Below are 72089 nucleotides of genomic sequence, written 5' to 3'. Positions count from 1 at the left end.
TTCGGAAATTTAGCTATATAGGAAACCACAACCAATCACGATTCATTGACCTTGAGAACTTAGGCAACACATTAAACCGGAATAATTTTCTAGTTCCCATCAAGCGTAATCAGTAAACTATTATCTGTTTCTTTAAGCACCCTCTGTTTCATTTTCACAAGACACCATCATTGCTTTAGATGGATCTGTTTGTGAAGACCAAGAAGAGGTCGTTATCTACAAAGCTCAAGCTGATGAAGCAGCTGAAATAACAGAGAGTAATACAGTAGATATTGGTGGTAATAACAACACAACGACAATAAAGAAAACAGAAAGGCCAAAACCATCCAAAGGAGTGCAGAAGACTTAAACATGCCAACAATGCAAAATTGTGATTCATGAGCGCAGCAAGAAAAGGCGCATGGAGATCCATAACAAAGATCACCTTCAATGTCCTTCATGTCCTTCAAAATTTGCAGATACATGGAATCTTAATGATCACTACAATCTGGAAAACATATGTTTTCAAAACATAGAGTAAACTCCCGTGTTTTAAACCATCAAGAAAAGAAAGGTAAACTGCGATAGGTGTCCTAAATCGTTCTTAACGCGACAACATTTTGAGGGACATCGCAACAGTGTCCATCTACAATATAAGCCGTACACATGTTCAAGGTGTGATCAGGCATTTTCCTACCATCATTTGTTAGCCAGGCATATTAAGGAATGTGGTAATAACCACGAATCAGCAGGATTCAAATACAATCAATGTGAATCAATTCTTGCAACCAAACGAAGATTGTCAGAGCATGTTTCTGGTATGCATGATAATATCACATTCCGTTGCAGCTGTGGAAAGTCCTTCAAATGGAAAAGGTCTTTCAATAGGCACATTGACAGTTGTAAGAAGAATGATGAAAACATAGTTGCACGAGAGTTTAATATTATACCATTAAAATCAATTGAAAGTATTTATACAATTCTTCATTTTTTTTCACTTTATCTATAAAAGTCTTCGAGAATGCAGTTTTTTATAGGATTTAAAAAAAACCCAACATATGACAAATAATATAAGTCATTTCTCTTTAAGTGTACATTGAACCAAATTTTGTAATTTATAATTATTGAAGTTTGAGTAAACACACAAGTAATACACATTTCGGTACTCATCCGTACTAGCTACACATTTTCTGTTTCTTGTATTTAACGCACCATTCGAACAGTCTCTACTCTTAAAAATCTTGACTAAGGCCATAAGCTATTGCAAACACATATGGCTTCTCACAATCAAACGTTCTATCTAGATCACTTAGCATAAACACCATTATATCAGTGGGAATGTAATATTCTTGTATACTGTAATATACAGGTGTTTTCCAGTCAGTGTTTTTGTACGGGTATTTAATTTCAAATAGCATTGGCATTGTATATATTCGTCTTGACTAAACTGATTGCAAAAGCATATTTAGATTTTCTCTTGTCAAGATGTTGTTCATTTTCGACCATGCTCCTTTCTAACTAAGAAAATTCGTACTGATTTTATATTGTTGCTTAAAATAGCAACAACTCTAAGTACCTCTTTCACGTACACACATTTGTTTGTTATCACAGACTGATTGTCATTTAAGATCCACACATACCTTCCAAGTTTTGTTCGTTGTATCAAATGACTTTGATATGTATTCCAACATTGGTAATTACACACCTGGTTTCATTAATTTTGGTTGAGCGGACGGGGTCGATGATAGTACTGTCTTATTTGGAACGGCAAAGTTTACCCCTGTTTTCTGTTTGGTTTTTTACCAGGCCCTGGTTTCCTAGACCTCTCATGAAATTACGAAATTTTCCATGAAACAATCTGAATCCAACTTGCCAAAAATTTCTTGTAATTGTTTTGTACCTCATTTTGCAAGTATTTTCAAGCGAAAACCACTTAACGACGTCTAGAAACAGCAAAAAGGAAATGTTATTCGTGGGGAACTTCTCCTGTTTCAAAAGAAAAATAATCTATAAATTTTCTCGTCTATTATCAGATGTCGGAACATGTTTCAGTAGTGAAGAAATTGCGTTCTGACTATACCTTGAAATCTGTTGATGTTGGTTGGTTATCTCTTTTTGATTATTCTCTTCCGAGTTTTGATGTCTTTCCAATGTTACATTTTCAGCTGGTAAAATACGTACCATAGAATCTTCTAGTCGTAACCAGATAGATTGACCTTTGATCCGAACGACATCAGGAACGATAAACTACTTGTGTTTTATTGCTGTATGTCCTATTATGATATATGCGTAATCAGACTCCTCCTCGCAGTAATAGCATTAAAACATTCTCGCTTTCCATTTTTCTAAAACAACAAAATAAAGTATACAAGACACGAGACAAATAGTTTATAAAATATTTCGGATATTTTTTTAACTATAAGATATGTGAATAATCACTCGATAAAAAACGTACACACTCGAAAAAGCCCGCACTGCTCTCGAAAAAAACCGGACATAACAAAACGAATTTAGTCTCAAAATGTCGTTTTTAATGCAAAAAAATATTTTTGGATAGTGTCTGTATATCTAAGGATGTATACATTCCATGTATGTATTTCCGTCGACATTTACATTAATATGTGTATAAAAACGGGTTTTGGAATAAAAGCATTGTTAGGATGAATTGAACTTTTTTTTACGAAAAACAATGTCAGAATGATAATAACTTTTTATCTCCAATACTAACATACCTTTAATAACCTTGTATTTTAACCTCAAGCTTGAATATCAGGTCTTGTCAGAAAGGAAGTCTGTTTCTTTACATTTTTAATCACTCGAAAAAGCCCGAACAAATCACTCGTAAAACCACGATCCTAGCTGGACACTTTACCTACCGTGCATATACTGAATACAGTACAAGTGTTCATCTGTATAAGTAAAGGAAAATTATATCCCCGGGTGATATTTGATCCGGTGGAAAAATGTCAGAGTAGTTGTTATTTTTTTATCCGGAGTAAAATATTTCCCTGTGATATTTTTTCCTTTGCCGTGAAATTTTATCCGGGGAGTTAAACTATTGAATAGTTATTTAAAAAAACTTAATCATTACAAATACTATGATATAATAATAGTGTATTGAAGAAATAATTCATGGGGGCTTGAATATATCGTGATTTTACCACGGGTTGGCCCTTTATGACAAATATTTTACCCTGAGCGATTGCCATTTAAATGGTTAATTTGGGTACGAAATGGCCGAGGTACGAAATGAATTGCTTCCATTGATTATACGTCTAAATGGCCTGAAGCATACCCATTATATAGTAAAAAGACAGAAGAAATAGCGTGGAAAATAGAAGACACATTTTACAGCTTTGGAGTTTGTAGTGAAATAGTATGACTGTGGGGAAGAACTCAAAATTTTGAACGCATTGATGACAAAAAAATGATATTAAGCACATCACCATATCATCCACAGGGTAATGGATTAGTTGAGAAATTCAATTCAATATTAAAAAGTATGCTACATAAAACTGTGAAGGAAGATGGACAGAATTGACATGTATATATCAACAAAACTGTATTTGCATACAGAACCTCTGTTCATGACAGTATAACACCATTTGAGGCCATGTTTGTCAGAAAACCAACAATACCAAATGAAATGATGCATGGTGTTACAAGTAATTCTGAAAATATTCAAATATCGTCGGATGATGTAGCAGGAGGAAACCAGTTGAAAAAGAAAACAGGAAGAATTGGGAAAAAAGAGCACCAGAGAAGCAAAAATAATTATGATAGACGCAGAAATGTTATGACTAATTCACATGACAAGCTTTGTTAAAAATCTTTCGACGTAAACAGGGAATGGGCACTGTAAAGCAGATAAGATATAAAGGGCATTATGAAATTGTATCCCACTGTGCATGCTGTGGAAATGGTAATTACAAACTTAAAGATATGAATTCAAATAAAGTGTTAGAACCATACACTCAAACTACATTAAAACAGTTTTATGTTGATTATCAGATAGAAGAACTAGAGCTTATTGACAGTGATAAATGCTATCACTAAATGTTTTAATAAATGTTTTAATGAAGCAGTCGAATCCGAGAATATTGCCGGTATCAGTTTCTCAACATCATCCGATCTTAACAAAAATAATAGCGAAATTAAAGAAACAACAAGTACAGATGATGAAGAAATAACATGTCGACAAGGGAAATTTTTGTCGTTTTCAGAGGAAACTACAATGCAAATTTTTGACATTGACATATCTGATGTATGTTTATCTGATGATGACGAAGATGACCACAGTACCGATAATAAAAAAAAAAAGAAGAAAAGGGACAAGAGAAGTCACAAAGGAAACGAAAGTTTAAACAATCAAGCATTTATGAATACTATTGAATATATTGTACTGTAAATGAATGTAAGGTTTGTAATATGTGTTTATTTCATTTGATAAAAAATGTCCGTTTTTTTGTGTTATTATTTAACTAACTTAATTTTGAATATAATACATGTGTTCATTTATTATACAACTCGTGACCAAACAACACTAATAATTAACTCATACGCTACGCGCATTCGTGAATAAATGTGTTGTTCGGTCACTCGTTCAATATTTTTCTCTATTTGAATTCTTCGAATAGTCATTCTATAATTATCTGTAAAGACCTTTATGCCTTTGTTTTAGCTGCTGTTGAACTATTATAAATTTTTGTATACATTTAAAAAGAGGGGCGAACGATACAAGAGGGACAGTCAAATCTTAAATCGAAATTAACTGACAACGCCATGGCTTAAAAGAAAAAAAGACAAATAATAGTACACAAGACACATCATTGAAAACTAAAGACTAGGCAACACAGACCCCACCACAAACTGGGGGTGATCTCAAGTGCTACAATAGTTTTATCAGGTCCTGCTCCACATGTTGGTGAGTGACCGGCTTTTCGAGCTGTATAATGTCATACATCTTCAAAGTGACCCGTAACCATGATAACTAGGTAGGAATGGCAGGAACACCATAAATTACAATATTATAGATTACAAATTCTATGGTCAGATGTTATTCTGAGAATGCAAATCATTTCAAATTCCTATGAATTTGTCATTTGTATAGAAATAAATAGCCAACTTACCAAAAATCAGTATCAAGGTGTAAGGAATTTGACAGTTGATATCCATTCGTTTGATGTGTTGAGCTTTTAATATTGTTTTTAAACTTACCGTTTTGAATATTTACCTTGCGTTTCTATAGAACATGGACATAGGTCCATAAACTGATTGGATTCATTAGGCATGTCGAATATGGAAATGTGTTTATCTGCTGGTCAACGTCATGGGTTTCCTCTGGTATATGATTGTTGTCGTCACGGATAATGTACTCACTCACCTCAGATTGAATGCTGAGTGTGCCCATCTAATTCTTTTAGAGTGAGGCGTAAATGTCTGGAAAAACCCATAATGTTGATGAGATTGTATCAAATAAAAATGTATTCCATCACCGAGGTATACCTCCCCTGTATTTTTTAGATAGTATTATGCAAAAGGAAATTTTTAAAATACAAAAACACTTCTCTTAGTCAAAAACTATGACTGAACGGGTGGAAACAAATAATATTAATGGCAAAACAGGTGTGAATGCACTAAATAACTGAATATCTCTTAGTTATGACATACTATACTGGTAATGATAGTTCTAATGCATACCACATATTATAACCTTACCAGGGTAAATTGCTGATGACGCCGTAACAGGAAAAGAAACATTAGTCTTTCTTCTGAGAAGTTGTATGCAATGTTTGAAAATTATGAAATGAATAATTTCTCAGGTGTTTACGGGAATAATTGAAAGTATATCACAGTACCGTATAAACAACAAAAATTCTTAAAATTAATAGTTTATTTATCTCTTATTATCTGAGATGTTGGTTAAGTTCATTCCAGAACAGGTAAACATAAAACCGGAGATTTTGTTTTAAGTTGTCTCACAATCATCAACTTCTACTACTTAAGATATTTTTTTCAGATAACAAAGACAATGAAAGATATAAATACATTAATTTCATTGATTTTTAGTTATAGTTTAAAGAAACAAAGTTGTATAAAATTCAATATTCACGATGATTTATTGTAAATATAAACATGTTGTATTAATGATTATTAAAATGATTTCTTTTTAGTTTTTAGCACCTTATCTTATTGTCGATTTTTTGTTTTTTTGGTTAAGAAATAAAAAAGAGAATGGAAATGGGGAATGTGTCAAAGAGACAACAACCCGACTATAGAAAAAAAAACAACAGCAGAAGGTCACCAACAGGTCTTCAATGTAGCGAAAAGTTCCCGCACCCGGAGGCGTCCTTCAGCTGGCCCCTAAACAAATATATACTAGTTCAGTGATAATGAACGCCATACTAAATTCCAAATTGTACACAAGAAACTAAAATTAAAATAATACAAGACTAACAAAGGCCAGAGGCTCCTGACTTGGGACAGGCGCAAAAATGCGGCGGGGTTAAACATGTTTGTGAGATCTCAACCCTCCCCCTATACCTCTAGCCAATGTAGAAAAATAAACGCATAACAATACGCACATTAAAATTCAGTTCAAGAGAAGTCCGAGTCTGATGTCAGAAGATGCAACCAAAGAAAATAAACAAAATTACAATAATACATAAATAACAACAGACTACTAGCAGTTAACTGACATGCCAGCTCCAGACTTCAATTAAACTGACTAAAAGATTATGATTTCATCATATGAACATCAGGCACAATCCTTCCCGTTAGGGGTTTAGTATCATACCATCATAACATATATGAGAAGAACATAACCAGTGTCATGCCAACAACTGGTTTTTGAATAAATGTGTTTAGTTCCGATGCAAAGACCCTATAAGTGAATCAATATTAACGCCAAAATATGCCATCTTTAATGACCTGACAACAGTATCGTAACTATATCCCTTCTTAATAAGTCTATTCAATGGTTTTGTTAGTTTTTGAGGTGAAAACTGACACCTTTGTGCTTTATAAAGAATATTTCTATAAAAAATTGGATTTGAAATACCTGAACGTATAAGAAGTCTGCATGTTGAGCTATATTTACGAATGGTGTCCTTATACCGATGATAAAATTTAGTAAATGTTTTGACTAGTATGTGTTATCGAAAACCCTGGTGTATTAATTTTTCAGTAATACATGAATTTCTCTCGTTAAAATCTAAAACATTGTTACATACACGAGCGAATCGTACAAGTTGAGATATATAAACACCGTTAGATGGTGACAAGGGAACGACTTTGCTTCAGTCAAGTTTCAGTATAATGAATGACCTTTTGTCGGATTTCAAAAATATAGTTTGACTTATAATCATGATAATTGTTTTTCTTTTACAAATTGTGACTTAGATGGAGAATTGTACAATTGGCACTCATAAAACATCTTCTTATATCTATTTAAATTGATAAAATATTGGAATCACCTCGATACATACTTTGTTATATGATGCGGATTAATCAAACACCAATCAATCAATCAATCTTTTTGTCTTTTGTACTTACAATTTGAATATTTTAATACATCATTTTCTCTGATATTAAAATAATGAACAAGTCAGCAAAACGTTTTAATTACGTTGTGTTGTAAAAGGAATATTAAGCTTCTCAATGATAAAAATTGGCGTTTATCAAATTGCTTTATAACCAGTGTAATTTTTCTGACAAAACGGTTGGTTCAAATTTTTAAATTTTTTTATATTTTTGTTAAAGTGTCAAAGTAAATACCTTGACAAAATTGTCTGAAAATTAAGCGAGCCAAATTAATTTTAGTGAAAGTGTTGGGTACCACCTTAAACGTTTTTTCTACATTTTTATATCCCAAAACATTTTATAGATTCTTGTACAACACAGCTTGACCTCCAAAACTGTGTCTCAGATTTCAAAAACATCAATAGAACAAATTTTATACCATATCAAATTTAGTTATCTCTTGTGAATTCATGTTGCAAACTTCATTGAACATTTATGAGAGAATGAAATACAATAGGAAAAATCTGAGACACGGTTTTGGAGGTCAAACTGTGTTGTACAAGATTCTATAAAATATTTTGGGATGCTATGAATAACAAAGAAGCTAATTTAATTCAAGTGTGGACATCACAATATAGCAACTGATTACATAACAATTAATTATGTAATAAGTATGTCATAATGAAATTATCATAATTTGAAAGATTAATTCTTCTTCTTTCTTTTGGTACCTCATTTATTAAATTTAAAGAAGGATGAGAGGAATTACATCAGTTTAAAGGTGACTGAATGGGGATGAAAAATCTTTGTATTGTGCTACCTTAAATGTTCATTACGTAGAACCGAATTCAAATTTTCAAACAACTTTTCTAGCAGTTAGGGAACAACCATTTGACTTTTAAAAAAGGGGATGGATGTTTCCACAATTTGGTTTAAAAAAAATGGGTCATACAGATGATTAGAATGAACAAATATTCTGAATCCAAAGTTACCCCATACACTATAGTGTTAAATATTGTATTGGTACCATCGGGAAAAAAAACTCTAAATATAAACTTTCGCGCGAGAACAAAATCTGACTCACACCCCATATCACTCCACCCCACCCCCTTTTTTTTTTTAAAGTAAAGTGGTTGGTTGCTCCTTTAAGAAAGTCATTTTGAATGATTTGCAGTAATTTCAATTTTAAATGGTATTTTTTTTCAAGGAATATTTGGCAAAGGGAGGGGTGATGTTTTTTTTTTATTATTTCTAATTGTATTTTTACGGATCTGAGATACTACACAAACAAACAATTAATATCACCCCTTCTCAGTAATGCATTTATGAGAGTGCATCGTTGTTTAAGTAAATACCAGTGGCAAATATTTCTGTCAGTCTAGTCGATTCGGGAAGACCTTTTCAAATTATTATGTGTTCGGCAATGATGATGGATGAGTCTGTATACGATGTTAATAAGGCTACGTTAAGTGTTTTTATAACAATTGAATATATCAAGTTTAGACAAATATTTCTGTAAAGAACTTTATTTATAACATGTATAAGTGTTATAAGTATTAATTTTATATAAAAATTGTATCTTTTTTAAATATACATGGGAAAATAAAGTTCTGAATACCTAGTTTTGTGAATACTTAACCTACACAAGGCCTACATCGACTATCGACTGCATGTAGACTAAACATGATTTAAACCACATGCAAACATTGAGTTTTATCAATAGGAACGTAATTATGTTTAGTTTTTGTGTGAGTTATACTAACACAACACCGAGTTTAGGTCAATGTGACCACGGCCTTAGTTGTCTTAGTGATGTTAAAGTCTAAATATAAAAAGAAACATCAATCATTATAATCGTACTCTAAGTTTTACTTACATGCTTAAACAGGAAAAGAATAAGATTTTATGTTCATATCTGTTTGAACTAATAATGTCCACGAATGTTTCCACTTTTTATTACTTTATTTAAAACTACTATACACGAGTTGTTTTATCAAAATACTTGAGATAATACCAAAAGATATTTATTGAAACACTTTAGGTATGACACCATTTGTTATAAGTTTACTGATATGTAACAATATAATCAGGATATTGAGTATGTATGCAAAATGTGGCACTACAGATATGAACATAATATTAATACATATTCTAATTCGTAGCCTCAATCGAATATAAAGCCACACCAATTTGATAAATAGTTCTTTGGACATTTGATCTAAAAAAAAAAATGGGGCAAGCGAGCGAAATTTTTTTGTTTTTAAAAAATTCTTGAAAATGAGTTTTTGACCGGCGAGTGGTCTGCAAGAGGAGCGAGTGATATATTTTTTTTTAAAGTGTTACAAGCTGGGTTTATCAAACAAAATAAAAAAGAAAAGCACTGATGTTTTGATGCATAAGGCTTGTTATCAAATTTGAATACATTAGTCTAACTCTAAGCAAACAACTGTAGACTCTTTCACCTTGCAGCAGCAAATATTTGAAAAAAAACCTCTTAAATGCGACTTAGGAATGGCAATACGAATGACCTTCTCAAATGTAAAGAGCATGCAAAACACATGACAATTACTAAATTGATACTTTCAGTTTGTAATGTTTTGGTGAACAGCCTTTGTTGACAATGTGTAAGGCTTAATTAAATTCCACAAAGGGCTGTTCCAAAAATAAATGTATGGGGGGAGGAACGGAAGGCAATTTTTATTTGAACCCACCATGCAAACATTTTAAATTGGATATTTCTTTAAATGTTCAAGCAATCTTTCTTAAATAGAGGGGGGTAGGAGGGGTCCTGATATCGAAATCCCGGGCTTAAAAACATGAAATCCCGAGGTCCCGAATTTAAATAAAGTTAAATCCCGAAATCCCGAGCCTATAATTGCTTACATCTACTTCTTTTGAATTTTGGTGGATACATTTTGTAGTTGTCTAATTGGCAATAAACCACATCTTCTCATTGTTATATTAAGAGCTGTGCTTGGAAACTAAAAGACAAACAGAAGGATAGTTGTTCTCATCAAAACAAGCTACTACTGTGAATTGTAAGATGCACTCTGGGAATGAAAAAAAAATAATTTCGGATTGATTTTATTTTGATACATTGTAGTAGGATCTTGACATATTTCATAGTAAATTGCAGTCTTTTATGGATGTAGTCAACATTTGTATATACCACAAAGCATTTTAAAGTTTATTCTGCAGGCATGTGCAAGCTAAAGAAGTAAACTTAGCTTTCAATCGGTACAATTGTGATGAAAAATTAACTGATTAACATTTTCTTTTCAACTACAAAATCAACGAATTATACCGACTATTTGTCTGGTTTTACTTATTTTGGTTACATGACCGAGTAACAGAATGTGAAAACACAGGAAAGGTAACCTTTTGAAAAATAATATAAACCAGATTCAAAAGTCGGTAATATGAAAATAGACTATTCTCAAACACGCTTCTGTGATTTGGACATAATGCACATATACATGTACAGTTATTTTAAACGTGTAGGAAGACTCATTTTTTGTAACATATGGTGTTTTTGTCTTTCAATGTTGTTTATTGTATACGAGCGTCATAACTTAAATCAATGTATCAGCATGCATATATGTATGCATCTACTTCCTCATAACAATAATGTAATTCAACGGATTAACCTGTATTTTGTCATAAGAACAGGTATTGCAATCATATATTCTTTTGAACATTTTATGTTGTTTTTAAAATAAGATATCATAACATGTGAAGTGGACATGTTCTTCGAAAGCACAAATCATTTTAATAATGTGTGTGCAAAGGTGGGATGCCTTTTAACTTCAGTTATTTTCATGTCGAATGGTTATCAAAGATACCAGGATTATTATGAAATACGCCAGACGAGCGTTTTAATCAGATTCAAAGTGACGCTCGGATAAAAGTAGTTATGAAACCAAAAAAGTACAGAGTTAAAGAGCATTGAGGACCCCTAGTTCCATAAAATTGTGCCAAATACGACTACTAAGGTGATATATGCCTGGGATGAGAAAATCAATAGTTTTTCGAAAAAATAAATGTTTTGTAGTGTTGGTGACTACTGGGCTGGTGATACCCTCTGGAACGAAACGTTCAACAGCAGTGGCATCGACCCAGTGGTATAAATAGTTATCAAAGGTACCAGGATTGTAATTTAATAGGCCAGACAGTCAAACAGTTTTAAATCGGTGTCTCGTAAATAGGATTATAGACCTGTACCTATTATATTTATGTTTGCTTTATGTTTGGTGATCGATTGCATGTGAAGGGTGTTTGAAATCATGTTAGCTCCTACACATTTCTATGCATTTGATTATTTAAAAGCTACCAAGTGTAGACCGTGTATATTCTATATAAGGTTAGTAGGAGGGGCTTATTTCAACGCACAAGTCCCTTTATTAAAACAACACGGTGTTGGAGAACGACTGAAACAAATTATTAAACACATTTAAAACTAACAAGTTGTTATTGTTCATGTTGTTAGCATTTGTTTTTTGTATAGCCCAATGGAAGTAGGTTCATAATACTAGCGGTTTTGCAGATCTGATCATTTTGACAGGCCCCTAGGTAAGGTAAATTCATGCAGCTTCCTGTTATAGGTGTAATAACGCCAATGATTTTCCACTATAAGTTTTTGTTAAATTTGCAGAATTTATCTTTTGTGTCAATTAAAGAAATAAATATATGTGTAAATATTTATCCTGTCTAGAACTATAGACAAACTTTTACATGATTATTTTCTTATCAAATTTTCACATATTTTTTGCCCGTGTACAAGCTTTAAATTAAAACCCCTTTTACCTCAACTAAAAATGTAAAAAAAAGTAATGGTGATTTGAAACTCTTAAGATATATGTTAATGTCTGATATTTTTACCAGAAATCATGTATGAATAATTTCCTACAACTGTCAAATGCCAGTGAATATTTTTTCGACCTATTCTCCAATGCCAAAAAAGAAAAAAAAAGAAAAAACGGATGTGATGTTCTATAATTTCGTGGTATAACACCTACCAGACAGTACACGTGTAAAACGACAACCACTGACAGCTAGTTCAAAGCCAATCACAATTATAATAATAAAAAAAACCCATCTTCATGTAAGACAAAATAATCACAGTAAACATCCAATAGATTTAGTGTCAAGACGTCATAAGGAAAGGTGCTTACACGAACAGGACTAAAAGACAGACTGACGGACGGACGAACAATATTTTACTCAATCATTCAAATTCTTGTGTACGTCATTATATTGTGACATGTATTATAATGTAACTTTATATTGCTTTTGGTCGAATGAAGTTAAAACCTATTTGACACTACATGCTTACAGTCGTGTATACTTCATCTATTACATTTTTAACATTTTCATGAATAGCATTTGCCTCTTTAATTGCAACAGCTTCATACAGTATTTCACCTTTTCATTTTTTTCTCTCAATTCAATGGACTGAACAATGTCACATTGTTTAATAATGGAATTAGAACTTATAGATCCTGATTTTAGTTTTGTCAGTAGGGAAAGTAAAATCACAGAAATACTGAACTCCAAAAAAAATCAAAACAATAAGTTCCTAATCAAATGGCAAAACAAATGATAAACACATCACACGAATAGACAACAACTGTCATTTTCCTGACGTAGTACAGGCATTTTCAAATGATAAAAATGGTGAATTGAATCTGGTTTATAGCGCTAAACCTCTCACTTGCATGACAGTCGCATCCAATTCCATTATATTTACAACGATGCGTAAACAAACCAGAAATAATAAGTAAAACTGTCAAAATTGGTGTACAGTAGTCATCACCGTGTCACAATCTCAATATGAACAACAACAACAAAAATTAACAAAGAAGCACAATAAAGCATGTATCAAATTTAACAAATCATGCAGTGCTTACTTATTTTAGAAGTTTAAATCAACCTGTAAATGATTGAAATATTTGAAGTCCTGTGACTGTCTAGGTTCCTATCAACTCTGATGAAGAACCTCGTGTTTGACGTCAGAATGTAAACCTCACACAGGTAGAGATATAAAATAATTTTGTCGTTTCAAAGTATTTTCAAAATTATAATAGAAAAATAACATTATGGCATTATAGTAGAACTATAACATAATGGTGGAATGTTTCAAAGTACAGAGCCATGTCCTGTAACAAAGAAACACATCAAACGGTATAGCTGACTTACATAAACCCTGAAACCAAATTTCAGTAATCCTTGTCAAATAGTTCCTGATAAAAATGCGACAAAAATATTCATGGGACGGACGAACGGACTGGTAGATGGATGGATGTACAGACAGAAGTAAAAAAGAATTCCCCGCCTCCTTTTTTAAAGCAGGAGTATAATTATAAAGAAACTATTAAAGGTTTCAACATCATTAGGCAGAGTTGACCGTAGACAGAATTAGGCCCTTTTTATGTATTTTTTCAACTGTTTCGGTAATTATACTTCCTCGGCTTTCAAATATTTGCATTTGAACATTCCTAATGAATATAAAGCCAGAAAGTGATTCGGACGAATTACATGATTAAACGCCACTGGACGTTAAGGAACCAACAATTAATCAATTATTATTAAACGTGTTGCTTTATTTTTTTTTACATATGGTATCTTATCAACTAGATTATATAAGATATATCTTACAGACTAGATAAGGTAAGATACCTTATAAAATAGATTAAATAAGATTTCGTATACGTAGTTTGCATAATATATATTATAAGTTCACCCCGTATAACCCCGATACAAATGAATCCGGACGTTGACGCGTTCTAAGCGATAATCAGGACAATATTTGGGATGACAACAATTTCTAATGCCTCTCTAGAACTTATTTGAGTATATATAAATATGTCAATGTGCATGTTATAAAAAAGAAGATGTGGTATGATTGCCAATGAGACAACTATCCACAAAAGACCAACATGACACAGACATTAACAACTATAGGTCACCGTACGGACTTCAACAATGAGCAAAGCCCATACCGCATAGTCAGCTATAAAAGGCCCAGACGAATAACATTATTAAACGATGTTAGTTTATTTATTCAATTATACAGTTGTTATAAGTTTTAGATATTGCATAGAACGTTTGATAAAACTGCTTGATGCATAACGCATAGACAAGGTGCAATTTCATACGTTTAATGAGATAAACAATGCTGAATATCTTTTCGTGCATACACTTTTGCGTATTAATACCTTAAGCAATAATAAATAACTATACGTTGAATTACTACGTGTCTTCAAATATTCCATAGAACTAAGTATCATAAGCTATCTTATGAAGTTTATGCATTACTATAACAATATATTTCATATTAAATATCTTATAAACTATATGACAGCGTTGATACACGAAATAAAACGAATGCCCAAAATTGAGGCACCATAGCTTATGACTGGCAAAAAGAGAGTATGATCAGTATCAATGACATTTAAAAGGTACTGTGCTGGAATTATTCAACAATCAATAAACAGTAGATCAATACGTTGGTAACAAGATACTATTTTTTTTATTATTATAGTATTTAACAAAAAAAAATAGTGTTTAACGAAGGGTGCCTAAAATGCACAACTATAAGTTTACATGTTTAACCAATTACGTATAGGGACATTAACTGTCGAATTCATGTACACTGATTTGACTAAAATTCTCATATTTGATTGATAACATATCCAAACGTATATCCAAATTAAAAAAAAAATCTAAAATAAGCAGTTTGCAGGGCATAGGCTCGATATATGTGTATTTTAGTCTAGACGTCATCTAAAAGAAATGTCTAGGTGACTGCTGACGGTCATATAACCAAATGTAAACACAAATCTTATACATAGTAGATATGAATTGACAACAAACTTGTGCAATTGGATTTTTGTAGGTCTGTTTGATTATCTAAAATGTTAATCATCGTTTGTTGGTTTTTTTCCCTCATAAGAATCATACTTTAATCATCGTTTTCTGTTCCTGTATAAGTATGACTGTTGGTGGATCAGTCAATCAAATGTTTTACCTGTTTCACTGTCTTCTTATGTTTACATTCTTTTTTTTAATAATTGAACACACATACTTCATGCGTAACTTATCTCTAGTAGGCGAGTGACATTTTCAGAAAAGACGCTTAGTTAGTGACTTTAATGCACCCACCTAACACACAGCTGAATTTTTTATATGTTATAGTATAATATCTGAACTTCCTTTTTCGGTCGGTCGTAAAATAATCGTACGATGCAAATTTTGTTAAAATTGAATTAAAATCGAGAAATAATTCCAAATTAAAAAAATGACCAACAGTGTTTAAGCGTGAAAAATTAACATGTAGCTTTATTTTATGTTGTCACAATGCAAAAATTATGTACGTTTAACATGTCAATGTATAAAAAAATACTTTTCGAAAATAAAAAAAGTAATTTTTGCGAGAAAAAAAAAAGATTTTTGTAACATTTTTGGAATTTTTTATAAATATGGTGGCAATTTTCATATTTTTTTCATTTCTTAGATATTTTCGGCTTGAAACCAAAATTATTGATGTTTGTATTATTCAAAAGTTCATTTCTTGTAAACATAAAAAAGGAAAAAGGAGCACGTGTAAGACTTGTGATATGTTAATCACGACTTGATATGTTAATCACGACTCCTGATTTTACTAGTAATTTAACATCTAAAACATATTATACTAAATCTTTCGAGCCTCTGGACTGTTCCTCGGACAATGTCGTATACGGAATCGAATGTACTTTGTGTGGACTTCTTTATGTTGGTGAAACTCGTCAAACTTTGCGTAAAAGAATGAATCAACACCGGTCTGATAATAAAGATCCTCAATTTAGGGTTCTTTATAACCATTTTAATCAACCGGACCATGATCCTTCTTTATCTATGAAAGTACGCATCATTGAGAAAATTTATCACCACACAAATAGCCCTGTACTAAGTACTCCTTTCCGCAAAGATAGAGAAAATTTCTGGATAAGGGAGTTAGGGACTGCAATGCCATATGGTTGCAATGACAATATTAAAGGAGTAGGAAATTTGTCAAGTCCTGCCTGCAGTGATGTTAATGTAATGAGTTTATTTAATACTACCTTACGACAACAACGTAGTCATGGGCAAAAACATTACCATCGGCCTAATGTAAAAAAGTCTTCCAAATCTAGATCACCATCTGGGAGCTTTGATGACCTTCTTTCACATCTTCATCATCCACTAGGGTTACATTACATAAGAACTATTCTCTTTTCACTGCCAGTTAATTTTCTAAAACGTTTGAGAGATTATGCACTTGACAAAGGAGGCACCAATACATTTTCTGCAACATACAGACTAGTCAGTATTATTTGTGATGTAGCTCTTTTCCGTCTTTTCAAACCAGTAAGATCGGAACCTTTACATGAGGAAAAGAGGAGATTCCTTCCTATTGATTTTGCCAATAGAGGAATTGATGCAATCAATATCTGCAACGTTCTACATCACAAGGAGGTAACATCTAAAATTCCTATTTATTTTCAAAATCAGTCTGTTCCTATTGTATCCTACAGTTACACCAAAACCATTGCACCTAAAATATTTAACTATAAACGAGCATTGCAGGACCTTGACTTAGAACAATACCTAAAACAACCTCCGACATGTGACTGTTCCCACTCGCCTTATAATTACAGCCCCTCTGGTCATGTTATAACTGGGGATCTAAACATAATTCAACATGAAAATCTCCGAAAGGTGATTTCTCATGGTCCTAAGTTTAGAGAACCCCAACACATCAATTGGAACCATAACTTCAAAATAATTATGGATTCCATTGAGGACTACGCCAGAGCATGGGCTAAGCGAGAAGAAGTTGAACTGGACACTTTGTCAGAATGGGTTAAAACTATCAGGTCTCTGATAAAGCGTCGCGTTCACAAGTTGAAAAACTGTGTGAACGATCGACCAAAGTCCGTTTTCAGAGACAAAGAGGCCATGAAATGTCTATCAACTCTTCATGATAAGTATGTTGTTGTTCCTGCGGACAAAGCTTCAAATAATATTGTCTTTGTATGTAAATCGTATTACTACGAATGTCTTGTAAAAGAATTGGGTATAAAGGAGCACTCAGGTAATCCCACATACAAAGACACATCATTTGACAAGGATGAGATTTTAGCAAATCATAAGTCCTTCATGGCTTCAATAAACATTGCATTGAACACCAAATCGGAGGACTTACCTTGTTTGTATTGGATACCAAAGCTTCATAAAATTCCGTACAAACAACGGTATATTGCTGGCTCATCTTCATGTTCTACTAAAGAATTGTCCATTAGATTGACTAAAATTCTGTCCGCAGTGAAAGAGGGTCTTCAGAAATACTGTGAAACTGTTTACTCGCGTAGTGGTATTAACCATATGTGGATTCTTAAAAATTCTAAAGAACTTCTAGACAATTTTAAATCTCGGTCTTTTTCTGAAATTAGTTCCATCAAAACTTTTGATTTTTCAACCCTGTATACCACCATTCCCCATGTGAAATTGAAAAATCGCCTTAAAGAAATAATCCACAATGCCTTTCAACATAAAAATGGTAGCATACGCTATAAATTTATTACTTTGGGATTTCATAAGGCATATTTCGTAAATAGTGACAAACAAAAAGGTAAGATATGCTACACAGAAGAACAAGTGGTCAGTATGCTGGAGTTTCTTATCGACAACATATTTGTTGAGTTTGGAGGTAGACTTTTCCAACAAATTGTCGGCATTCCTATGGGAACAAACTGTGCGCCTCTTCTTGCCGACCTCTTCTTATTTTCATATGAATCGGAGTTCCTCCAGACACTTGTAAAAAACAAGAGAATCAAAGAAGCCAGATTATTTAATTTCACTTTCAGATATATTGATGATGTTCTTTCCATAAACAATCCGAACTTTTCTGATTGGGTTCCATTAATATATCCCCCAGAACTAGAGATTAAAGAAACAACAGACACGGCTTCCTCCGCCTCATTTTTAGACTTATATCTCGAAATTGAATTACACAGTCATCTCAGTACCAGAATCTATGACAAACGAGACGATTTTAATTTTGAAATCATAAATTTCCCCCACCTTAGTAGCAATATACCAACTTCACCTGCATATGGGATATATATTTCCCAACTTATTCGATATTCAAGAGCTTGCAGCTCCTACTCAGACTTTGTAATACGTCATCAGTGTCTGAGTAGAAAGTTGATGAAACAGGGGTATGTCAAAGAACGTCTCGTTCTTTTTCTAAAAAAGTTCATCGGAAGGTACCAAGACCTTGTTGATAAATATTCCGTATCAACTTCTCAAATAATACACGATGGTCTTGATGTATAGATTCTTCGTACTGATGTTGTTTATCATCTTAACAACGTGTTTGATAGTTCTTTCATTTGTCTTTGTTCTATTATTAATATTACTTTTACTGTTAAATGGTTTCATGTGATATCCGTTTCACGTGGCTCGGTACTTATACATCTCGTCAATGTGTTTGTATTGGCTTTCATTTTTTTGTGGTTTGTTTTGTATTTGCGACTTTTTGTATTTCTTTTGTTCTTATAACGTGACTCTGTACTTTAAAAGATCCCGTCAGTATGATATTGTTCTATTATATGTCATTATGATATATTTCTATTATGAATTACAATATACGTTGAACCACAAACGTCAAAATCATTCAATCGCGTAGTGGTATTAACTATTTTTGGATTCTTATAAATTCTATATATAACTTTTGGACTAGTTTAAATCTCGGTCTATTTCTTAAATTTATTCTTACATACTTTTGATTTTTTAACCCTGTATGCTAACATTCCCATGAAAATTTTAAAATTGTTTGTACGCACATTGAACGACAAATTTATGTGACGTATAAAATTTTCTGACGTCAGACACTCAATAAATGTGTTCGTAGATAGTAGATGTTTTTGTGTTTTGTTAAATTGTTCCTTTTAAAATTGTTAAACGATGATGACTGATGTACCCATATTTTGACTATTATATTTATTGTGTCTGTTTATTTAACGCATCAATGTAAAAATATCGGAAATTGATGAGACTGTCATTACAAAAGTGAGAGGGTTAGCGCTATAGAACCAGGTTTAATCCACCATTTTCTACATTTGAAAATGCCTGTACCAAGTCAGGAATATGACAGTTCTTGTCCATTCGTTTTTGATGCGTTTTGTTATTTGACTTTGCCATGTGATTATGGACTTTCCCAATTGATCTTCCTCTAAGTTCAGTATTTTTGTGATTTTACTTTTTAATACATATCGGTATCACTATTATTCTGGATTTTACACACTTTTACACACTCCCGCTTTTCAATCAAATTTCCGAAATTGCTTTCTCTGATAATTTCCCTCAAGTTAACGAACCTTAACGCTTTGAAAAAGAGTTTGAATAACCATGAAGGCAACTTTTGGGGTACAAATATTACGCAAAGTATAAAAAATAAATGAAAGGACCATAGAAGCTGAGATGTCAACGTTTATCTTGGTAGAAACCAATATCTTGTTATTCTTAGTCAATTTGCACTTACAAAAGGCAGAGATTATGAATAACTATTGAAAGATACTTCTTTCTCAATTGGATCAATGCACATTTAAGTTTTGCAACTAAAAGTACACAAAACTGTGTCAAATCTGATAATATCCCCATGAACTTGAACGTGAGATATTTCCACCTTTTAAATTTCCTACCGTTTTAACCATCGCATATGGTAGACTTATTGATGGTGCAAATTTGGTCAGTATTTTAGAGGGAGCATAGTGTATGTGCTAGGTCCACATTAAGACCTGTATGTTGACCTGCTATAAATACTTTAATATATGGGGATATCTATTCATTCAGTTGACAAATTTTGAATTCTTCGTATACAATAAATGTACCTCAGGCGTATTTATTACATAAGCCGTATTTTGAATAGGATTACGTGTTTTTAAATATTCTTCGAAGTTTTACTTAGTTTGAGCGTCATTAATGAGTCGTATTTACTATACCAAACTAGATATACCAAACATTCTTAATAGAGCTTTCTTACAAATTGACGAAAGGTACGAACGAACGTAAAGGGAGCACGTATTTCATTTCCACAATAACTGTTAAAAGAGTCTTTGTTTTATCCAGTAAAACAGCATTCTTTTCTAAATCAAGTTTATTTAAAAAAAAATTAATATTGTAAATAATACACGATTTTAATATAATCAAACAGAGAAAAATAGTGTCAAATACACTTACGTCCGATACGTTACTTACGTAAACCACGAGTACACACATTTCCGCGGGAATTTTTTAAGCACAAGTTTCACGATAAACATTTCAATGACATTATTGAAGTACGTTTAAGGAGGCTCGACACGATTCACATTTATGTTTATTTGTAACGTTACAGTACACTTTCAGCAAATTGTCAAAGTAGAATATCGAGATTTGCTAAAAAATGATGCTACAATGTTTTTAAAAAGAAATGTTGAATAAATCTAGAAACAAGGCTTTGTATATCAAGAAAATAAATCTACAATTTTGCACCATATACATTGTGGATTTTATAATGACGATTTAACAGTACACATGTTTGGAAGATAGACGCGAAGTTGTCAGTTATCGTCCAGTGGCTAATATTTCATGAATGTTCAGGACTATAGGCAATACGCAGTTTCACCTTTTGATCCTCAGTGCTGTACAACTTTGCACCCCTTTTTTTGACTTTCGAACTTTTATATCTGGGCGTCACCGGTAAGTCTTATGTGGACGAGGCGTGTTTTTGACGTATTGTATTTTAAACCTGATGCCTTTTGTTATCTATTATTCATATGTATCTTTGCCTAATACGTTCTCCTATTTATTTGTATTGCAGTCCTGTAATATTATGTTGTCATTTTAATGTTATATTCAACAATGCCATTAAAGTGCAAGGTTTGGCATGCCACAAACCAGGTTCAACTCACCATTTTTTTCTTTAAAAATGTCCTGACTGTACCATGTCAGGAAAATGGCCATTGTTATATCATAGTTCGTTTCTGTGTGTGTAACATTTTTACGTTGTGTTTCTGTTGTGTCGTTTGTTTTCTCCTATATTTGAGTTTGAATTCACATTACTATAAGACGTGTCACGGTACTTTTCTATCCCAAATTCATGTATATGTTTCTTATGTCATATTTGTTATTCTCATCGGATTTTGTCTAATGCTTAGTCCGTTGCTGTGTGTGTTACATTTTAATGTTGTGTCGTTGTTCCCTATATTTAAGGTAGCACAATACAAAGATTTTATAACTCCAACTCCCAAGTTTTAAAATGCTGTAACTTTCTTAATTATGCTTGAACATTTATAAAAGTGGTAGTTTTGGATAGCTAACAGAATACTCTTTCAATTTAATGCAATGTTAGTATTATGCAACAATTATGTAGCCAATTATAATGTTAACTGTGTCTAAAATATTTTTCACCAAATTTCCACTTTCAAATGAAATAAGCTTCTGCATAGGTATCCCTAGAGGGTTGATTTTATTATATGTTGTTCCTATAGCCATTATCTACAAAAGAGTGTCTCAGATTTTAGATAGAATGTATAGAACAAATTTTACACCTAATTAAACATTATCTTCTTTTATGTGGTTAGGATGTTTACACTAATTAGAGATTTATGAGACAATGGAGTCCCATAGGGACAATTTGAGACACCCCTTTGAAGCCCATGATGTGTTGATTAAGATTTCGTTAAAATTTTCTGTATAGTTAAATAGATGATAGAGCTAAATTCATTCAAGTAAACTTACCCAGATTTTGCCACTAATTACATAATAATTGATTACATAATGATTGCATATACAAATATTGCATTCATTTAAAAGATTAATCTTTTATCTATCTATATATACCTCTTTTATTATTTTCTATGCATTCATAAGAAAGTTACAGCATTTAAAAGATTAGTGATTGGAAGTAAAAAAATATTTGTATTGTGCTACCTTAATGCGTTTCCCTCAGTTTTAGTTTGTTACCCCGATTTTGTTTTTTGTCCATAGATTTACGAGTTTTGAACAGCGGTATACTATTGTTGCCTTTTTTATACGCTAAAATAACCGTTCTATTGCTCCGGTGTATCATTTAAACACATTTAGGGGGATAGGGTGGGGGCAATGAATATTACCAGGGGAGAGGCGATGATTCAAAAGTTATGAAACGAGCACCAGCATATGGCATAATATGAATATAATTTTTTATCTTCATTTTCATTTTATTATTTTGAGCGTTGCAAATTTTGAATCAAGGAAGTATTCGTGTTTCTGTTAAGGAAGAAAGACAATGTGTTTGCTTTGACATTTTCTTAGGTTAAACAGTGCAACATTGTAATATTGAAGAGTGGGAGAGGGGCCGGTTTTTAGTCTTCTAGGGACATTTTTTTTGTCTGACTACTCTATATTCAGAAAATTTTGTAGTGTTATCTCCTCCGACCTGGTGGTATCAATAACCTATCGTACCTCCCGAAATCCTAAATATATCTCAAGAAAAATCCAATTTAATAAGTGTCGTTCCATTCACGATAATTGTCCGAAGTTTCACGACTATTATTTAAATATGTCAAAATAAAGGATCCCTAAAACGAGTCTTACGTATGATTCGTCAAGCATACGTACCTTTCGTCAATTTGTAAGAAAGCTCTAATGTTGACTGACCAGTATACCAAATACAAACTGAACTATAATTCAAACTATATAAATCTAAATAATAACTCAACAAATCTATATTGCATTTTCCGTACGGACGAACTAGCTGGCATTTAAAATGATATAATCTGACATTATGTGACGATACATATTTATTACAATACATCAATCGAAAATGATAAATTAGACAAACAGATTTGTCTATTTCATAAACAATATAAAAGTTTCTATTCCTTTTAATCTTCATCTCCGTCATTAGTAATGAATGCCACCCAGGAAAAACTAAATTAATGGAAACATGTGACTCGAGGTAATGCCGACACCACTTCCAGAGAAAGCGTCAAGACAAAAATAAAACAGCCACTGCTTATAACATACTTATATATAAATATATACACTTGTAATGTGTGGTTTACCATCGATCGTACACGGCTAGAATGAAGACCTTAACACGGACAATACATTTTGCGCCAAACCATAAAAAACCTTGACCATTGGTCATTCTGAACACGTGACTACACTTAGTCTTGATGAACCGTGCAATACATTATTTTTCTACTATACTACGAAACGCAGAAAAATATACTTATGTAGATGAAACATGATGTGTCTAACGTAAACAATCGATCATATGCCTTTTTTGATTTGTTATTTATTATGGTTGTCGTTAGTTGCTTTTTATGATTTTTGCTTTTGTTAGTAGTTAGTAGTTTTGAGCATGAATCCAACTTTTGGGTATTGTTTTAGAACCTTTATAGCTTAGTATATAGTGTTGGCTATTGCTTCTTGTTTTATGCCATACGATAAGCTATAGTTGTTTACCTCAAAGCATTTAGTCTCTGGTATACAGAAATCATAGTGTCCTTTTAATCACATTTATCAAAGGTACCGAGCTTTTAATATGATATCATCCGGCTTCTTATTCCAAATACGGATTAACAATTTAAGAGGAGTGATGTCAGAGGGTCAACGATGACCTGACACTTCCTTGTATTCTAGACATGGAACAACTGTGTGTTGTTTACGAGTTCTATAACCAGTGTGAATTATGGTTGGTGATGCACCATGTTTATTGTGCATGTATAGTTTTTTTTATTAAATATATGTACCTTTACCAGCAGTTCATGCTCTTACAGGTTCTAACAGCTCATCATATACCTTTGGTCCTCAGAAAACTTTTTTTTACGCTTTCGAAATCATCAATAGATGGCGGGTCTATCACAAATTAAACAAAATTCATATTGACAATCTGCTTACCCTTCCGGAGCACCTGAGATCACCCCTAGTTTTTGGTGGGGTTCGTGTTGTTTATTCTTTAGTTTTCTATGTTGTGTCATGTGTACTATTGTTGTTCTGTTTGTCTTTTTCATTTTTAGCCATGGCGTTGTCAGTTTGTTTTAGATTTATGAGTTTGACTGTCCCTTTGGTATCTTTCGTCCCTCTTTTTTTTTATACCAATGCTGCAAGAGAACTCTCGTCAATTATCGCCAAACCATGAACGATATGCAACTAAGAATCAAAGAGGCATTATCATAGTTTCGTGTAACGTAAGATTTGAATTAACTTTATTACCAGCTGCTTCAAATAAGACAAAAAGTGTTGTTCTTTCAATTTCTTATTGAATGACCTTTGACCCCAATTTAAAAAAAAATTGCACCATATTTCACTTTTACGATCGGGAAAAAGGGAATTTTCACCTGTTTTCCTTTCGAATGATATATAATATAGCTGTGTGTTAGATAGGTGCATTAAAGATATTTGTTTAGGTCTGAATGTCACTCGCCTATAGCTAAGAGGTTTAATTACAGGTAAGATTATAATTCTGGTACCTCTGATACATTTTTACATGAATACGAATTCAATGTGGTGGAATTATTAACATGCAAGTAAATCATTCATCAGTGATGATTCTTAAGATTAAAAACTGACTTTTTTTGTCTATATGTCTCATAGGTAATGGTAAAAGCTCCTTTGAATCATCTGAAACATGAATTGTTAATTTGTATAAGTCATTTTTGTAGATAGACAAACAATGTTACAACTCCAGATAAACATAGAAAAAGTGTCGCCCGCACTTACAAACTCAAAAACAGCATTTTTTCCCCTTTGGTCTGATCTGGCCTGACAATATTTGATTTAAGTCAAATATAATGCTACACTTCAGATCGAAACATCTTCTAAAAATTTGAACATTTTTCTCTTGCAATAAATTTATTCAAATAAGACTTGATCAGACTTAAAGACCGTTCAGATTGATATGTTGCTACTCTAGTCGCCGTCAGCTGAAATTCGTAGCGTTTTCGGACAAACTAATCTTAACTATCAATCGCGTTCACTCAAGATATAGTTTTTCCATTCCATTCATAAATCGTCAAAAGAAAACCCACTACTGACCTACCTTTTAAGTAATCGCACTGTGATAATCCCGACCTTCACATTTTACAGAATATTTTCCATTGTAATTCCGCCATCTTCGTTTCTATGAGGATCCTTAAGCTTTGTTTACACATGACGTTCGTCACTTTTGGAGTTTCCTGTAATATTCTTGTCATTGATGTGATAAAGTTTCCCCCGCTTTAAGGAAATTTTCTGAACTTGAACTCCACGGAAACACTTCCGGTAAAAAACAACGGCGGATTCCACCATTCAAAATCGTATTGGAAAATGTGAAGGTCAGGATTATCACAGTGCAATAACTTAGAAGGTAGGTCAGTAGTGGTTTTTCTTTTGGCGATTTATGAATGGAATGAAAAAAAGTATAACAGGAGTGAACGTGGTTGATAGTTAAGATTATTTTTACCGATAACCGCTACGAATTTCAGCTGACGGCGACTATAGTGTCTTATAAATACCTGCTTCATGATTCTGACTGACTTTAGAAAAGCAACATCCTAATAAATTAAACGTTATCAAATTATAAAATAATATTTTACACAAATGCATGGTATATACGAATTTTTAATAATTTTTTCAAAGTTACACACAAAATTAACTGATAATGAAGAAACCAATGACGCAATGTTTCGTGTCGAAGTACTGATGAAAACAATTACAGTCAGTTTTCAAATCTCACGGTTGTGGCGACCATTGTTCCATAGGACAGCTTCTAATCCTGTTCGCATTAATTGACAGAGGCTTGTTCTTTGGGGATTTCTTTGCCATTCATGTTGTAATGCGATAACAAGTTCATCAGGAATATTCGGCTGATTCGTACAAGAACGAATTCGTGTTTTTAACGCATTCCACATGTGTTCAATAGGATTTAAGTCTAATGAAAGAGCACACAATTCAAGTACATCTACACTATTCAAATTCACTAAGTTTTAAGTCCACTCAGCGGTATGCGTACGCTCATTATCATGTTGAAATGTCAATTGATTGACTGTGCATGAAATCATAGATCTGGAACGACAACTTGCTGCAAAATGAAATCAATATAGCTGTTAATATTCCGTTGACAATAACCAACCGTGCCCCAAAAATGATGTTGATAGCGTCCTATACCATCACACCTCCGCCACCAAATTTGTCACATTCAATCACACAGTAATCTGCATGGCGTCCATTTTCTGTTCTGTATATTCTCGTTCTTCCGTCTGAAAAACTGACATTCAAACGTGATTCATCGGAAAGCACCACGCGATTTACGCTTCTGCAGATGTTACCTGGCCCATTGCTGTCGATTTCAGCAAAAATCATTCCTTTATAGGGCATCACACAGCAAATTTGACGACGTCTCAGTATAAGGGACACTGAGTTATCATTTATTGCTCTGCCATGACTTCCAATAATTTGATTTGCGGATGACGTCGCCGTCTTGAATCGATTGCACTAATGGCTTATTCTGATGGCATTTTGTTATTGCGGCGTCGTTACTTGTGGCTGGCCAGTTCTTTGACGATCTTGTACTGTTCATGTTAATCTATGGTGTTGATATAAATGACTCATTGTTGAGTTGCTTACATTAAAATGTCTTGAAACAGCACGTTGATTCGTTGCTGTCGGTAACATTTTGATTGCTTGATAATGATGTTCATCACCGAGTCGAAGCATTGCGAAATCAAATGAAGTAAAATGGGTTAAAGTAAGGCAAATAATGTAACGCATCTTGTAGAGAAGAATAATCGGTTGAAAATTTATTCAGCTACCCGACTTCCTGGGTCACACATTGCATGCTCTTCTTGCTCCGTAATTACCTAGCTTGCTCAGGTAAGGCAATGATGGATTTTTCTTAACAGAAAGATGTAGGACGGGCGTAAATAAAAAAACAAATATATATATATTTTTTACAATTTTCGAGGAAAATTTAGAAAATTGGTATTGGGTTTCTAAAGACGGTCTAATTTTTACTAAACAGAAAGATGTATGACCGGCGTACATAACAAACAGAAATATATATATTTTTTACAATTTTCGAGGAAAATTTAGAAAATTGGTAATGCGTTTCTAAAGTGGTTCAGTTTATGTTTGAACATTTAAAAAAAATATACAATTGTTTTAATCAAAACTCATGATAGTTTAATTTGTTTTTATCAAATGTTAATAATAATACCCAAAGTTAAAATACATGTATGAAAATCCCTTATTGCATTGCAACCAGACTTTGTCAAATATAAATGCTTTAGCTCAGGTCCATTACAACTCAAAACAATTAAAAGATGCAACATTTTGACTGCAATTGATTTTTTTCAGGTAAAAAACGAGTAAATAAGTTATTACACTGCACACAAAAAACCAGAATGAGAAACTTCGCATACAGAATAAGGATAAGTTTGTTGTTCATAATTGCGTTTTTTGTATTCGTAATTATGTTGAATGTATTTGAAATAAGTCGTTACAGAAATCGTCAATTCAAGAAACATTTTAACAATGACGACAACATAATGCAGAAATTAGAATTGATACCTAGTTTAATACAAATGTTACCGGATATCAGAGACAAATCTCAAACAGATTGTTACAATGCCGCTTTCAAAAAGACATATAAATTAAGCGAAAATGATAATGTTCGAGAAATTTTCAACAGCATATCGGAAAGACAATCATGGGGTGGAGGAAAGGAGACGGTTTCAGGCATTGGATCCCAGATGATTTCAACTAAAACACTTAGAAGTTGTCTTGAAAGGTGGATATCGAAATATGATATACATAAAATTGTTGATGTTCCTTGTGGTGATTGTAACTGGCAACATGCAATTCCAGGTATAGACTATATACAATATATTGGCCTTGATATATCAGAAAATTCTGTAAAAAGAGCTAAAGAGAAAAATCCATACTGGACGTTTCGTGAAATGGATATAACCTCAACGGTACCACCCGAGGCCGATCTTATAATCATTCGAGATTGCATCCAACATTTACCACTGGAAATGGGTACAAGGGCTATAGCTAACGCTTGTAAATCTAATTCGACTTGGCTTGGAATTTCAAAGTATGATAAAGTACAACAAAATAAAGTCATAAGCATTGGTGGGTATTACCCAAACAATTTACTGAAACCTCCTTTTAATTTTCCAGATCCTAAGGAGGAATGTGACAATTACTTTGGAGCTGAAAATTTGATGCATCCAAATAGCAAATTTTATCTTATGAATATAACAGAAATAAATAAGTTTCTCTAATCATTACACGATTTATTCTTTTCTTGACATATTTGTTTATTTTAATTCAATAAACGTGTAGTTCGTTTGATAGGTCATTGGTCAAAATTCTATGACGTCGAATCATGCTTTCCTATAAACGTTCCTATTGTGACGGCATAAAAAAAACCTGCTACCATGCTTGATGACGTCACATGGAAAGAACACCTTTTTAATGCCGATAGATAGAAAAGAAGGAAAAAGTTTGTCTTTATGTTGTTTAAAAATCATAAGGGAAACAGATTCAACCACCTAATCTTATGTAATACGATATGTATCCACTATCGACAAAAAACGTCATTATCTTACTGTCTTGAGTGGATATATATCGTATCACACTCGGTGCAGTAAAATAATCCATATTTAAAATACAAACGAGTCTTTCCTTATTCATCATGTTTACGTTTATCAATCTTTGATATTAGCAAATAAACTCATCATAGATACAAGGATTACATTTTGTATTTACGGCAGACGCGCTTTTCGTCTACAAAAAGACTCATCAGTGACGCTCAAATCCAAAAAAGATGAAAAGGACAAATAAATTACGAAGTTGAAGAGGTGATATATTGCTGAGGTAGAAAAGCCTTAGTTTTTCAAAAAAAAAAAAAGTTTTGTATACAGTTAGTTTATAAATTTAAATATTAATTTAACGCAATTTATTGTCACTTTCTGAAGTTTCCATCTTTTAGATTTTTTATCTCACTGAAGCTTAACTCTCAATATTTTGTTCTGTTTTGAAATTATGGATTAAAGTAAAAGCAAAACTCTGTCAACACAATGTTTCGAACGTATTTAACTTCTTGTCTTCTTTGTCTACGACGGGATCAAAATACCAATTTGATATTCAAAATATATAGTGAAACCTAGTTGAGATCGCTTAAATGACCCCCCTGGTCTTTCAATGTTCTTTAAATTCAATTAGTTTTTAGACAATGTTAAACCGACCATGCGAGGGCTGAAAAGCCAGTCAAGGTCGTTAAACACTTCCGTCTTCAACGATGTAAATATACAGATGTTGATAAAAATTCATAAAAGGATTTCCGAGAATAATGTCGTCTTCGATATCTATGGAGGGCTTAAAAGGTCACTTGTCAGCTATAAGTCGACAAAACATCCGGTCAAATGGCACAGGGAGATGTACAAAAACCCCAGATCTCTCAATCGTCCTAATAATTTGCAGGCGTTTAGTAAATTTAAAGATAAGACGTCCCCTGTTTAGTTCTGTTATAATCTCTCTTTTACTTTTTCACCATGACGTCTTTCGTCCTTTTTGTCGGTTGATGGTCTAGCAAATTGTCATAACCAGTACACATATATGTGATGTGTTGGTGAATATATCAGGCTCAACACGGTGCTTCAACTAAACGTTCTAAAGCATTCTTATGGAAGATTGAAATATAAAGCAATTATGTACAGCGAACTTGACGATTCATACTCTTGTCAAATGAAATGACGATCATATTGCAAGATCAAGATCTATTGGCTAAATACGTAATTATATCAACCAATGTTTTTTTTTAAATCGACGATTATTTATAGAGAAGTCGGCGTTGCGGATTTTTGACAAATTTTTAATGATATGACTCACTGATATTTAAAATAAAAATCCATGTAGTGTAAGCAATGCAGGTAAAATACTTTGTATTTTGCATATACATCCTATTATTATCTAACGGAAAAAAATCAAACCATCGTATTACAGTGAAATGTTGTTTGCGCTTTTAATAAATTTCCTTCTATTTTTTCATTTCATTATACCAGTCCCTTTTTACAGAGGTTGACTAGACTCTCTTTTAGGGACTGTCTGTCGATAGACGATACTTGTTATCGATATGAACTCGCTGCCCCTTTGAAAGGCAATAGGCTGACATTTTTTTTCAAATTTTCTCTCACTGACAGGCAATTTAATATGAAATTAATTCAACCATGTCTTATTTCTATGATCAGTAGTAGGGTGTCTCTCAAAGTTGTTTTTTTGCTTATCCCGCATTAATTTCTTAGCAGCATAAGTTTGAATGTAGATCGTTTTACTTGCAACATAGATCCAAACATTTTATTTGTTTGAAAATACACTTAGCTATAGTTCCGACCGACTAACTTAGCCAAACCATTAAGAACTGAACCAAATCATGACACATTTCGCTCCACTATATGGCGACCCGTTATGGCCAGTCATGGCAATGCTTTTATACTTATTTGATTTAGGAGCACACATTTATATGAGTAATACTTTTTTAAAAATAGCCATCAATTACCTCTAATGTAGAGCAATACAATAATACCAGATACGCAGTTCAATCTAGTCATTAATTAAAAAAAACTTCTGCAACACTCGAATTTACACCTAGAATACAAGATAACCAAAAATAGTTACAAGTGAGACGTTTAGCTTACCACAAAACCAGGTTAAATCCATCATTTTTTATATAATAAAATGCCTGTACAAAGACAGGAATATGACAGTTGTTTTCCATTCGTCTGATGTTTTTTAGCTTTTGATTTTGCCATTTGATAACGGAATTTCCGTTTGAATTTTCCTCAAAGTTCAGTATTTTTGTGATTCTTAGTAAAGGTATCATTTCTCCCGATAACAGTCCTGTTGTTTTGTTTGAACGTGGAATAGACATGAATAAAAAAAAAAGATGTGGTATTAGTGTCAATGAGACAACACTCCAGTCAAAATTTGTAAAAATAAACCATTATTTGCCTACACCCCGGACTATTTGGTCCCACCAAACAGCAATCAATAAAGGGTTACAAAAATGACTTGTGTGAAACCATTCAAACAAAAAAGAAAATAAACGGTCTAATCCATATCGAAATGAGAAACGAGAAACACTTATGAACCTTAACAACAAACGACAACTACTGCATATCAGGTTTCTGGCTTAGGACAGGTGCAAACAAATGCAGCGAGTTTAAACATTTTAAAATGCACCAATCCTCACCTAAATTAATCGTGTTAAATAAACCTGGTTTTTTTCCGTTGAAATGGCAGTAAAAAATAAATAGTAAAAATACTCAGGCCTTTTAAAATCATGTTTATTTTTTACCATATGAACAGGATAACATTAAACAGACCTTTTGATTAATATAGGTACCTTGTGATGTCACTTTCATATCGTAAACATGGTGAAGATGTTGCAATTGACATATTTGACTTAAAACACATCATTTACGAATAATATTTTGATAAATCATAAAAAAGCAACTTCAAAATAGATGGGGAAAACAGCCTTACCCGTGTGTGAAATAAAAATTCTAGAAAACTTGTCTGTTTGAGTGAGGCATCGCCGTTGCTCATTTGTTAATAATAATGACAAGTCACAAAATTAGTCTTAAAAGGCAGTTTATGAAGTGTTTCAGGAGTTTGACTCCCTAATGTAAATATGTACAACAAAATTACGAATACCAATGACAGATAGATATGTCTTAAATACAGGTTGAGGATATTATCTGGTGTATTTATAAATTCCAATTAAACATGTAGCAATTACTACTATAATTGCAGTGCTGTTGATTTTGTTTCTCCTAGAATCAGCATCGCTGGCTATTGGTGGATTTACAACAGGGCTTACTGGCGGTGGATTTACAACAGGGCTTACTGGCGGTGGATTTTCAACAGGGCTTACTGGCGGTGGATTTTCAACAGGGCTTACTGGCGGTGGATTTACAACAGGGCTTACTGGCGGTGGATTTACAACAGGGCTTACTGGCGGTGGATGTATGTCAGAGCTCGCTGTTGGTAAATTTACACCAGAGCTGGCTGATGGTACAATGATGGTCGCTGTTGTTTGTAGGTTAGAGCGTGTTGTTATTTGAAGAAAATCTGAACCATTTTCTGATGAGGATTCACCAGGTTCGATGTGTTGCGTCGGCGTAACATCTTGGTTATCTGAATAGTTGATCGAATCCTCCTCATGTTCGTTGATCGTTGGAACGTCTGCACTTCTGGCATTGCGACCTCTGCGTCTTTCATCCATTAAGGTAGAAACATGCAAAGATCTTTCCAAAGAATCACGGTCACTTGAATTATTTTGGGTATATCTTCTATCTGGGTGGCATACACTTCGACCAAGTGTGTCGCTATGTGGCGCTGCCATTTAAATTAGTTGGTTATATCATATAAGGCTGGAAATAGAAACACATACAAAATACATTAAAATCACAATACTAGATTATAGGCATTAGAGGTGAATAAACTCATCATACATAAGAGGATTGAGATAAGATAAAAAAAAAATGTGGTATGATTGCCAATGAGACAACTATCCACAAAAGACCAAAATGACACAGACATCAACAACTATAGGTCACCATACGGCCTTCAACAATGAGCAAAGCCCATACCGCATAGTGAGCTATAAAAGGCCCCAATAAGACAATGTAAAACAATTCAAACGAGAAAATTAACGGCCTTATTTATTTTAAAAAAATGAACGAAAAACAAATATGTAACACATAAACAAACGACAACCACAGAATTACAGGCTCCTGACTTGGGACAGGCACATACATAAATAATGTGGCGGGGTTAAAAAATAAAAAAAATAAGTTTTTTTTTCTCCAGAGAGCACGTTTTATCTAGAATAGCATGATCAATAACGCGGTAAAAAAAAATAAAAAAAAGCGAAATCTGGTACGAAGAATAATTATTATAAAAAAAATGTAGCGATAGTGAGGGCTAAAATAACACGAATCCATGTATAAGCTTGCATAAATTATTTCGATTCTGATTAGGACAGTTAAGGTAATTTCTATGTCCGATGTGTATTAGGTGTAGAGCGTTTGTGAAGGCTTTGTCATGCACCTTCCTTTTTTGTTTGTAAACAAGCAAACGACTGGCAATGTTATTTGATAGAGGGAGGAGTTTTGCACAGCCAGCATGAACGGTGTCGTATCTAGGTCAATATGTCAATTTCGGGTTGTAATACATTACAGTCATATTTTCGGAACTATTAACACCATGTTCATCATTTAAGAGTTTGGAAGTGTTTGAAATTAATGAAATATATAATTAAATGCATGGCAATCTGATAAATTTCATGATTGTGCAGCAGTCAATATACGCATGTACAAACTAATTTCATTGGATGTAGAGCATGAGTAACGTTTATTCAGAAAGCGAACTGAGCATGTCATATTAGAATATTCATTTTAGTTTTATTTTGGGATATATGTGCTTCTAACTGTATTGGAATTTCCATGCATTTGTTCATATTCAAAAAGATTATTTTTCCTTTCTTGATGTAAACAAAAAACGTTTTGTGAAACCGAATGACTCCTGTTGGATAGTTGTATCAATTGCAAGTATACTAAATACCTGTATTTGTATCGCGTTCATGTCTTTTTTTTTTAATCAAAGAACAAGAATGTCTCGAATGCTTTCTTTCTTTTTTTTTTTTTTTAAGTTTTTAGAATTGTTAAGTCATTTTGTGTTGTATATACAAAACAAAATGACTTAACTGATTACGGAAATGCTTTTATCCTACTCTTATAGACTTATAGAGATATGATTGGTTAAAGTGCTACACGTGGTGTGACTATATATATTTACACATGGTGACTATTTATTTGGTATAGGATGCCATAAAAAGGACATTGGTAGTTACAATATAGGGTTTGCAACCATATGGGGTTAGTATGAATAAAGGCAACAGTATTTTACCGCTATTCAAACTTCATAAATCGAAAGAGAAAAAACAAATTCGGGTTAGAAACAAAAACTGAGGGAAACTTATCAAATATAAGAGAACTACGACACAACAGAGACACAGCACCAAAATGTAACACACACAGAACGAGTTACTTTCCTTTCAAAAAAAAAAAAAACAAATCAGAAAGATTTCAACAGACGATGAAACTGATAATGAACAACTGAAATACATTCATAAAACAAATTTAAAGCTAATTGTTTGCATTTGAATAGACAAATATAAGTAGCTGAGCTCTCACCCCATATGTATAGTTCTAGGTCACTAACACATCATGTAACTAATAATATATATTTAGACTTAGATATATGCTTGACAATATTTAAATTTCAATTTAATAGTTTATGACCTGTTGTTTCTCATATATGATATAAGGCATAGTATTGTTTGTTCCTCTTCTTCATATTTGTGTCTGAATTGTAATTAAAAACTCGTTGATCAAAGTTATACATACCAGATTTGTACTTAGAATAACAAACAATTGGATATAACTCCTGTAGCGGCTACAAATATCCAAACAGAATCTACGCGATAAACAATCACATAAAAAAAATCTTATTTGAATAAATGTATGTGTTCATGTCATTTAGTAAACGTGTATTATATATTACCAGTATAGACGTAGATATGAAAAATAATCACATTATGATACAAACTGATAGTCACATTTCAGTGTTTTATTTTTAAACGCAGTAATTGACGCAGTAATATAGATAAATATAAAGATAATTTAGATAATAATAATTATAATAATAAACATTATTTATTTAACGAAGGTAACTTATTAAACACACAATTGTTGATGACACACAAGGCCTTCACACATTAAAATGAACGATACATAAACATTAGAACACCATAATCAACAGTGATGTGCACAATTACAAATGTATATACACAAGCATGAACACGTCCTGCATCTGTCCCAATTCAGAATTCTTACATTAGTAGTAGTCGTTTGTTAATGTAGTTCATAAGTGTTTCTCGTTTCTTGTTTTTTTTTATAAAGACTGAACTGTTGGATTTACCGTTTAAATGTCTAGTTAGTAATATTAGTTATTTTGGGGCCCTTTATAGCTTGCTGTTTGATGTGAGCCAAGGCTCCGTGATGAAGACTGTACTTTGACTCATAACGGTTTACTTTTATAAATTGTTGCTCGGTTGGAGTGTAGTCTCATTGGCACTCATATCACATCTTATATCTATGTAGATCTAGCATAGCAAGAATGTTCTAAAAAATAAGTTTGTCTACTCATTTTTTTGTGTGATAAAAAGATTTGCACATTCCATCTTTACGCTTTCTATATGTCTGGAATCCTTTATATCATTTGGCAAACAATTCCAAATATTTAGACTAGAATATACAGATTAATCTGTTTTACAAACTAAGATCCTTGTTATTTTCGCTCTTACAATGTTGACCTTTCTCTAAATAAATTTATCATGTTCTACAATCAGAATTTCTATTTATGCAAATCAATAAGAGGAAATGCATGTCATGACTAATTTCAAATAAAACGAAAGAACCACAGCCGAATGCAAAGTATATTCTTTCTTTTTTTTTAAATTATTGAAAACCATTATGGAGTTTAGAGCTGGATATTTAAAAAAAAAACAAAGTTGTTGCAATGAACGTGGTCAAGATGTATTTTTAGGGCTGGCATCGTATTATCCACATCATCCTATTTAACCATTCAATGTATTTACTGTTGCAAGGTAAAATGTCTGCAAGTATCTAGCATACCATTTCCCGCCCTTCATTCCTGTCACCAACCTTGCAGAACCTTGTTGGTGTGAAATGTAGGAATGTATTTATGTTGTTCGTGTTGACATTGTCCACATCTTCCTCGTGTTCTATGGTGTGATATTTGCCCAAATTATACCAACAAAGGCAGAAGAAACTGCTATACTGTCTTGCAAGATCGCAAATAAGGCCTATTTGGCATGGATCAATCAATGTTAACCCCGCGTTTTCTGGTACATAAAAGATTGATTTTTTTTGGTACATTAATTTTTGATCAGGTCATAAGTGTCTAGTATTTTTTTTTTAAGAGTTGACTTCAAATATCGGTACCTTATCCCGGCCTCGTTAACCGTTAGTAGTATATAAAACGGACTGCAATAAATTTTGATACTCTGCAATTTTCATTCTCAAAATGGTTTGTTACGAATCTTTGCAAAATGGCTAAAAGTCTAGGTTTTTTCGCTAAAATTATGTGTGTTTAATTCAAAATTCACAGCTGTTTTAGTATTATCCTGCAATAAAAAGAAAAGTAATGTTATGTTTGCTATAACTTTAGCATTCCCTTTGTATATATAATACACAATAAATTTATATAATAAAACTAAACTTTTAGCCTTCCCAAAATTTGAATTCAAAACTCGTACGGCTAAAATTTTAACTGCATTATTAATCAATTTGGTTAGTACTTGTTAGTTTGTTTTATCTGTAATATATACATTAATTCAGTAATGAAGATAGTTGATATTCGAATACAACATTTTAAAGAACATTTTACCCTCAACAAAAACTATAAAAACCCTATTTCGCGTATCAAAAATAAACTAACAGAACTAGCCAAGGAATTTGTTTTTGTCCCGGCTGATAAAGCTGCTAATAATATCATTATTGTTTGACGTAAATTTTATATAGAGGTTCTGCAAAAGGAAATCACGAATTCACCAACATTCCAACTGACTTCATTTTCAGAAAACGACATCTGTAACAAACATAAACTTTTAGCTACTTCTTTACAAGCAGAACCAAACACAATGAAAGTCCCAACTATGTACTGGCTTCCGAAGCTGCACAAAAAACCTTACAAATATAGATTTATTTCATCTTCCAGCCATTGTTCAACTACTAAATTGTCTGTTTTACTTACTAGTACACTTGGTACAATAAAAAACCTGATAATAAATTGTTCAAATAAGGCCTTTGAAAATAGTGGAATTAATTACTTTTGGAGTGTCAAAAACTCGTTGGAAGTACTTGATAAATTGCATGCATATATTGGTGATTTTGAATCTGTTCAAAGTTTTGATTTTTCTACCCTATATACCACTTTGCCTCATATTCTTATTAAGAAAAAATTCACATCCCTAATTAACTGGGCATTTAAAAAGTCGGAATGCGAGTACATATGTTCAAACTCTTTTAGATCATTTTTTAGTAGCAATAAACAAAAGAACTATGTCAATTGGACATGCTTTGATACTATTTATGCACTTGAATTTTTACTTGATAACATTTTTGTTCGCTTTGGAGATTCCGTATATCGTCAAGTTATTGGAATTCCAATGGGGACTAACTGTGCACCACTTATTGCGGACCTGTTTTTGTATTGTTATGAGTTACAATTTATGACTAAAATTAGCAAAGACCCATCAAAACAACATTTGATACAAAAATTTAACAATACTTTTAGATATTTGGATGATATATTGGCTCTAAATAATGACGACTTCAGTATGTATACTAAAGAAATTTATCCTGTAGAACTTACTTTAAATAAAGCTAATGATAACAATGACCACTGCCCTTTCCTCGATCTTGATATCTATATCATAAACGGGAAGCTTAATACAAAAATTTATGATAAAAGAGACGATTTTTCATTTCCTATTGTTAATTATCCATTTTTAGATGGTGACGTTCCCTTGTCACCATCTTATGGTGTTTATATATCTCAACTTGTACGATTCGCTCGTGTATGTAACAATGTATTAGATTTTAGCGAGAGAAATTTATGTATTACTGAAAAATTATTACACCAGGGTTTTCGATATCACAAACTGGTCAAAACATTTACTAAATTTTATCACCGGTATAAGGAAATAATTCGTAAATATAACTCAACATGCAGACATCTTATACGTTCAGGTATTTCACATCCAAAATTTTATGGAAATATTCTTTATAAAGCACAAAAATGTCAGTATTCTCCTCAGAAACTAACAAAACCTTTAAATAGACTTATTAAAAGGGGATATAGTTACGATACTGTTGTCAGGTCATTAAAGATTGCATATTTTGGCTTTAACATTGATTCACTGATAGGGTCTTTGCATCGGAACTAAACACATTTATTTCTAAAAAAACAGTTGTTGGCATGACACGGGTTATGTTCTTCTCATATATTTTATGATAGTATGATACTAAACCCCTAACGGGAGGGATTGTACCTGATATTCATATGATGAAGACATAATCTTTCAATCAGTTTAATTGAGGTCTGGAGCTGGCATGTCAGTTAACTGCTAGTAGTCTGTTGTTATTTATGTATTATTGTCATTTTATTTATTTTCTTTTGTTACATCTTTTGACATCAGACTCGGACTTCTCTTGAACTGAATTTTAATGTGCGTATTGTTATTGTTTTACTTTTCTACATTGGCTAGAGGTATAGGGGGAGGGTTGAGATCTCATAAACATGTTTAACCCCGCCGCAATTTTGCGCCTGTCCCAAGTCAGGAGCCTCTGGCCTTTGTTAGTCTTGTATGATTTTAAATTTTAGTTTCTTGTGTATAATTCGGAGTTTAGTATGACGTCCATTATCACTGTACTATTATGCATATTTTAGGGGCCAGCTGAAGGACACCTACGGGTGCGGGAATTCTCGCTACATTGAAGACCCATTGGTTGCCTTCGGCTGTTGTTTGCTCTATGGTCGGGTGGTTGTCGCTTTGACATATTCACCATTTCCTTTCTCAATTTTATTTATAAATTATAATATATCCAATAAATAAATTATCAATATAGAATGATCCATAAATTTAAATAGATTAGAAAAATAAAGAATAAATAAATGAAAATCACAGAATTTGGAATTTTGGAAAAAAAAGCAAAAAAATAAAAAAATATCATCAATATATTTTACTTACAGCGTTCATAATACAGGTTGCAAAGGATATATTTTTTTTAACATTTTCGTACAGGCAATAACTTAGAGGAACGTAAATGTAGTTATAAACATTGACAAAAACATCAAGCATACATATAAACCAACATATAACAGTATCAAATCATAACATATATGGTGATGTGGATAATGTAAAGAAATGTAATTGAAAGTAATTCCGGTACACAATGTACCTATTTTTTGTATGATAAAAAATATTCTTCTAATATTGGAAGGCAGTGGTCCCAGCAGATATTGGCCATATGAAAAAAGTTTTTTTTTAATATTATCGTTTCTAGTGCAAGAGATTCTTTGAGGTAATTTTTAAGTCCAGTAATATTTACCTTATTTTCAAAGAAATTTGTTCTATAAATATAGAATTTTGTAAGGATTATTATTAAAATCTTTATCATATTATTTCCAAATAAAAAATGATCTATATTAATTGGAATTAATATTTGTGTTTTGGTATCGATCCAATTACAAAGTTTAATCCATAAATTTGTAATTTAATAGCATGTCCAGAATATGTGCTCAATATCTTCAATAGCGCCATAACAGAAAGTACATTTATCTGATTGTTTTATCTTAATTTTAAATAAAACGCAATTGTGCCTATGATTTTATGCACTATTTACTGGAACCAATGAAGTTTAGAACTTTTTGAGAGACATATCATGCACTTTTTTCCAATCAAATGTTTTGTTTAATCTTATTCAAGTTAAAGACAATTTATCTTCACAACTTGCACCTTTGTTTCTAAGAAAACATACATATCTTTTGGCCCTTTATTTGATTAAAAAATGTTCTTATATTATTTGGAAGAAATGGTCCATGAACTTTATAAAGATTTTTTATAGAGATATTATGTGTAAGAGAATTTTGGTATGAATAAAAAGCATCTTGTATGTATCGCAGAGTAAGTTATTTGGTGTGCCAAAACTATTTTCTCCAGGTTATAACAAGAAATAAAAATACACAAAGACACATAAAATATGCTTTTGACATTGTTCTATTGCTACGAGACAGTATTACACCTTTGAACTGTCAAAGAGAAAATAAGTGACATGCAGAAACCAAGCATAAACAACACAAGATTTTCCAAATCTCTGACACTATAAATAACAGAAGTTAAATTGAGAATAAGAAAGTATCAAAGATGCAACAACTCGAATAAAGAGCAGAAAACAGCCGAAGGCAACCAATACATACTTAACACAGCGAGAAAATCTCAAACCAGGAGGCAAGCTCAGCTGGTCCCCATTACAAAAATATGTGCTAGTTCAGTAAAAATGGTTGTCATATTAACCGTCAAAACTTATATTGTCCGTCTCTTTAACGTGCTGGAAAATTATTTGATATTGCCTTAAAAATCGAGGTTTTTGGAAAACAAGACAATAAAATTCTTGTTGTCAGAAAATCATAAGAGAAACATGTTTAATAACAATAGATCATGCGTCATTTAAATACAGACAACAAACATATTACATAGGGACTGCAGATGATCGTAATTGTCTGGTTTAAACAAAATAATATCGGTCGGATTCTTGGATCTATTATTTCATCTGCCCCTCAAATTATAGCTGCGATTTCAATAAATAACGTTGGAGGCGGACAATGCCAAAGTCGCAATCGAAACATACAAGTCGAGGAAAAATATGAAAATGCTTAAAACAATAAGAATAATTCAGTCAACAAACGCACAGAGCAAACAAAAATATGACCAACAACCACAGACACAGTATTATAATACTTAAATTTAATGCACCTGTATTATCCTTGTTAGTATGCAATTGTTTGCACCTGTCCTATGTCAGGAATCTAATGTTAGGTAGTTGTCGTTTGTCAGTTTGGTTCACAAATGTTTCTCGTTTTTTATTTAGATTAGACCGTTGATTTTTTTTTATCAAAGGCTCCGCTTTAAGGACCTTTCCGCGACCTAAATGGTTTACTTTTTTTTTATATTTTGACTTGGATGGAGATTTGTCTCATTGGCACTCATACCACACCTTCCTAAATCTATCTTTGCAATCCCGAATTTTTTATACCTTGTTTTACTTAAAAATTTATCAATTGGTGAAGAACATACGTTTTGAACATTTAGTCTAACTCTAAAAGTTACAAGCCCACCAAAAACAATATTGACCTGAAGTTGTTATATGACATATACATTATAGCAGCAATTTGTGTATGTGAGAAAAAGTGTATTCATCTTACAGGTTACCAAAATAAGCTTAAGACAACGTCAAGTGATTTTTTAACCGGAAATGTGCATTCAATGCAGCAAAAGTTCCAAGGTATTAAGTACAAAAAGGTTATCTTTTTTCTTGAAGGGTCACTTAATTTAGAGATAAGACAATTGTTATAGTAGAATAGGATTTGTTTTAATAGACAATATGTATGAAGGTAAATTTTGTGTTACCTATATATCCTTCTTTGATTAAATTTGATCTCATTTCTGTCATACTTAAAAGTAGATATGCTTCTATTTCTTGCATTTGCCTATGGAAATGAAGTAATATTTTCTATTTGTAATTCATCAACACATACTTAACTTATGTCTGTCTTCAAATCAATGTTCACGCTAAAAAGCTAAATAATATACTGTGGATTCATTTATTTTCGTGGGTACCAATTTTCGTGGATTGTTTCAAAACTGTTTTCACGTGGATATGTGATTTCGTGGTTTTGACAAAGTCTTCATACAGCCTAATAGAAAATATGTAGTTCGTTGAACATCTAAATTCGTGGTTATCCTCTACCCACGAAAACCACGAAAAATTGATATTCAACGAATAATAATGAATCCACAGTACGATATCGCATATATGGTTCTGCTCGAATGTTTTGTCAGAGTGATCGTGTTTCTGTTTTCAACTTGTATTAACATAATTTTAGTTATAATTGTCAAATGTATGCATTCAATTTGTGTTGAATTATATGACGTCACAAGTTTACAAATAAACAAATTAAAAACGTTATAAATATTATATGTAAACATTAAATGTGTGTCAAAATATATGAAATCACAAGTTTACAAATGAACAAATTAGAAACAAAGATGCCAAATTATATCAATCAAATAATCGGTATCTAGGAGAAATAATTTATTCGATGCGAGTGAGATCAGAAATGTTCAAAACCCAGTTCATGTCGTCGGACTTGATCTAACAGTGTGATAAACTATTTTTAAATGTAACCTACTTAACGGTCACGTAATCAGAACAATATACTACAGGAGCTCCCAACATGATATGATATAAAATCAGAAGAATTGACATACGTTTAACACCGTTAGACACATTTTGACAATTAATGTAAGAATTGAACGTCTTGTATAATTTTCCTGTGATATACAAACGTAAGCTTAAACGCTTAAAACTAAACATGTGATCGCATTCAAGACATTATCATTACTTCAGAATATTTAAAGAAGCTTTAATTATATCTATAAAATTTGTATGCTTCAACAATATAATTCCGAGTTAAATCAATACTTTTTGCTATTCCTGTCCGTTGTTTAAAATTTTGTTACGGAGGGCATGTGCATACATACATGTTCTTATAACCAACCCCCTGAGTCGTATAGTATTAAACTGCTGGGTTACTTTCATCGCAATTTGAAGTATTTTTTTTTTTTATAATATTGTATATGTTAAAGACATTTTAACTACACATTTATAGAAATCATATTCAATACATTTCTGCGTAAAAATGTTATCAAAGGTACCAAAATTTTTATTTAATACGTCAGACGCGCGTTTCGTCGACATAAGATTCATCAGTGACGCTCAGATCAAAATAGTTATAAAGCCAAACAAGTACAAAGTTGAAGAGCATTGAGGACCCAAAATTCCAAAAGGTGTGCCAAATACGGCTAAGGTAATCTATTCCTGGTAAAAGAAAATCCTAAGTTTTTCGAAATATTCAAAGAAAAATTGTTATTAACAAAATAAATGAATAATCATTGTACTAAATTTTTGAATTATTATAATCGAATGTCACTATTGGTTAACATTCTGAAAGGACAAAAGTCAACAACCCACATAAAAAAGATCGAAAAGTTTTAAAATATACCAGTAGGAATTATCATTCAAATTTAGAATGTCAAATTGACATATGATCTTGACATCAATTTTAAGGCCATAGGTCAGTGATTTCAGATATAAAAAAGTTCATTCACTTGTATGAATGAAATCAAATACATAAGGGGTGAACTCTAAAAGAGTGGCCGCAACACTTCCGACTAAACATTTAATCGTTTAATTTGCTCCTTATAATCAATATGTTGCCAACAGTATCTTTTCATTGTAGATAAAAGATGACAGGCACATTTCAAAATAAAAAAAATGAGCGTAACATTTAAACCTTGACCTTAATTTCCTCGAAATGGAATAAGGACTTCAGATAAAAAAAAAACTAGAGGCCTCTATAACTCATGGTGTATGAATCTGTTTAACAAAAAAAGGTTAAGAGGGAAAAAATCTCCCGTACTTAATCATTGAATTTCTTATGTGTAATATAAATAAAACATTCGTTAGAGTATATGAACAATTTGAAAAAAAACCAAGTTTGTTGATATCTTTTACGGTTTCATAGAAATAACGATAACAATTAAAAGGGACGCGGGAGACAACTCTATAAAAATAAGTGTTTGGTTACACAAGGTGAAAAGGGAAAGTGGAAAGACATCATAACGTTGCTCATAATATTAATGTTCTCAATATGATTGTTTTTCAGTTTTTGTAACGGTCATGTGTATTGGAATATTAGCTAATACAACCGGTAAGTGATGTACTTCTGAGCAGTTCAATGTCATTAATATCAGTGGATGACTGGGGAATAGACAAAATGAGGTCACAACAGGTTGTCTGCCTATGGGCAGTAAACAGTGAAATAACAAATATTGCAACGTCCAGAAAACTTTCTACAAGAAAAGTACATAAACAAATAGCAAAATTTTAAGTTTAAAGCATATCAAAAGAGAAATTATTACGGAACAAGTATTTCTTACCGTTGAAAATTGTGCATTTAACATGGTTGTACAGATGACCGTACCTATCACTTGTAAGACAGTCGGATAACATTTTAATATATTGACAATAAATGGGCAAAGCAAACAGACACTATTGGTAAAACCCTTGCAAAATGTGACGTCTGTTTGGCTGTGCGGTATGAACAAGTACACATGCAGCCACGTCCGGTCAGAATGACTCGTGTAGAGAAAGCACCAGGAGATTAACCATTGCAAAATCTGTTTTGGGAGCCCATAGACCTGTAGCAAGTCGAAATGTCTGACCCAACCAATGTACTCTCACATTTTAGTGGTAGTCACAATATATATCTCTGATGGTCTTTTATTATAGTACCTTTATCAATGTTTATAATGTATTTATTCTTTATTTGTTAATTCGTAATGAATGAAATGTTTGGCGTTGACGTTAGGCAACTTACACTCAATCAATATTCGAATATGGGGAGCAAATTTTAAAATTATAATGATGTCATTGTAAACGACTTTGTGTCCTAAAAAAGCAATGTTCATTATTATGAGCTGATAATCATATTCATCATTGAAACGTTGCTTATGTTCTGGTGCCAAAACCACTTAAAAGTAACAATTTGGTTTTGTTTTTGGGTTGTTTTATGTTCCTAAGTATTCATACATTTTTTAATTATGATTTCCTAGATGCAAGACGAAAATGTCTAAATGGTGCACAGCTTGACCAACCATTAGATACAACTACTGTAACAAAATGTGGAGAACATGAGGTATGTTTTTTCCCAATTTATTCCCAATGTCTCAAAGTTTTACTTCTGCTTTTAACACGCTTTTTCCATTCCAGACGACTTCTATAAAACGTTCTACCTATTTTATTTAGTGTATAGTTGTTCTCGTCCTGAATATGCATGAAATATTTGCCACTATGGAGAAGGGCTGGACATGGCACTTCAAGAATGGCATTCCAAAGTTCCGCGACCTCCATTATTTACAATATTTATTTTTAAGTCAAATGAAACTTCTGAGCTGTGATTCTCAAAATTACTTTTCATCAAAGACGACCGCTATTACAAGAACTAAATTGTACAGGTATTGTTCATGTGTTCACGTTCTAAACATTATATGCATGAATATTTACCACTCTATGAAGAAGGGAATTGCATGACACTATCAAAAGTGCTGGTAAATTTATTTACGGATTGATACAGAGTGTAAGCTATTATTCATTTCACTTTTTGTAAATCTCTACTTTGACTTCGGTAGATTCCGTTCATTCTTAAAAAGAATGACTTGGGGATGCAATGTAGAAATATTGTCACTCTTGTGCATCTGGACCGCAGTACAAGTCGTCTCAAAGTGGATCGTACGTTTGGCTATTGGGAAATAAAGATTTGAAGCTTCGCCAGGACGTTGTGAGGATGTTAAATTTCGTAGAGAGAGTACCATGGTGTTGCCTATTAAGAAGTCTTGGCAGAACCTTTTGTTTAGTTTGTAGGTTGCCTTAAATTTCCAATATTCAAAATACCCTCATTTTCCGACCTTCATCTAGGACGGCTTCTAATACAAGACCTCATTGATGTAATCATTGTTATGTCATTCTCGTGAAATATTTGCCTTTGACGTTAAGAAAAAAAAAATCAATCAATCTTAATGTGCTGACAAGAAACTCCATTAAAATTAAAAACCAAATGCAGGTATATCCACATCAATTTTTGAAATTATTGACGAGAAGCTACATTTGGTTAAATGTCACTGCCGGTCTCACGCTTCATTTACTCTAATTCCAAGAATATATGGTTTCTATATACTTTTGATTCTTTATTCAAGGTATGCTATGTACAGAAATACACAACCGACGATGGAGTGACTCTCTTTGATGTTGGCTGTCAAGATCCTCGGGTATGATTGTCTGTTTAGTAACGTTGCTTATACTTATAATTCAAGATTACTAAACAATAAATAGTTTAATGCAATAAAGTAAGATCCCAACTGACGCCAGCAAGTTTTGCCTTACTGTATTTTACTTTTATATTAAGTTATTTTTAATGTTTAAGGGGAGAATATATTAATCGTCTTTCGACAATGCAATGTCGTTAGATCGATTAACCAGAATCGCGTTAATGAATGCACACACATTTACAAATTCATATTTTAGGGTTTTTGTCAATATTCAGCATTTTGATGCTTGGATGAATTGGTGTTTTTTTAATTTGAATTTTGCTGTTGTAACGCCATTTCTGAGCATCGCTTGTGGACTATTGCGCGGCGGCTAGTTTTTATAGGTAGAGGAAGCCGGAGTGCAAGGAGAAAACCACCAACCTTCGATTCGAAAACTGACAATCTTAGTCAATTAAGATTTGAGTCAAGTGCACCTGGATGAGCAGGGTCCTAACTCCAGTGTTGACTGGTTAGTGATTATAGTAACTTCTTGGACCACTCGGCCACTAATCCCGCTGCTTGGATGATAAGGAAAATTATTGACCAAATTTCAATTTTCATAGAAAAAGCAGACAGGAAACCATACAGCCTTCAACACTGAAAAAACATATACTGTATAGTTGGATATCAAAGGTCACACAATGATCGCTGTAAAACAATTATACGATTTAAATTGAATTTTATCGACTCATGTATAAGCAATACTCATATTTTTGATAAATGACTTCATTTTTTAATAGTATCTTCATCATTCGTAGAGTATGGGACGATTTACTTTACGAAATCTGGTTAGTCACTAACAATAACATAATTTAAACAAACACACATTTTTATGTTTTCTTTTTTTTTATTTAGTATGTTCTTTATTTCAGTTATGTGCAGCAAGTAGTAACCCACAACCAGTAGGGAGACGATATGTAAATGGAAGCAAACGTGACGTCACTATTGTTTGCCATCAATGTTGTGACAACAAGGATTTGTGTAATATTGATGGACATTGTGGGTCTATCAGTATGTTCATTTGGCAGGTTTTGAATTGAAGCGAAGGGGCCCATTTAAAACAATGACGACAGTTTGCATTCTTTAACAACCAGATAAATTCAAAAACATAAAATTACTCAAAATTTGTTTTCACAATGAAGAATCAATTCATCAGTATATTGTTACCCTCTTAATATAAATGGTCTAAGTAGGCACACTATCAATTCTTTAATTGTTACTGTATTTGCGACTTCAGGAAGCGAATTAATTTAGCTACAGCTGTTACATGTAGTTACTTTCTTTCGCTTAGAAAAAACAAATCAAATCTGCTGCAAAGTACTAGGTCCAATAACACCCCTATTTGACCCCAAAATATAGCAGTTTTACAAAATTGTAAAAATGTAAATTTTTAGTTATTTATTGGAGCGAAAACTGCTTCTGTAATATAAATATGGGCTGTTTTTGACAATACAGTGCACATATATCGGCTATACTGCAACTTCAAGTCATGTTAAATTACTGAAATATTAACAATTTTAGCATTTTAGTTTAATTTTAGACGCTTTCCGTCTAAAATGAAAATGGCCGCATTTGTGTTCATTCATAATATTGAAATGTAAGTTGTTTTTGATGATAATATATAACATATATAAAGGTTGAGGATGAACACGGATGCTGCCACTTTCATTTTTTGCAAAAACCATCTGAAAAGTGGCATGTTTTGGCATGTTTGATAGTTTTTTCATATTTAAGCTTGAATCGGAGCATTTTAAATGACTAAACCAGTTAAAATCTGGTACATTAATTAATTGACTCGACTGAAATAGACACTAAAGTGTTTAAAAAGTGTCCAAAATCTTTCGTCAGATGAACCTGAAATTTGAGGCCAAAATTGGCCCTTACCGGACCTACTCCTTTTCATTAGGATTCATTAAGTCTACCATGTCTACATCAGCTATAGATATTTTGAGTCGTAAACGTAGGATCTGATAAACATCTCAGAGTTTTGCATGGCAACGCATATATATTCCCTTGAAAAACAAAGGTTTTTTAATCCGTAATCAGACATTTTTTCAATATATAAAAAACGAAGTCAAAATATCTCTTGTTGCAAAAGCTGAAAATTTAATCTGTTTCCCCTTGAACATGTTGAATATATGATATGTTTATGTACATTGTACGTGCTTCGGTGAAAAAAATCAACCGAACCGAGTTACATTCAAACCTGATCTGTAACATATCCAGGTGAAAACATATACCAAATATCAAGCAATATGACAAAATGTAGAAAGATAATTCAACGAACAGACAGATGGAGTCCATATCAAAATAATACTAAAAAATGAAGCGTCAACATGTATTAGTGAAAGAATCCTAGATACAACTTAATGACGTGTGTGATTACTTTCTTCCATGTTTGCAATCTCTTCAATTACGTATGAAACATTATTATATTCTACATATACAAATTGCACGTACTATACCCTAAAGTTTTTATAGAATTTAACCCTCCTACTGGACAAAAGCTGTGTTACCAATGTCATAAGGCAGGAAGCCCTGATGAATGTACCAACATAGGTCTATGTGACCAGGACAACGTATGTACAATATATAAGTGAAAACGCTCATTCTAGTAGAAAAAGAAATTGACGAATTTAACGTAATTGAAAAAAATCAAACAAATTAAAAACCATTGTCTTGCAAGTATATTTTGATGTCTTTGTCTTCACAAAACTGGTTTAAAATAGGATATATGCTTTAAAACGACATATAGCAAAACGCGAATATTACTTGCGTCTCTGTTTTATAAATTATGTATTGCCGAAGTTCCATTTAGTTTATAGATTACCGGTTTTAACTAAGTTTGTATGTTGCCGAAACACAAAGAACTGACAGACATCGATACAACCGGCATTCTATGAAAGTAACGAATAAAGATAAAATTAACGCTTGTTTACCTTTGCGAAGCACATTTTTGGAACACTGAACCTAGACATTGTTAAGACTAAACGTGTAAAAAGCTCGCTGATCAAACTGATATCGACTGACGATCTCGACTATGTTAATTTATATGTATACTTTATTCAATTTATGAATAAGAAGATGTTGTATGATTGCCAATGAGACAACCGTCCACAAAAGACCAACATGACACGGAAATTAACAATTATAGGTCACCGTATGGCCTTCAACAATTAGCAAAGCCCATACCGCATAGTCAGCTATAAAAGGTCCCGAAATTACAATGTAAAACAATTCAAACGAGAAAACTAACGGCCTTATTTATATATAAAAAAAATGAACTAAAAACAAATATGTAACACATAAACAAACGACAACAACTAAATTACAGGCTCCATCGATAGTTTTTGTCAAATGGGCTTTATCGCTTACAAAAAAAAGGAAACAACAAATTCAGCCATGTTGACATTTTTACGGTATTATCTTAATTTGTGTTAATGTCCCGCCGCAACGGACGGGCTAAATTTGTTACCATTGTTCGTCTGTACTTACTAACGTCCCACAATTATTTTGCTTAAACCAAAAGGGACCTCTTAAACTTATTTACAATGTTTCTTACCATAACACACAAATCAAGTTGAAATCGGGTGGTGTTACTTGTACAGTTCTCTAGTCAAGTCCACTCATAACGTTTACGCAAGTAAAGGCGTCATCTGTGTCTCATTAACACATTCCCAATATATTTTGTATCTTTAATGTTCCAAGGTAATATGCAAAAATGAGAACGATCGGTAAAATCCTCCTGTTCTGCAAAAAGGTTTGCCTTATTGGCATGTGGGATCATACACTATGTAACAAATATACATTCCGTACTTTCTAAACATGCGTCAATAAAACTAGTGGTCTATCAAAGTGATGGAATCTTCAATATAAAGAACCTACTTCCGGTGGTCTATCAGAAAAAAAGAGCCAACAAATTACACGTTGATAGCTTTTAATTTGCTTGATTTCTATATTGGTTTTTGTTACTTTCCTAATCTGTTGTACGGCCGAAACGTTTCAAATTTTCCTCAAATATGTGCTGTTTTGGAAAGGGATACCCCATTACTAACTGAGTATTATAATACTTACCCTATATTAACCAAAGTCATATTAAATATACACGGCCTTCACGTGATTGTTTTTGACCAATGCTTTTCTTAGAAATGTATTGGTGGTAAGATAAATGTGATTATTGATACAAGACACCGACAATAATTATATATAAAAGGCTACATACAGTTTTCAGCAACAAATATGTGGCTATCCATAATATCATAAAAATCTTGAGTCTATAAAAATTGTTACTTTCTTTTAACATACACAATACAAGATCGTCCACCACAAATTATTATCCAAATAACAGTGAAGCATCGAAATATCTAACAGGACAACTACTGACGATGAGCATGCTCATTGAAGTATTGTGTTACGAATTATGATTGAGAATCATTAAATACTATTTATTGTTACGATCGAAGATTATAGGTAAATTTTTTTTTTATATTTTGGCAGTTTATGGATGTATTTAAAATATTTGTTTAAATGTTCAGGATGCTATAGGACAATGTTTATAAATTCTATTCATTATCTGCGTAATTATTTTATTTACCGCTGATATGTATCTCTTCTTTTCGTTTTAGTCTTGTTCCATTAACAAAGAAACAAATATCCTTGGTGTATCAAAATGGACGAGCGGCTGTTCACGTCATGTGGTAAATTACAATTAATCACAATTTCCAAAAAAAATCGTCCTTATGAATAATAACAAACAACAAAGAACTAAACTTTTCAGACTTTATTATTACCGGAAGTAGTTATTTGGTGAATATAGTGTTTACTATGCATTAAAATAATAACAAACACCAAAGAACTAATTTTGTCAGAGTTTATTATTACCGGAAGTAGTTATTTTGTGAATATAGTGTTTACTATGCATTAAAATAATAACAAACACCAAAAGACCTAAACTTTTCATAGTTTATTATTACCGGAAGTAGTTATTTGGTGAATATAGTGTTTACTATGCATTGAAAAAAATCAGTCAGTCATATTGTTGATTTCCTAATTGAAATGGACTGACATCATGTTACATAAAAGGTAATTTTGAAGTACGTAAGGGAGCTACCATTTGATTTTTAGGGGGAGGGGGGGGGGGGGGGGGGGGGTGCTAGGATGAAATTTGAAAAAAATAGGCAGGACAGGAGTTTTTAGTAAAAAAAAGGCAGGATGTGACACTTGCAAAAAAAAAGTCAGGACGACAATTTAGGTAAAAGAAAGTCAGGATAAACTAAAAAAAAAAGGCAGGACCGATTAAAGTGAAAAATAAAAAGGCAGGACAGAGATTACAGCTAAAAAAATGCAGGACAAAATTTTTCATCCTAGCCCCCCCCCCCAATAATTATGATAAATCATAGATCTTTTTATATCCATGTAAACACAAAATTGGGATCCCAAAAATTGCATTTGTTGATTGAGTTTTACTCATCGTTAAGAATTATGTACCCTTGTGTGGATTCAATGATTAATATATGGAGTATTTATAGAAAATCCACAGCATTTATCCTTCTACACTCATATTTTGGCAATTTCATGACTGATAGATATAAAATTATTGCATGCAGTGGTAGCTAGCATTGATTTCCTCAAAACGAGTTTATTAATGTAGCTATTAGTTACAAATTAAAATATGGACCAAATCAAGTTCACCTTTTAGGGTGCGCTCGACTTTATTGACTCAAGACGAGGTATTTTTGGAATTTACAGGTTGCTTAGAACTTCATATCAGCACATCATAAACAAGCAATTGAGTAATATATGTTTCAAATTTTATAACAAAAATCTCCGTATTAAAGGCTGTGGATTTTCTATAAAAATCTTGGTTTATTTGCCAAAAAGTACTCTTTTTCTATTAAATGCAATGAAACAATAAATAATAATGCTTTGCATCAAGTTTCCCCTTCGTATATGTACAAAATGGCCTTTCTTTATTATTCATTACATCTGTAGTTTTGATACAATAGAAGTTTGAAAAATTCGTACAAAAATGGCTACAGAAGGGGTCATCAACCATTAAAGTACATACAATGTATACCAGTCCGTGTAATGGAACAACCTATTAATTTTTTTCTATTTTTTAAATGGAGGAATCAACGTGTGAAATGGGTGTAGAAAGTTGGGTGTTGACATGAATATCAATTATGTGGTCATTTTTATAAATTTCCTGTTTACAAAACTTTAAATTTTTCGAAAAACTAAGGATTTTCTTTTCTAAGGAATAGATTACCTTAGCCGTATTTGGTACAAATTTTTGAAATCTTGAATCCTCAATGCTCTTTCAGTTTGTACTTGTTTGGCTTTATACCTATTTTGATATGAGCGTCACTGATGAGTCTTATGTAGACGAAACGTGCGTCTGGCGTACTAAATTATAATCCTGGAACTTTTGATAACTATTTACCTCAGTTTGGCAGTGCACAATGTACAATTATGCAGCTTACATTTTGTTTAAAGCAATTCAAAGTGATTTTGATTGACCAAAATAATTTCTACCAGTCATTTGAGAAGTCAGTAGAGAAACGTACCAACACACACATTCGAATACCGGAAAACTATGATGAAAGCAAATACAAATAATTATATGGTGTATGGATAGGAGTTCCCACTGTTTTCAATTTTAAATAATTACGATATTACTAAACAAAGTTGCTGAAGAGCAACAGAAAAACAATTGCAAAAACATATTATATTATTAATCAAGCAAAACAACTTAAACGAATAACAGACATTAGGCCGATCGATTTCCTAAATTCAGCCATAGTTTTGTCTGTCTTCTCCTAATATTTTAAGCGCAATACTGACTCTTTGTGACCGATTATATAATCAGAACTAATTTTTGATTATATAGTTATTAAAATATTGGTTCCTTTCTTAAATGAAAGCGAGTGATCATGAGTATACTTTACGGAAATGCGATTTATATAATACTTATGAAACTTATAAAACGATTCTTTTTCAGCAATGTAGTGCGACAATTGGGTCAAAGTATTGTTGTAATTCCAGTCTTTGTAATAATTTATGTCATACAGCAACATCAGTAGTTAAACGGAGTGAGTATATCCGTCCATATTGATTGAATATGTTTTTTTTTCTTGATATCGTTGATGTTCATCCATCAAGTTGTTATTGTTTAAATTAATTTAGACCAAATGTAGAATAGCATTATCAAAAAATAAATACTACTCACAAAGATCGCAAGGATGGGTGAACATATAATATATGTTATATTTACTAGATAATAAAATAGAAAATAAAAGTTTGGGATATGTCCATGAGACCATACAGTAAACAACAGCCGAACTAGCAGTGTTATAGATCAATACTATACAATAAAAAAAATATTAAATTTGGGTCGCTTTATTTCCATTATGATTAATAATAAAGGCACGTTTGTCAGCAATGTGTGCAGTAACATTAAATTTCAACTTAATTTATTTGAAATATGGTGCCTATTAAACTATTAAAGGTATTCTGTACTGTTCGTAACATGTATAGGATGCACGTATAATGCAAATAGATATAAGGGATACATTAATTACTGCGCAACTCGTAGACGTTTAGTGGAAAGAGTGAGAAGCGTATGAACAAAAATCAGTACCAATGTATATATAAACTCATAATTGGACAGAAACTATTAAATAGATTTTTCAGTTTGTTTTGGCACGTTAGTTTTTATTTAAACAAACTGTCATTCTATAAAATTTAGAATGGAAATTGTGTAATGTGTCAAAAAGACTACTACTATCCGACCAAACAGTTGAATACATGTAGCCGAAAGTCAGTAATGGGTCCCCAAAACAGCGAGAAGATTCCACAGCCGGAGGAGTGTTTTAGCTGGTCCCAAAAAGCTATTAAAGTCCCTAAAATTTTTGTTGCAATTCATTGTTTGCTTTTTATGCTTCGAAATGTCTACACGTCTATTGCATTCATGTTTTGCATTACAATTCGTGTATTGCGTGTATTTTGATGGCTGTTCTAGAAAGTGGTGTTTTGAGGTCAAAATTTTCGAAACTAAGTGTGCACTGGTTTTACCTATGTTTAACAAACTTATTTATTACAGGTTGCCCTTCAAATTGGATTTCTTGGTGTAACAAATGCCTATTGTTTTCTTCTGTGGACAAATCCTGGATGGATGCAGAGGTATATTAAATGACAATATATCTTATCTATGTTTCCCATGAAGAAATATTTATTCATTATAGATTGGATTTAAATTGGATTTCGTGGTGTACCAAATGCCTATTGTTTTCTTCTGTTGACAAATCAAGGGTTGATGCAGAGTTATTTAAGTGACAATATGTTAAGTGATTTGATTTTGCCATGTGATTATAGACATTCCGATTAGATTTTCCTCTGAGTTCAGTATTTTTGTGATTTTACTTTTTGCTTCACTCACAATTTAAAACAAACTTTAACATTTTAGCCTTGAGCCAAGGCTCCATGTTGAAGACCGTACCTTGACCTATAAAGGTTTACTTTTAAAAAATTGTTACGTGGCTGGAGAGTTGTCTCATTGGCACTCATACCACATATTCCTATGTCTATTGTCTATACCATCAGAAAATGGAAATATCGGATTCATTTTGAATAGACTGTTTTGAATGGCAATGAAAACATAATACGAAATTCATAATCAAATTACCATTGATTGGTATATATTTCAAAGCTGTTTTACATTATAATACATATTGGATAACAATGGTTACAAAACATATTTTGGTAACTCTTAGCTATATGTTAGTCAAGAACCGCTAAGCAATTTAACTTTTGGCATTTTAGTGAGAATTAAGTACTATGTTCATTTATGCATAATAACGGATACTGCTGAACAAATTTTATAAATCTATTTTATTAGTGAAAGTGAAATAGTTAAATAATGAATCACTTCTAGCTGTCAGCATGGTTCAATTTTGTCAATCTAAGCTCAGAAACATTGATGATACAGTTAAAGACGATGATTAATATAAATTTTTAATCTGAAATATGAAACAGACCAAAGCAAATCCAATGGCACGAATTCCCTTTCTATTTTCATGTATATTTATGTTTAAAAAACTTGTATGACAATTGGAGGTGTTCAAAGGTCAACTCTATAGATACTAAGATTTTGTCAAAACCCACATAAAGATGTACACACTTAACAAAGCTATATATTCTCGAGCCTAAGCCTTGTAAATTGCTTATATTAAACTGTTTTAAAATTTGGATAAATGTTATACATTTTTATAAATCAAATATAAGACTCTGAGTAAAATCGGTGTGCATCAATTTGACAGCTAGTGCGTTTTAACTTGATAAAGACGAAACGTCAAGTTAGTATAAAAAAAATGGGGGAACTCCATAATCGCAACGCTACAAAAATGAATGCGTCGAATGCGAATAATAAAACACAATATTACTGTAACACAATGATTAATTCTGGGCTGTTCTTTTTCCTAAAATGGTTTGTGACTTCCCTACAGAGATACTGTAACAGTTTGCATGGACATTTAGTTGAGCTAAAGGATTCTGCTACCAACACATTTGTCAAAGATCATTTGAAAGCGATGAATGGTAAGCTATCAATACTTTTTATGATCGATAACGATACTTGCCTCTCAGACGGTCACATGAGAGGTTTGGCGCTATAACACCAGGTTCAATTCACCTTATTCTATATTTGAGAATGTCTGTAACAGGTCAGGTATATGGCAGTTGTTGTCCATTCGTTTGATGGATTTTACAATTTGATTAGGAACTTTCCGTTTTGAATTTTCCTCGGAGTTCAGTATTTTTCTTATTTCAATTTTTATTGATAAAATGAAATGAAATGGTCATTTCAGTGATTTGAAATAAGTTATAAGATATAATTTTAAGATTGGTGTAATGTACTACAGTTTATTCAGGGTGCGTATACAGCTGTATATATCTTTTTGTAGTTATCACGTTCATAAAAAAAGTTGATCTTTTTGTAAAATAAGCTGTTTCAATATTTCAGCTAACTCAACTGTTACGAATGTTTGATTAAAATCATAAAAACATACACTAATTTTTAAATAAAAAAGGATGTATATTGATAACTAACTGTTTGAATAACAAAATAACAAATATTAGTATTAAAACCTTTTATTCAATTTTTTGAAGGCAATAATCATGTATACTTTGTTGGAGCCACTGATTTGGCTAAAGAGGGCAGTTGGATTTGGCATAAAAGTAATACACATGCAACATTTTTTGATTGGGGAGTGGATCAAATACCATTCGTTGCCAATCATCATGAAAATTGTTTAACATTAGACTTCCATGAAAACTTCGTATGGCACGACTACCCATGTCAAGACAAGTTACACTTTATTTGTGAAAAATAAAACATGAGCATAAATAGCTTGCTGTTTTGAATTATAATGCATATCCTACATTGTTGTTCATATTTATGAACCAAACAGGTGATTTGGGTTGACATATGGTCACTTACAGTCTTATTCCTAACGACGTAAAACCCAAGATACATTATGACGTTTGTTTGATTATGCGAGTTGTGCAAGTTCGCAGATACGTCCGATCAATTTTTAGTGTCTGTTTTTTCTGTGCAAGTTGTCTGCTACGTTCAATCGGAACAGTGTGATATCCAGTTAACAAACACAAAAAAAATTCACTATTCGTATGATAGATTCGAGAAAGCCAATAAACCTTGTCACGCCATACTTTGAAATTACATATGTCTCGAACATTTAAATTCTTGGTTTTCCTATACCAAACAGTATGTGATATAGGTTTGACTATTTTTTGAAGGCCGTACGATGACTAATAGTTGTTAATTTCTGTGTCAGATGGTCACTTGTGGAGAGTTGTCTCATTTGCAATCGTACCACTTCTTACTTGTGCTCGTTCGTGTCCGTCGTCGTTCAACGTCGTCTGTTAATTTTTACAAAAATCTTCTCCTCGGAAACTACTGAGCTAAATTTAATTAAACCTGGCCTCAATCATCATTGGGGTTTCTCGTTCAAAAATGAGATGGATGATCCCGCCCGACAATCAAGATGGCAAATATGGTTAAAATCAGAACATTGGGGTTAATTTTTTTTCTTATTTCTCTGAAACTAAAGCATTTAGAACAAATGTGACCGTGGATTGAAATAGTTATCGTGTTGAGATCTTTTTGCTCTTAAACTTTCAGACGAATCAGAAACCCGTTGTTATGTTACCACAAACGCCAAAATCATTCTATCGCGTAGTGGAATTAACTATTTTTGGATTCTTATAAATTCTATATATAACTTTTGGACTAGTTTAAATCTCGGTCTATTTCTTAAATTTATTCTTACATACTTTTGATTTTTTAACCCTGTATGCTAACATTCCAAGGAAAACATTTTAAAATTGTTTGTACGCACATTGAACGACAAATTTATGTGACGTTTAAAATTTTCTGACGTCAGACACTCAAATCAATAAATGTGTTCGTAGATAGTAGATGTGTTTGTGTTCTGTTAAATTGTTCCTTTTAAAATTGTTAAACGATGATGACTGTTGTACCCATGTTTTGACTATTATATTTATTGTGTCTGTTTATTTAATGCATCAATGTAAAAATATCGGAAATTGATGAGACTGTCATTAAAGTGAGAGGGTTAGCGCTATAGAACCAGGTTTAATTCACCATTTTCTACATTTGAAAATGCCTGTACCGAGTCAGGAATATGACAGTTTTTGTCCATTCGTTTTTGATGCGTTTTGTTATTTGATTTTGCCATGGACTTTCCCAATTGATCTTCCTCTAAGTTCAGTATTTTTGTGATTTTACTTTTTACTGCCCCTGAATGTGTTATTATTAGAAAATTTTACAGTTTATGTATATATTATCTTTACTATTATTATAGATAGAAATAAACTGCAAACAGTAATTATGTTAAGTAAGAATTGCAAATAAGTTAATAAGACCAAAATTGTTAATTGACCCTTTAAGCCCACTGTCCACCAAGGTTCAAAAGGAGAAGATGTCAGCAACAGTACGGTCTTCGACAATGATAAACAACCATACTGTATAGACAAGTTCAATTCAAATAACTATTGGCCTTATTCATGACAAAACAATTTGCAAAAATCAAAGGTGACAGACATGAACCAACAGCACACTCTGAATTCCAGGTTCCTAACTACGGACAGGCACAACCCTCACCAAAAATGGGACAGTGGCGTAATAGCAGATCATAAGACCACACTCTAAAGATCAGTTACAAAATATCGTAAATCATCAGTTCGGTACAAATCAGAAGAAAAAAAATAAATAAAAGCATATATCGAAAGTGGCATGGTATTTATCCAAACCTCGGCCCTAAAAACTAAATGTCACTAATTGTATTCGGTTTTTTTTTTAAGTTGAATTTTCGCCTTTTTCATTGACAGCGTTTGTCATACAAGTACATGTAGCACAAACATTTTTTTTTTTACCTTTTTCGTTATTTTTCCATTTTCCATTGAGGGTTAAGTGTTATTGAAAGGTTAAACAAGGGATATAACGTGGAATTTCGTTAGAGCTGGCTGTCAATTGATGTACGTCAGTACTGGCGATTGGTGGACGAACGTCAGAGTTGGCTGTTGGAAGACTAACGTCAGAGTTAGCTGTTGGTGGATGTACGTCAGAGCTGAACGTTGGTTTGAATACGTCAGATCTAACTGTTTGTAGATAAACGACAGAGCTTGATGTTTTTGGATAAACATCAGAGGTAGCTGCTGGTTGATCCACGTCACAGTTGGTTGTTTGTAGATAAACTTCAGAGCTCGCTGGTTGATTAAAATCAGAGTTGGCTTTTTGTTGATTAACCTCAGAGCTGGCTATCGATGGAATAACATTAAAGTCGTCTGTTGGCGGCAATAAGTCGGATTTGATTGGAAGTGGTAATCTGTCAGAGCTGACTATTTGTGAATCAAAATCTGAACTATTTCCTGTCAGTGACATACTTTTCTCTTGTGATAGTTTATTTGTCTTAACGTTATGGATTTCAGTATTATCTGAAAGATTCGACACAACATCGAACTCCTCGTGTTATTTTATTGTTTCATTTCTAACACTATTTAAGGTCGTTGGCAGATTGTCTGCTTGGTAATTTTCCTCTCGTGTTTTAAATGATTTATTCTCATTATCAGCTTTGGGTGAATAATGCACTGTTCTGTCCATAACATCCCCAAAACCTCTGAAATTATTTTTAGCATGCTTTTTATCTGGATGATAAACACTTCGGTCCAGTGTCTCTTGCTCTGAATGATCGCTATCCATCTAAATTCTTTGATGTTATCTATGGCTGGAAATATAAAACAAAACCAATGTATTAACGCTTACACAGTACTTATTTAATGACATTATATTTAATTGATGGTTGGTTAATATAAAAATGTATGGATTAATGATTGCTTGAATGATTTGTGTGTAATCGATTACTTACTGTTGTTTTTAAAAGATTCTTTTATCAAAATCATTTTAGCATCTTTTGATACCTCAATGTTAATTTCATGCAAACAAGTACAAATAAAAAAACCAGAAACTAAAGTACTCGTTACACGATTATACTATTGAACTTACATAAAGTGCATGTTAATTACATAAGAAGGCATTATTTAAACCACCATTGATTTAGCTAAATGTTCTCATCAGATGGTCTTGAGGATTCAAATATTAACAAGAGTCACTGGATTTTGTATATGGTCATTTTCTAAACGAATATACAACCTTTACTTGTTTCGTTTTTAGTTTTGTTTAAAGGGTAATGATTGATTTATGTAAGACATATCTAAGACACAACACATTATTTGGACCATGTTTATTGACTAATAGCTTCTTAGGAAAGATGTATATCGTATATTTTGTGTAAAGCAATACACTCTATATGCATATTTTGTCTGGCACCAAGTTGAATGTAAACATTCCCAACAAGTGACTTAATGTATTGACAATATATTTCTTGTCCTTCGCTGGTTTCGCTTTTGTTGGGTTGTTGTCTCTTTGACACATTCCCAATTCATACTCTCAACATTATCCTTACTATTCTGTGACAGTCCGAAATCAAACAACCTACAAAAGGAGAGGAATAGACGGAAGCATTTGAGTAGTAAACTATAAGAAATAGAGTGCTTCTCAGAGAGATGAAAATGATTGACGGCTTAAAATATCGCTATAATCTACATCAGAGGTATTATTCTAAAAGAACTAGTTTTTTTTTCTAATATTTAACCTGCAATAATATAAAATTTTGAGCTCATTCTGTAGTGTTTTTAAAAACAGCTAGGAAACTGCGAAGTAAATAGCCAAGTCTCCAATTAGACTACGATATCTTAGGATTTGCTTGCAAATACTTAAGTTTTAGTTTTAAATTTTGTGAACTGTTGTTTGCCTTATTTTCTATAAGCCATGTTATTATTTGACTTTCTACGATATAAATGTTGTTCTAATTCGTCGTTAAAACAAATGATTAATGTCATACTTACAAAAATTTTACTTTGAAACAACAACAAAATGGATAAAACTTCTGTGGCGGCTATACAATATCCAAGCAGAAAAGTTATTTAACAATGAATTCTTAATGCATACTTTGCGAAAAGTTTATTATAAATCACTAGTGTGCACGTAGATATGAAAAGTCAACAAAACATAATGATACGAAGTGATCATACTGATGAAAACACTTCAGTGTTTTATTTTAATGCGCAATAATCTAGATAATAAGATATCATTTGTTGTACATACTATGATCCGTGTTAGATTTGGCCAGGTACACTCGTACCGCAATGATCATTTTACAACTAAATGTAACACATTCAACAGCCAAAATTACAAATTTATGCAATATCAGAAAATATTTTTATTTTTAGTCATTCATAACCTGTCTTAAGTTGATTTTTAGCTTGAGTTTTTTTTTATGACCATTTTTTTTTCTCTTCTATATTTTAAACAGTGCCTTTCTTTTTTTCTTTTTCCAGTTCAAATATTGCTTTGTGTCCAAACCTGTGAAACATGTTTTCTTCATTATATTTGTTTTGAATGTGCTTGAGGTTTTGCAACATTTTACATGCTATACCATTGAAGTATCTCTCAGTTTTGGTGGTTGATTAATACCAGTGAAATATTCCTGGTTTTTGTTTACAGATTTTAATATATTGCTATTTTTGGATCATTTTCTTCCATCACAAACCCACAATGTACCAGGTGTGATTATAATTGAAAATTTACGATATTTCAACATTCCTCTAAAACGCTCGTTTTAATTAGATTTTCAATGAATGGATTTTGATAATTCTTTAGTTTTTCTTCTCTTGAAACCCCGATTTTTCGTGAAAATGCTGATATGTTTGTTGGTCTGGTTCATAGAAGTTTCGGGTTTTTTTTTACATAAATTCGCCCGCAGGTTTTTCCTGTGTAAATTGTTTTACAGTAGTAATTTTGATGCCATTAATAGCTCACTGTTTAGTGAGAGCCAAGGCTGCGTATTATAAGCAGTACTTTGACCTGTACTTTTTATGCAATGTGACTTGATGTATGATTTGCATTCATACCACATGGTCCTTTTGATGTAGTATTTCCGAAGCAAATGTGTTTATTTATACTTCTGCCTAAAACGGAAAACTGATTCTTTTTCGAATGATGGATTGTCTGTTTACTATCACATGACAGCCTCTCTTTCAATGGAAATTAGCATGATGGGTTTTGATTGAAAAAGATTTTAATATAAAAATTGTTTTCACAGCAAACATGAGGTTTATTGTTCTTAAAAAGACGTGAGGTTTTTATTTGTTATGCACTGCTACACACACTTCTCGAAGTTCGCACTTATAATTTTTCAATTTGATAATATTCCCTTCTTTTTCGTCAACTTTTCAATTACAAGATTTAGTTTTTACGGTCTTTTTTTTTCTTTTCGAAATATCGTTAATTTTTTTTTAGATGACTGTGGTTTTTGAAATTCTTTGTTTTATCTTCTAAAACACGATATTTGGGTATTATATCTTGACACATATGAGATTCTTTCTTTGGATGAAGACTGGCATGATGGAGGTTCAATGATAGCAAAATGTTTGATTACGGGACTGATTGATTTGTGTCTGTTTACTGTCACAATACAACCTCTATTTCGATATAAACTGGCATGATGAATTTTTACTTGTTTTCACATCAAATATTAGATTTATTGTTTCTAAAAGACAATTTTTTTCTCATTTTTGACTTCTAGCTATTGCAACAAGTACTTTCCGAGCTTGGTTTTCATATTTCCCATTTCCTTATGTTAATATGTCCTCCCATGTCATCAGCTCTTCAGTCAATTGTAACATTTCAATTTTTTTTCTCTTTTTCTCTTGTATTTGTTTAACAGTGTCTTTTGTGTTTTCCTTTTTAATTTAAATATTGCTTTTTTGTGTACACCAGTGAAACAAGTTATATAATTGTTTTGAATGTGCTTGAGGTTTTGCAACATTAACATGCTATACCATTGTAGCATCTCTAAATTTTTGTGGTTGATAAATATCAGACTGAGTGAAATATTCCTGGTTCTTTGTCCAGATCTTAACATATTGCTATTTTGGATCATTCTCTTTCAACACAAACCCGCAATGTACCAGGTGTGATTATAATTGACAATTTCCGGCTTTTAATCATTCTATTCAAACTCTCTTTATAATAATTTTTTCAGTGATTGGTTTTTAATAATTCTGTGGTTTTTCCTCTCTTGAAACCCCGATTGTACGTGAAAATACTGATATATTTGTTGGTCTGGTTGAAAGATGTTTCTCTTTTTATTTTACATAAATTAGACTGTAGTTTTTCCTGTTTGAATGTTTTTGCAGCAGTAATTTTGGTGCCAGTAATAGGTCGCTGTTTAGTATGAGCCAAGGCTGTGTGATGAACGCAGTACTTTGACCTGTACTTTTTTATACACTTTGACTTCGTGTATCATCGGCATTCATACCACATTGTCCTTGTGATAGAGTATTTCCGGAGCATATGTGTTCATTTATATTTCTGCCTAAAACGTAGTGTTTGTTCTTTTTTCGAATGATCGATTGTCTGTTTACTATCACATGGCAGCCTATCTTTCGATGGAAATTAGCATGATGGGTTTTGATTGAAAAAGATTTTAATACAGGAATTGTTTTCACAGCAAACATGAGGAAGAATGACTAATATTTATTATATATAATTACCAAGATTTGTATTCAAGTTATGATATATACAAAAGAAATAAAAAACATAATATAATATAATACAAAATATAAAATTGGCGTTACGGGCAACATGTTAGCAATTGATATGTATTTAAAAAATAAAAAATAATACATATCTCAATTAAATTCACATTATTCGAGCATCTATCGCGGCACTTGCACTTGACGACAGAGTGTAGATGTGGTACCGTGACTTCAAATAACTTTGACCATATACTTTAAGGAGAAAGTCCGAGCCACTTAAGTATACATCAAACAGAAACATAACTCGTAGAGTATTGAATGAAACCAAACAATGTGAACCTAATAGCAAAGCGAGCCTTTTAAAAGAGAGTATTTACAAGAGCTCGAAGCATAATTCAAAGAACAATATGTTACTTCAAAATACCTCTCTACGAGTGACATGTTGAGCGCTGGCCCATCCCATGTCAAACATAGGTAACTCAAGTATACCCACTCTTTTAGTTTATTTTAATTAATTTTAATACCTGCATGTTGAGCGCTGGCCCAGCCCATTCTTAGAGGGTATTGGCTCACTTTGCAACCTGAGACGGATAACCTCGAGTGAAAAAAACATTTGCACACTAAAACATGTATTCAAAAGAACTGTCAAATGGACAAACAAATGATTCGTTCACCCGACGAGAGGACTGCCTAGTTATTCATTTTATTCAGGACTGCCTGAGAACTCAGGTAGTAATTTTGTGACAGGTAAAGAATGAATGAAATTCATTATTACATTGCCCAAACGAAATGCTACACATGCTGCCCTTGTAACGCATTGAGTATCCCCAAAATTATTCCGCGAGAGTGGTTGTGCCAAATTGAATATTGTTACTTATTTACATGTTTTCGACTAATTAGAGCAAACTTTACAAAAATGAGCAGAAATCGATTAGTCTACTAAAATACATCAAAAATGATTATAATGAATCACTAATAAAATGCTTAAATCGTAATTATTTACACATTTTCAACAGAGCTTGACGAATGTCAACTTCAGATGTTCTTATATAACGACTGTAACAGTCAGATTTCCAACTTCCTAAAGTTGAATCATATGATCTTGGATACCATTAGAACTTCAAGTTGTAGCTGCTCCTATTCGGAAAGAATGTCCACTATATTTATCGGCATTTAAACCTAAGTGTGATAGAATTGTTTTCAATTTGTCTATAAATAACGATCTGCGTAAAGGTAAATTACTACTGTCAACCAATAGCGGATCATTATCTGTTGCACCGTTCATTTTTCTGGATGTTACGTATTTTGACAACTGTACATATGGACAAATATTATTATTAGTTTTAAATAGTTTAATGATTACACTGACTGGCAATATGATACAAAACCAATTAATATATCCTCGGAAATATTAGACATTACATTTCCAATATTTTCTCCCTCGAATTGAGAGGTACGAAATTTTAGAAAACACTTATATCCAGATGTGTATGCATCTCTTGTAGCACTATTAATACTTTTACTCCACAAATTATTAATCACACAACTCAATTCCACAGAATTTCTGAGTGGGGCGGGCAGTGACAAGGTTCCACTAATGCTGTCGGACACAGTTGACAAAAATGGTCCATCTGAAATCGAGAGAGAGCATCAGCTATAGTATTACATTTTCCAGCTACGTGAGTAGCGTGAATAATAAAATTATATTTTGCGGAACACCAAGTTAGAAGTCTAATTAATCTCACAATTTCTAAAGATTTTGCTCTTCCTTTCTTTATAATTAAAACTGTAGCCATATTATCACAGTAAAATAGGATACGCTTCCCTGACCACTCATCACCCCATATAATAGCAGCAATTACTATCGGATATAATTCCATGTAAGCCATAGACAATGATAATTCCGTATATAATTTCATTTCTACGGGCCACAACGCTTGAAACCAACGATTTTTGAAATAACCTCCAAATCCCACGGTTGACGCAGCATCGGTATATAAATCAAAATCAGACGCATTTACTATATTATCATCAATAAAGAAAGAAATTCCATTCCACTGATCTAAGAACCTATGCCACAATGATAAATCATTTCTACAACTAGAATTTAAAGTGACATGGTGATGAAGTTCTTTAACAGAGTGAGCTATGTTAAGTAGATAAGATATAAACGATCTCCCAGGAATAATGACTCTCATAGCAAAATTTAAATGACCCAATAAACTAAACACATCACGTTTTGTACATGTTTTGCGATTGAGGAAAAACAATGGGTATTCCTTGATTCGACATAATTTATCTTCGGGTAATCTAGCTTCCATACGAATAGTGTCCAATATTATACCCAAGTATTCGATGCATGTTACCGGTCCTAAAGTTTTATGTTTTGCGATCGAAATTTCAAGTGAAGCAAACAAGGAAACTAAGATTTTCATAGTAGCGTCGGCATTTTCTGACGGTCTGTCGATTGTTAAGAAATCATCTAGTAGATGTAGAACTGTATTAATTCCATAATTATTGTGTAAAATCCAACACATAGCGATAGATAAATTGTCAAAAATTTTAGGACTTGAACGACAACCAAATGCTAATCTAGTGTAAAAGTAATACATATTTTCCCATTTAAATCCATATAAATGCCATAAACTCGGATGAATAGGGATTAATTTAAATGCATTATATACGTCCAATTTACAACACCTTGAGGCAAAACCGTATTCTTTGATGATTTTAATGGCATCATCGATTTTAATATACGAAAGCGAAAAATCTTCTTTATTGATGAGGTCGTTGACACTACTATGTTCATCACTATTGTGAAGTGCAGATAAATCAAGTATAAGTCTTTTCTTTTTTGAATATTTACCTTCAACAATACCAACCGGACTAACCCTGTATATATCAAAAGATGCTTTCGTAAATGGCCCTATAACAAAATTATTGTCTAACTCTGATTTGACTAATCCGGAAACGTCATCTGGACATTTTGTAGTAGAAAGCAGGTTTTTACATTCTAAGACCTTTTCCGGTAAAGATGATACGCCCGTAAAAAATCCTTTACGTAACACGTTAATTAATGAATTTACGAAATATCTATCTGGATGTCTTTGTAGCTGCCACGCTAACTTATCTACATTAATTGGTGTCGTGGCATGCATTAACACATTATCATTATCTAGTCATATATTTGCTTGTTTGGTTGCTTTTGGTATACCACTTGTAGAGGATTTGATTTGAGTCGACGATTTTATATTCATATCAACATGAGCATAGCGGCACGCGGATCCCCTGTAGCAATTACCAGCGAGATAATAGTTGCAGATTTCTTTCCCTTTGTGGAATAGCTTTGGTGTTCCGTATGGGTCAATTTCGGCTGATTGTGGTTTAGAATACGGTGTTGTAGGATTCCGCTTTTGTTGGGAATAATTGTTTTTTCCCTGTGAGGTATCAGATAGGTTACACATTTCAGTGCTATGCAATGAACTTCCACATACGCCACATGTATTGATAGCTCTCCCTAAACAAACTGAAGAATACAGTTTCTCATCTCTGATTGACCAATCAACGGTCAAACCTTTTGTTAATTTAATTGCCGCAATTTTCTTAGCGAAGGCCTTATGGTATTCATAGAAAAGGTTACCTTTAAACTTCGTCGCCATTTCTATGATACCTTGCAAGAACATGTCAAGTTCTACCCGACGATCTTCGAATTTGCAAACAATATTTTTGGAAATGTTAAATGCCTCTATGTATTCGTGGATGGATAAATCACGCTGCAGGCGATGATCTTTTGGTTTAAGAAGGAGAATAGATCCATCTGCCTCTATTTGCTGAGTATCACTTTGATTTGCATTTACAGGAATTAGCAAAGAAACTAAATTAATGTACTTACCTTCTTAAATATTTTGTCGCTGGGTTTGTGACACTGTTTGCATATGAGGAAACATACCAGCAGACACTTTCCCGGAAGCACTATATCCCTATGTTTCGATTAATTGAGATGACGAATGAATTTGGGTACCAGAATTATGCGATATATCACTCCCGGTAGCATTATTTTGAAGATCCACTACTGTTTTAAGAATTTCTCCTTGACTTTTAACTGTTTCGGTCATCGATTTAACATTGGCCGATAGTTCACGAATAGTGTTCTTTGATATGATATCATTAACTTCTGTGTCATCAGTTGTTTGCACATTAACAGCAAGCATAGCTTGACGATTAGCGTTTAACAAAGCTTGTAATTGTTTTTGACTGAACGAAGCAGGAGCAATAACTCCGATCACAACAAGTTCTGCTATTAATTCCTCTTTTGATTTTTTGCTTGAAATATTTGAATCGACAACGGTAGCGGATTTTCGTTTTTTCGAAGCCATTTTCAATAATTACAAATAAAAATATTACATAAAATAAACATGTGTATCTATTCCATATAAAAATTACAACTGCAACTTAACTAAATTTCTAATGTACTCTAGACAGGTAAGGGAGGAGTTACTCAAGATTGACATGCCTTATATCAAACAAGATAGACTATTAACATTGCGGTCAGACAATTCCCAGACTTCCATAAATAAGTCAAGATTAAGAGATAAAGTAAACAAATGGCATCTGCAAGGAAATAAACACTTACATAAACTTTAATTAATGAACATTAATACACATTTTTTGTTCTTAAAAAGAAGGGAGGTTTTCATTTATTATGCATTGCTACACAAATTTCTCGAAGTTCGTACTTATAATTTTTCAATAGGTAATATTTCTTCTTTTTCATCAACTCTTCAATTACAAGATTTTTGTTCTCATGTTCTTTTTTTTTCTTTTCGAAATTTCGATAAAATTCGATTTTTTTTAGATGACTGTGGCTTTTAAAAATTCTTTGTTTTTTCTTCTTAAACACGATATTTGGGAAATGCAGAATTTTTGAACACTTGGGCTTATGTCATACCATTGCAGTATGCAAGTTTCATATCTGTCTCAATATATGATATAAATAACCAATAAAAACCAATAAGTTTGTTTTAATATATGATATATATAACCAATAAAATCCAAAACGTTTAAAAGCTTTGTTTTGTGTTACACTAGTAAAAACATATATTTTAATAATCATATTTCCAAATAAATTTGTACTCAATTCTCAATTTTATTATTCAATTCATCTATCCAATTCCTTATGAATTAATTGAAAAACGTATTTTATTTATCTTGAAATCTAAATAGCCGCCAATTCACTATTTATTATTTATGTTAAGATGGTTAACTTCATCTTTCTTTTAATTAAGATTTTTTAACAATTCTAACAGCAACAACAGCAACCCTGAGTCTTGCTTTCCATTTGGTCAGAATCACCTTCTAATTCACCGATATCTTGGAGTTCAATATCCGATGTCGTTAGTAGTCTCGCACCTGAGTTATAGAAACTCATTTTGAATGAAGACCAATAGTTTATAGGCTCTGGTTGTTTATCACGTGGATGTTGAGCAGATTTAAATAAGTCTTTATCACGCTTATATTGACTCATTCTAAATGCGGGAACATGTGTGTCACCTTGGTTCAATTCGTCTACATTGTTTCTGCTTGCAGACGGTGTATGATTGGGACGATGTCCCCCTGTTGTCGAACCATACATGATTATTTGGTTATTGGCCATGGAACTCGCAAATCGTCCTGAAAGGAAGAAAGATGATGAAGTTCTATAGGATATCTTATGAAGACAAAGCGTACATACCCTGATCAACATATAACGTAATAAAGAAATGCAAATAATCTTCTTCTTTTGTTTTACAAAAATTGCATTTATCGTTCTCAGATATTTCCCACTTTAATAGTAGTTGCTTTGTAGGAATAATATACTGAAGCAGTTTTCATCTGAAGATTTTTAACTTATTTTCCTCTAAAATTTTAAATATAAAATCGTACACAAATGACAACTGTGGTACGTATTCTAATTCTAAATATCTTGTCCAAATGTTGATGCCGATTGGCTTTATATATTTTTTATCTAGTAAACTTTTATAGAATATTTCATTGTTGATATCTTTTGTTTCAATTTGTTTATTTTGCCATTTTAATTTAACCTTACATATATTGATAATACTCTTAACGGAGTTTTCTTTTTTTTTTAAACTTGCATCCATTCTTTTGGGATGCAGGATTTTAACATCTTAAACTCTGCAATCCAGTTTGTTTTATTAATTAACTTTTTATAAAAAACACTTTCGGATGAATTTCCTTCACGATCCAATATGTCGTTAATATACACCAATCCACGTTTAACCCAATTCGGGAAAAACAAGCATTTGTTGCAAAATTTAATATATGTATTTCCCCAAATAATCTGTTTTCTAATATTAGAAAAGTGATTAGAAAATGTTGATAAACCTACTCCTGTTTTAATCCAACTTGAAATTACTTGTAAATAAAAATCGGGTATTTTTTCAAGTCCATCTATTGATTTAATATTATCTAAATTCATGATTAAGACAAGAAAGTTTTTACCAAGATTGTTAAAATATTTAGTAGGAATAATCTTCCAATTCGGCAGATTGGTTGTTTTTAATTTGGAGACCCATGAGGCTTTCAGTGCTGTAAAATAACTGTCAAAATCAATCATTCTCAACCCCCTTTTTGGTATTCGCCAATAAGTGTGTTTCTTTTTACTTTGTCATTTTTACCTTCCCAAATATATTTGAAATAGCAGCTTTCAATTTCTTTCAAGTCAATATCTGGAACTTTGCACGAAGTAGCCAAAAATGTAAATTTTGGTAATATTAAAGATTTTATGATCAATATTTTCCCAACCATTGTTAATTTTCTTTTTTCCCATGTTTTAATTAATGATTTCATGTTATCAATTTTAGGTTCCCAAGTTAACTTTACACATTGAAGTCTATCGTGACCAAAATAAATGCCTAAAGCTTTGACGGGTTTGTCTGTCCAGCGTATGCCCTCAATCTTATCTACGCTGTTTTTCAGCGCCCCAATCCAAATTCCCTCTGTTTTATTACGGTTTAGCTTCAACCCTGAGAAAGAACCAAATGTTTCAATTACATTCATAGCTTGAGATATATCTGATTTTGAACTACAAAAAAATATTGTGATATTTTGATGCTATGTGTTTTAGTATCTATAGTAATACGAAAACCTTTAATGTCTGAGGTTTGCCTCAATCGCTCAGCCATAATTTCGACCGATAAAACAAAAAGTAAAGCCGATAAAGGACACCCTTGACGGATTCCTCTAGAGTTTTAAAAAAATTCGGATACCCGTCCATTATTTATTACACACGTCTGTATTCCCTTATATAATGTTTCCACCCATGATATGAATGATTCATTAAAACCAAAATGTTTTAGAACACTTAACATAAATTCCCATTCGAAAGAATCAAAAGCTTTTGTAAAATCGACAAATATTATAGCCCCATCTATTTCGTTTGATTCTGCATAGTCCGTTATATCTTGGATTTGCCGTAAATTAAATCCAATAAAACGATTTTTTACATATCCGGTTTGATCTTCATTAATTAATTTAGGAAGAAGTTTTTTAAGTCTCTGTGCTAAAACATGAGATAGTATTTTCAAATCTACATTTAATAATGATATTGGACGATAATTGTCTAAAGATAATGGATAGTTTTTTTTAAATAATAAAGTAAGAACACCTGTTCGTTGTGTATATGAAAGAAGTTTTTCCTCATGTCCCTAATTTAGAACTTTTACTTACATTGTTTTTAATTTTCCCAGAACGTCTTATGAAATTCTAATGTTAAACCATCTAGACCCGGTGATTTATTTAGCTTCATCGTGTTAATAGCTTTAGTACATTCATCTATAGTTACCTCCCCATCACAAATTTTAAAGTCATCTACATTTGTCTCCTTTTCCATAACAGTATCAACTACATATTTATGCAGTAGATCTTTATCTGGAGCCGTGGTTGTATATAATATTTTATAATAGTTTTTAATCATTTTTAAAATTTGTTCTTGGTTTGTTGTTACCTCGTTATTTTCATTTTTGAGTTTGTTAATAGATTTTTTGACTTGTCGCTGTTTTTCTAATCCCAGGAAATAAGAATTATTCTTTCCCCCTAGTTCTATCCATTTCTCCCTTGATCTAATTTGAGCCCCCTTTGCTTTTATATATTCATAAATTGTGTCTAATTGTAATTCCAATTGTTTTATATTATTTGTTAGTGTTGCATCTTCGTTTAATTGTTCGTCTCTAATTGTTGTTAAGTGTTCTAATTCGCTTTCTAATTTTCTTGTTGTCTCCCTTGATAATTTCTATTTTCTTTTACAGAATAGAATAGATTCGTCTCTAATTTCAATTTTTAGATTGTCCCATAATAGACGGATATCGCTACTGTCACTATTGAGTATACGATTTTTCGAATTGATTTATTACTCTGTTAATTGTTTTTTTTATATTCAATATCCTTTAAAATAGAATTATTTAGTTTCCAGTATCCATTCTCTCTTTCTGAAGCCCCTGTCTTA

The 72089-nt window shown here is 32.3% G+C and overlaps 3 protein-coding genes across 3 annotated transcripts; 1 reads left to right on the top strand and 2 right to left on the bottom strand.

Moving 5' to 3' along the window:
- Nucleotides 1-31869: 31869 nt before the first annotated feature.
- LOC139494970 (uncharacterized) lies at nt 31870-35136 on the bottom strand. The gene is made up of 2 exons (XM_071283094.1): nt 35004-35136; nt 31870-32966 (listed from the first exon to the last, which is right to left on the bottom strand). The coding sequence occupies exon 2, from the start codon at nt 32936-32938 to the stop codon at nt 32288-32290; it is 651 nt and encodes a 216-aa protein (XP_071139195.1). The 5' UTR covers nt 32939-32966; nt 35004-35136; the 3' UTR covers nt 31870-32287.
- Nucleotides 35137-41776: 6640 nt separating this feature from the next.
- LOC139496168 (uncharacterized) lies at nt 41777-56792 on the top strand. Its single transcript, XM_071284634.1, has 11 exons — nt 41777-41856; nt 44191-44235; nt 45140-45222; nt 46280-46351; nt 47263-47401; nt 48872-48969; nt 51016-51087; nt 53391-53481; nt 54492-54571; nt 55894-55984; nt 56555-56792. Exons 1-11 carry the CDS (start codon nt 41847-41849, stop codon nt 56776-56778), a joined length of 1005 nt encoding a protein of 334 aa, XP_071140735.1. The 5' UTR covers nt 41777-41846; the 3' UTR covers nt 56779-56792.
- Nucleotides 56793-65133: 8341 nt separating this feature from the next.
- LOC139494549 (uncharacterized) lies at nt 65134-66744 on the bottom strand. Its single transcript, XM_071282710.1, has one exon. It carries the CDS (start codon nt 66742-66744, stop codon nt 65134-65136), a length of 1611 nt encoding a protein of 536 aa, XP_071138811.1.
- Between the last annotated feature and the right edge of the window lie 5345 nt (nt 66745-72089).

The sequence above is a fragment of the Mytilus edulis genome, chromosome 11 (genome assembly GCF_963676685.1).
Source record: "Mytilus edulis chromosome 11, xbMytEdul2.2, whole genome shotgun sequence".
Lineage (NCBI taxonomy): Eukaryota > Metazoa > Mollusca > Bivalvia > Mytilida > Mytilidae > Mytilus > Mytilus edulis.
The sequence above is the reverse complement of the archived record's forward strand: the minus strand, read 5'-3'. Positions and strand labels throughout refer to the sequence as shown.

What these genes read in the sequence shown, in the direction of transcription:
- LOC139494970 (XM_071283094.1), bottom strand. Translation starts at nt 32,938, where the DNA reads ATGGCAGCGCCACATAGCGACACACTTGGTCGAAGTGTATGCCACCCA.
- LOC139496168 (XM_071284634.1), top strand. An exon ending in TGGACATTGTGGGTCTATCA is followed by an intron (nt 47,402 to 48,871) that starts GTATGTTCATTT and finishes AAGTTTTTATAG; the next exon opens with AATTTAACCCTCCTACTGGA. An exon ending in GTCTATGTGACCAGGACAAC is followed by an intron (nt 48,970 to 51,015) that starts GTATGTACAATA and finishes TTTTCGTTTTAG; the next exon opens with TCTTGTTCCATTAACAAAGA.
- LOC139494549 (XM_071282710.1), bottom strand. Translation starts at nt 66,744, where the DNA reads ATGCATGCCACGACACCAATTAATGTAGATAAGTTAGCGTGGCAGCTA.